The sequence below is a fragment of the Phaenicophaeus curvirostris genome, chromosome 1, assembly GCF_032191515.1.
Source record: "Phaenicophaeus curvirostris isolate KB17595 chromosome 1, BPBGC_Pcur_1.0, whole genome shotgun sequence".
Taxonomy (NCBI): domain Eukaryota; kingdom Metazoa; phylum Chordata; class Aves; order Cuculiformes; family Cuculidae; genus Phaenicophaeus; species Phaenicophaeus curvirostris.
Window position 1 is genome coordinate 106,332,367 of NC_091392.1, and position 60,948 is coordinate 106,393,314.

Sequence of the window (60,948 nt, forward strand, 5' to 3'; positions counted from 1 at the left end):
AAGAGAGGAAGTATTTGGATCATTATGTTTCAAGTTATAAGGGACAGCAGAAAGGTCTGCTCAATGACAAAGAAATTAGAGGAATTAAACCCGAAGTATTTTTTTTTAAAGTGATGATACAGTTTGTTTACTGTTTGTGGTGTTTATTGTTCTTTAGCAGAACTGGATAAATCTGATAAACTATTTAATTCAGTTTGGAGAAGCTGATGGAAGCACAGTTCTGCTAGTACTCCGAGAAGCTTACCTTCTTACTTTACTCTAGACTGTGTAATTAAATAGACATGGGAAATGCTGCATCAGCTCCTGTTGTTAGAGATATAACATACTAGGATGTGTTCACATGTAGGGTGAACACTTATAGTCAATTACATTCAATTTATTAGATTAAATATGCAGAGGAATGAGATAATAGCAGAGTCATATGGCAGTGGAGGTTTACCATCTGTTATCTGCCTTTAGCGATGGGCCAGTTCTCGCTGTGGACAAGAAAAAGAGGTAGTGGAAAAAATAAATAAGACATATGCTTTTAAATTCCCAGCTGGGACTTTAATTCAGAATTCTCAGTTTACAATTGTGCCATTTTGTAAGAAAACTGAATTGTTTTCCAGTATTTAACAGCTGAAAAGATTTGCTAGCAGGCTCTTATTAATTCCATTTAATAGTCTTCTGTGCAGAATGTGCCAAAAGCTATTCAGCCTACAGTTTAAGGGTATAGATCCAGATAATGCAATTGACAGCAGCAGAATTGTGCAGAGTTCATTTTGACTTTGCATCAATGCTTCTGTAAACACTGAGATTTTTTTATTACTGAACCATAGCTGAGGAAAAGATTAAGTGGCATAAGACTCTCAAGCAGAAGTTAGGCATCTAAATCTGAAACTGGGCTACTCTACTCAGAAAGATCATTCAACTATTAGCCTGCTGTCACCCTGGGTTAAGTGTGGTTCCTCAAAAAATGAAATGCTACTTCTCTGTTACAACAGCACCTCATTCTTCAAAAATGGTACAAGTTAGCCTGATTTCAAACCCACCACAAAGCCTCATCTGCTTTTAGGAACCAGTGGAGAAATATCTCCTCTTACTTACCCAACGACCGTCAGCAATAATGCTGTAATTCCACATCATGCAACCAGTAGCCTAGGACTTTCCACAAAATTCAGTAAGAGCAATAACTTTTGTGTAAAACTTGTTTTACCCTTTTTTAAGACAAATCTTAGCCTGAGAGTTATCAGCTATTTTGGGTATGGCTTCTTTTTTCTGAGTGATTGCAAAGGTACTGGAGCTACCTAAAACAGATGAGGAAAGGAAAGACCACTCTGAGATGGTATCAGGGTACACTTTTGGAAGGCTGGAAACATGCTGTGATCCATATATTCATCAACAGCGGGACCAAAACCTGTGGTGCTTTCTCCTCAACCCTGCCCACAGAGTGTCATGCTATACAGTTGCAGCCGTGTGACTTCAACACCTAGAAGCACAGGCTGGGCAGGAAGAAGGGCTGACTCAACAGCAGTCATAGCCAATCACTTACAGAGGAATCCACTTACAAAGTGAAAGGTATATAGACTACCAACACCATGGACTCTGTCTTCTGTAAATTGTTTTCTAAGAGAAAAGAAAAAGTTCTGAGTCCTTAACGAACAGTAGCTATAAGAAAAGCTATTTTCCTTTTTTTCATGAATTGTGTATGTGTGTACATGTTGAAAATATAAATTCTTTAGCGGGTTTTTATTTTCAAACCTGTGTAAATAAAATTTGCCTTCTCAAATCTCAGGCCTTTCTCCTTCTGTGCTGCAACCAACAAAGCCTGATTTATTTACAGAAACAATCTGTTCTGAGTAATTTTGTGAAAGCTTGTGAGACCTGTGACGTAACAAAGTAAATATAGCATTGGTACTGCACTGACTTAATGCTGTATGTGCTTTGGGAGGTTGACTGCCTAGGGTCAGATGACATCCCTTGTTCCTCACCGTATATCAGTTTGCTGAGGATGGGCATAGAGTGGGGTGAAGGTATTCCCAAAATGGAACTTGACCTTTTCAGCAGCAAACAAATGCTGCTAAAGCAAGCAAACAAATTAATTTCTGGAAATTTTATAATAGGAATTTTGGATTGAGGCTGCATTTGCCATCTCATTTTCTACTGCCACTATTCCAAAAGCTTATAAACTAGACTCTCAATCTCAATCTACTTACTGATAGCTCATGTTTTGTAATTCCTGTTTCTGACTTCCATTAAAAACCCTACAGATTTAGAACTACACATGCTCTAAAATTTTAATAACAGCTGAAGTAACACCACATTTACCTTTTAAAACTATTCTTGTAAAAAAGAAAAATAAGAAATACTCTTTTAATCAACGAAAGAGATGGGTTCATGCAGAAAAAATGGATTTGAGTTTAAGTATTTTGTAAATATTGTTGTAAATTTTTTGTTGTTTTAATCAAGTTATTCTATTGTAATTTCAGAGTGAAGATTTATTTGCTATTGTGTCAATGCCATGGGAAGTTCTCAAATTGCCAAAACCCATCACTCCCTCTATCTGGCATCACCAGCATGTGCATTGTGTCATTACAGTGAATTTGGTATCTTTTTACCATAAGAAAATGACCTAGGTTCAGGTACTCACTGCCTGAACTTTCCCACTTTTAGCTGTTTTTCTACAGAAAGAAGCCTTTTGTGATTATACTTCCAGTTTGTGTATATCTCTACCTGTGAGTCCCTCGCTAGTTCAGGACATGCTGACCAGTTTAACTTCACAGGTGCATACAGAGGTCTCAAAAATAATTCCTGTGCTGTATGTGTCATTACAACATACAGAGACTCCAGTAATTACTTTCTAAAGCTGCTATGTGAGCTCATAACTTACAATACAATTAAGTTTACCTGGGAAAGCCAGGAGGAAGTGAAGATATGAAAGGCAGGACCCTCCAGCAGCAGGAAAAGGACCCAAGTCAGTCATGCATATGACAAATATGCAGAAAATCACGTTCCCCTGGTTCTGGTTCTCGTTGAGCGGCCTGTAGGTTTACATGCCGCTCTTTTTGCTCCTAGTAAAACTATCTAGAAACCAGAGCCTAACAAACAACATTAAATACTGAACTAGCTGGTCTGCCTTTCTTTGGCTGCTGCTTGGTGGCTCTGGCCAGTGATCACATTTCTAGGGCATAAAAAGTAATGGCACGTCCTGTGTTATTCTGTCCTCAACTTCTCCAAGTAATATTTTGTTCTTGCACAAAGCTGAGTAGAAGAGTGTTCACTAGTGGATGTAGTGCAAATTCACTAGAGTAACCAAACTGATAATACCTGGGGTTTACATCCTTGAACTTTCTCTGATTGTGGACTGAGAACAGAAGGTCTTATATTGTGTGTGTTTATAGGCTGTTAAATCAATACGCTGCTGGAAGGCAATCTTCCACACCATTTATAAATAATGGTGAGATGTGCTCTCAGCAGCAGTGGTGTGCATGCAAAGTGCCTCCATTGACTTCTGCAGTGTTAAACATTTTGCTGCATGATTAATTTAACTCACTCCCTCTCGTGAACTGTCCACACAGAAAATTACTGCCTTAACCAAAGATTTAGCTGTTGCAGAGAACTGCCACCCCAAATCAGCCTTTCTAAAGAATCAATGGACTAAAATACATCTAAATGTTAATTGGGAAACAAAAGAAATGATGAAAATCAGGACAGGATACTAACATCAGATAGCTTCTGAACCATGGGTATCTACAGCAGACTGTCTAGGAACTTACTCTCTCTGCTGATACAAAATGCTTATTTGCATTCCTGGTGTTTCACAATATGCCAGGTTTCAAATCTGTCACAGGTCTCATTCCCTAGCTGTGTACTTTGGTGTTCAACACTGAAAATGTCAAGTCCCATACCCCATTCACATTTAACTTTCTGACCCTGGACCTCATTATTATAACAAATTATGGCCTCGAGATGAACTCTCCTGAAAAGTCATCATGGAACTGATGCAAGAAATGAAACATGTTGAAAGCATGGGTGTGGGCACATATACTGCAATATCACTTCAGTAATGAACAAAAGAAGGACATATGGGTGATCACAAATAACAAAAAAATCCTACTCAAAATAATGACCAAAGTGATGAAAAAATAAAAATAAAAATCAGACTCGTGAAATGCGGAAGTCTGAAACGATAACAATATTTTCATGGATTACTCACATGATTTGATGAATGTGTTAAAAGTATATTTCAGTAGATGAATGACAAAGGTATTTAGCACAAATTTACCAAAGTAGCTAGTTGTTATGAAGCAGTTTTCCCAAATAAGTTTTCTGTATGCACTTTTTTTCTCAATCCCAGCAATACCAACTGCTGTTGCCTGAGTTTGCATATCTCCTCTACTTGAAAATACTCAACCATTACCTGAATTACTAAATTGTTTTGTCTAATTAGGTTTCCTAATTAATTACAAACTGATTGACAAAACTGTTAAAAAACATTAGGAGTTCCAACAAAATGTCCTAGTAATTCTTCCTGTGTTGATGAGTATATTGAATAAAGTAAACTGAAAGTTGGACAACTTCAAGATGTCAACTGCCAACTCCACAAGACGCATTCCTTTCCTTTGAACCTGAGTTTCACTTGTAAATTATTCCCACTTTTCTGCCATGGTAGAGAAGCTAAACTGGACGTGTCTAGGTGTCAGTCAGTAAGTTTGTATGTTTTCCTAATATAAGCCAAACTGTCAGCCTTCTGATGAGTAAGATATATCCAGATCCTGAAACTGAGCTTTTGAACAAAGATTATTTTAATTGGTGTGTAGCCACTCAGCTGTTTCAGCAATCTCTGCCCAAACACTAGCACTCATTTCCTCATAGCAAGCCCTTTTGTAATTGAAGATATTTTGACAGAATAGAAACCAAGGCTCCTTGTTGATCTAGTGACCAAATAAACCACAACAAATGATGAGCTGTGAAACACCACCAGCAGCAATCTCTCCCCTGGCATTTTCTTTCAACATTAGAAGACTGTTTTGCAGTGCACAGAAACCAAGCCTGTAAGAATATGTGTCACAAGCTAGTCCCTTTGTAGTACTGCTTCGATGTGCAGAATCCGTAGACTGTGAAGTCTACAGGTGTTAAATGGCTGTGCACGCCTGCTCAGGCAGAATCAAAAGGCCTCTCAGCCCAGGCAATGACTGGAGACTTCAGGAGTCCTGCTACCAAACCTCTATGTGCAAAGCATGTAGGAGCTCAGCCCAGGTGCCTACAGGTCAGAGATCTCACGTAGGAGGCCAGGTGGTGTAGGCAATTGCAGAGAGGCAGCTTCTGCTCCACAAGTGCTGACATTTGATGTGGTCAGTAGCACCTATAGCCCGGAGAGGACAGATGTAGGGGTACAGGGGAATGGCGAGCCCTAGCCCTTGTGTGCAGGTCTGATAAAAGAAGGGCAGTGCCAGCTCTCATGCTGTAATTTTTTACCTGTGTTCCTACTGTGCTCCTCAAGACCCTGTGCTTTAAACAGGCATTGTGCTTGCCTCCCACTAGGGGCTGGGCATAATGTTTTCTTCTCCTTCCAACATCTATTCCCATTATTACCCATTAAGTATTAGGCACCCCACATTTTCCTCTAACCTGAAGACTGATTTTTCAATATTTACAAAAATATCCCACAAAGAGGTTAAATATTCCTTGCTTAATAAAATGTATTTATGCAAAATTATTTGATTACTCAAGAACACTTTCTTTCTTAATAGACAAGCAAAAAAACATTGACACTATAAAGTCCACATTCCTCTTGATCTACTTTATGTTTTCTAATTTCTTCATTTCAATTAGTGTCTTTGCCTGGTAGGTCTGGTACTAGTAGCTCAGCAGAATTGCATTCAGCTGTGTTTCATCCCTGTTTCTGACTCATAAAGGCTGTCTGTGAAGTTTGTAAACATGAGAAATAACCATTAAAAGTAAGGATCATATTATAAGTCTTACAAATCAAGGAAGTTCTTGCTGGATTAAGATGAATAATAAAGGACATAGAGGTATATTTAGAAAGTAAATGAATCTGTATGATGGGTTACATACATTTCACAAGCAGAAGAACTGAGAAGTTTGTGAAAGAACCCGATCACATAGGACTCCACCCAGACAAAGGCAGCAAATTAGCAGGAACACATGAATCAGTTAAATGAAATGAAGTTGTACACGCCCAGTCCTGGGTTAGCTCAGCATTTATATGTTAATTTGTATCCTACATTGTTAAATGGTTTATAGCGTTTTGAAATATGTATCTAGCTAACAAGAGTATTTCATATTTATTTGAGACAGGAGTATTTGCTAATGCAGCAGTTTATGAGACATGGGGAGACATAGGTGCATTTATGCAATATATTTAAGCACTCTAAAGAAACACTCCATACTGTAGCAATGAGGTGTGATATATTTTTTTTTAATCCCTTATGGCACCTTCTCCTCTGTGTCTATCCTCTTTTGTTTTCTTCCGGTCCATTTTGATTGCTGATCTCTCTTTTCCACATTCTGCTTTTCTGCTCTTTCTTCCTGATATTCTGGGAAAGAAAGAAAGGAAAGAAAGCAGAGAGAGAGAGAGAGAGAGAAACGAGAGAGAGAAAAAGAAAATAGAGAGAGAGAGAGAGAGAGGAGAGAGAGAGAGGAGAGAGAGAGAGGAGAGAGAGAGAGGAGAGAGAGAGAGGAGAGAGAGAGAGGAGAGAGAGAGAGGAGAGAGAGAGAGGAGAGAGAGAGAGGAGAGAGAGAGAGGAGAGAGAGAAGGAAGGGGGGAAAGGAAGGAAGACAGGAAGGGAGGAAGGGAGGAAACCAACCCTGGCCCTGCTCCTGTTATCTGGTGCTAATGATGCTGTAAAGAGCAAATGCCTCGAGTTCCTGTTACTGCAAACAGCCCTGCTGCTGCCAGACAGCTGCATGGAAGAGGCTGATAGGAGCAGCCCCTCTCCTGATGCTTATTATAGCTGAATCGCAAGAAAGGGTACCTGAGTGGTAAAGTCAATAAAGCTGCTACCAATGACAGCGAGAGGCCAAAAATGCGTTAGTACAGACAAACCTTGAGTGACAGACTGTAAACATGGTTATCATAGTTAATACATGATAAATAATGCATGGCAGGTACTCCCATGTTTCCCTTCACAGCAGACGCAGGGTGCTTTTGTTAACCCTCAAGTCACACGATTGACCTCCTTTTTCTTAAGTGTCTGAAGGAAGAAGAGATAGCTGAATGTATGGTGATTAGATGCTGGGTTACCACTGATATCGTCAGTCTGGTCCCTTTTACTGTGACATGTGTTGGGGTAATTACCCAATGCGTTTTTAACAGATTATTTTTTTTTTTTTTTGTCCATAGAGATTTATAAAGGCACATACAACAGTGACAATAATTTTCTTTAACATAATCTCGCTAGTTAATTAATTACTGAGGTAGGAATATAATTGTTTTCCCCGGAAATAAAAATTCCCAGAAAGCCTCACATCTCATTATCAGCACCAAAGGAAAATAGCAGCATTGTTGTTCTACGGATTGCACCTTTTCTATGGCTGAATTGCCAGCCTGAGGCTGTGTCTGGGTGTGCAGAAGGAGGGAGGAGGGAGGGTAGAGTGATTTGCCTGAAGTTCTTTGGTTTCAGGCTGTGCCGTTTGCTTTCCTAGAAGATGATACTGTTCTGGCAGGCTGTTGCAGTTTTTGTCTGGTCACCTTTATCTCTGCATATAGAGCCCCGTACAGCCATTACACATTGAGGTCTCAGCGAGCTGGTTTTGTTTATGCATAAAAAAGTCTGAGAAAAATCTGACAAATTGCTCAATAAATTCGCATGGTCAAGATGCTGTTCCAGTGAGATCTCTTGAATATTTTATTTTTTTTTTTTGTTTTTCTTTACCACACTGTTGCACTTCAGTGTAGTGTTAGGGGGAGTTTGTTTGGGTTTGTTGTTGTTGCTGGGGTTTTTTTTTGGGGGGGGGGGTGTTTGGTTTTTGGTTTTGTTTTTTTTTGTCTGAATCATACACAATGAAATGTGATTCAGAGTTCATTTTGCTAATCACTCCTCCTTTGACCAAAAAGTGCTTTAGTGTTTTACAAAGGCTGCATCCAGCTTGGTGGTATCAGATTTCAGTGTGAAAGTGCTACATTCCCGACTGCCCTGCATTCCCTTTGTATTTGATTTTGCCTGGTAAAATAAATGGAATACTTAGAAAGACTAATCCCATTCAGAAGAAGAGGAACAAAAAAAAGACTAGGAAAAAAAATTAAAAAAATAAATTCAGCCAATGGGGGTTTTTTTTCCATGCTTAATTCCACTTTTACATCTATTCTATTAATTTTCATCCTTTGTTTGTTGCTCTACACTAAATTTTTTTTTTGCTACCTTTGATTAACTTCAAGTTTGATTCTGTGTTGACTCCTGCTCTTAGCAGAAGACCTTTGAAAATCTGAAAGACCTTTGAAAATCACAAAAAAAATTAAATACTAAAAAGTTACTTTAGAAGATGGCTGTAACTTTCACCTTTCGCTTCCTGCAGTGGTTATATCAGAACAAGCTCATGCTGGCAAGACTGCTTTAGTCACTTCAGAATCTTAAAAGCACTCGGGATTTTTATATATAATTACTTACTTTTGTTTCTTTTACAATGTATAGCTAAAGCCTGCATTTTTAGATATATCTTTTCTTTTAAATGTTTATTTTTTCCTGCCTTTAGTCTTGTCTGTACTTGTCTTGAAGGTAATTTTTGAATGTAGGCACTTGAGGAGTGGGAGGAAGATCATTTGCATCACTGTAGCTTTTTCTATGAATGCAGTTACACTGGTACAAAATAGTATAATCAGACTGCAACTATAAGTTGGCAAGAATGCTGAGTAATCTTAGAAAAAATGAACTTTAAAGCAATATTTGCTGTGAACTCTTAACATATATTTGAAAATCTGAAGGACCTTTTTTGTAGACAGTGAAAAAAACAGGCACATTTTTTAATAAAATTCTTCCTGCCCATGTTAATGACAATGATGACAACAAAAAAAGTCATTAGAGCATCCCTTTGTTTCGAAAGTTACATTTACAAACTAAGCAGCACCACAGTTTGCTTCATATATCAAAGAATTGTTTTGTTTTGTTTGCATGCAATAGAATATATGTGGGAGCTGCATTTTTTTCTTGGAAATTTTGGTTTCTTCTAATTTTTTAAAAGCTTTCTTTTAATTATCTTTTTGAACAACAGATTTTTCCCTGCTTCTGTATCTTATTTTTTCCTTAAATAGCCTCACTCACTTCAAAGACACAATGAAGAACCACAAGATCTTCAGAAAATGAGGTCTTTAAGTGAATTATTCTGAATATTATCATATTTTTTTTTAAAAAAAAAAGGTTTGCATTTCTAAGCATCCCTCCTGGTCTTTAAAAACTGAAGCTGGCATCTGTGTTGGCTTGAATTTCAATGGTCCCTGCAGGCTCTTTAACTCACAGAGTTATTTTATTCATTTTTTTGTTTCTTATTTCTTCCCATAGGGTAACTACAAACCTATCTCTTATATTTGTTTACTTGCCTCCCTTTGTTAAAAGATTATGACTTCACCAGTGCTTACGAATTTATTAGTGCTTAAAATGCGCTTAAATTTTTGAACTCAGTCCAGTTTGCCTTTATCACTCCATTTTACCTGAAGCAGTTTTTGCTGCGATTGTTCCCCATTTATTTCTAACAATAAGCTCTCTGAATGTAGGAAAGTACCGAGTTAGCTGAGCAGAGGATGTAGGGAAGTGTCAAACATTATTTGTCTAGCTTTATTTTCTCCTATTAATACATCCCTCATTTGCATTGCCTGCAGTCAACATTTTCAAATACAAGAGATTGTAACTGGGTACCTTACCTCCACATTTATTAAAAAAATATCACTGGCACACTCCTTAACAGGGACAAGCTCATCTCTCTCTGACTGTGTCTCATCCTCTTCCTAGTTTCTCCCATGCTCAGGCCGGCATACTCCTCCTTTGGAGTGTTTGAAGGATACGCTATGTTCCCCAGGTCTTTTAAGAAGCATCTCATCCACCTGCCCCCTCCCCTCTTCTCTTGTTGCTTGCTTCTGCTAGCAGTCCTGCAGCTCACTGTCCCTGCAGTGGCACTGAGGCAAATTTTTGAGGGGTAGTTTTGTAACAGAATTTACTGAAAAGAGGTGAGCTAAAGAAGAGAGAGGCATGGTGCTGGGAAAGACCTTAAGAGCCAGGACTACAAATACTTGATTTTAGTTCTGATTTGTCTGCACTGCATAAAACACTTAGCTTCAGGACAGCTAAAGCAAATTATACTCATTGGCTTAAAAAAGAGGGGATAGTTTATAGAGTATCCTGCCCTACTCCCTCCACTACGATACCCACCCCAGACTTCAGCTGTCAAAATTTATGTCAGGCAGCTACAAAAAGAAGGATTGTTCTCCATCCTTCCCTCTCCTGGTCATTTCAGTTCATCCTGGAGCTGACAGGATGAAAATTCTTTCATTTGATGGATTTCCAAATAGTAAACTGGAGAAGATGATGTGTGGATATACCTGCAGTTTTTCTGCTTCTGGTATAGGAATAGTAATCTCTGACAGGGGGTAAAGAAAATAATTTGGACTAGTAGCATCTTAAATGACTGGGAAAAAAAAAGAAAAAAAAAAGCTAGGAGACTACAGTCATAACAAGAAGGGTTTACTATGAAATAAAGTCACACTGAAAATCACTCACATTTGACCTAGTATGAGGTTGCAATTCCAGGTCAATTATCATGTAAGTACTATTGCTTTGTGCTAAAATTAAAGTGCCTTATCTACTTTGAAGTTGGATTAATTATTGTAGTTTAATTGCACACTTTCAGTAGCACTAAAAAGGACCACTAGCTTCAAAGAATAGAATAGACATATTACTTAGGACACAGAACATTTTATTATGCATACTTTGTGTATGTAATGAAAGAGAGTCACAACTGTTAACTGGAACCTTTAGACATCACTGTAGCACAGAGTATACAACTGTATACATAGTTATGACAGTTTTTTAATAGCAGATTTAGCTAAAATGAGAATCACTTCAGCTGATGTACTAACCCCAGCCACATGGTCATCCTGATCTTTATGCGAAAAACAATCATCCTGCAATGACTCTATCAGGACCACGTATGTTGATCTTCATGTGTGTATTCACAACCAGCAGTAAGGGATTCAGGAACTGATCCAGCAAGCTGCCATCAGTGAGGCTGTGTTGGCAGCTGCCTCAGCTGCTACCTGGGAGTTCATAGAAAGCTACACCTTGCAAGGGAAACTCTGACCTCTCTGAGCTTGGTGGGAGCTGGGCCGTTCATTCCAGTGGTGCTCAGACTTCTCTTGCAGCCTGTCCTTGGCTGAAATATCAATAGCTTTCATTGATTTGTGCTATTTCAAGACAAGGTTTCACAAGACAGCTGAACTGTTCTAGAAGTTTGCTGCTGCTGCTGAAAGAGGCAGGCCCTGACCCTCGTCTATCCTGGCTTGATGCTTCTTTCTCTCCCCCTCAGTTGTTGGATTTGCTTGATCCTGTCTCCCCAGTGGTTGCAAGGCAATGAACACAAGCACAAAGGAGTATCAGCATGGGGGAAGGGAAGGGCCAGGACTGCTTCGTTTGATGTCACAGCAGACCAAGCATCAGCCTTTGCCACCCTGTAATGTAAACAGATCTCTGTACTTTTGGTGTGAGGTCATAAAAAGCATTAAAATTTCCTATTAAATGGACATATGACACTTAGAGTATTTCTTGCACTTCCATATTTCCTGAATGAAGAAATAGGACAAAGTGTTTTGCCAAGTATAAGTTTTTGATTTTAGTTTTTCCTACGGTCTCTTTCTGACAAGGATATATTTACTTAAACAGTTATTCAGATCAAACAACTAGGGAACATACAGATGAAACAAATTGCCAAGAGATTTCAACAAACAGCAAAACTAAGACTCTGGCTGTCCTGCCTCCCCACTCTCCTCTCTGTGTCATGCCATTTGGCTTTGAACTCCTGAATATATTTTGCTCATCCTCCTGGAGCATTTCACTAATTGATGAAAGATTAAAATATAATTCAGGATGACATTCACCACTGAAATCTGCCTTAACAAGAGGTAATAGGCTGAAACCATGGTTGAAAAGGAAAAAATGCTTTCAGAAAGAAATAATTACAACATTTGAAAAGTAGTTTAATTTCCTTGTAGAGGACTACTTGCAGAACGTCCCTAAGTATACCACAGTTCTGCAATAAGTGCCACTTTCAATAAGCAGTGTTATTATTATATTTTGTCATGAGGTTAACAGTGCTAGACTGCCAGTTAGGGGCTACTTCTACTGGGCAAATACATTTCCCTGGCTCTCTGGGAGGCCATTAAAACCAGGTATCACCGTAAATAGTTACACCAGACATTACAGAAGTTGTTATCAGTGAAAATACGTATTCTTTACACTGTCAGCATTTTTTCTTGAGCTAGGTAATTACAGAGCACTATTGAAACCAGCCCAACCTGTTTATACAGTGGGAAGGAAAATTACATAACCTAAAAAAAAAAAAAAAAGCCCAAGCCAAAAAACAATGCACAAAAATAACTTTACCAGGTGAAATTTTTCAGATTTTACAGCAGTGTAATTTTAAATGATCCAGCAACATACAATTGCATCTGGGTTAACCTGGAACACAAGCTGGAACTTTCCGTTACAAGAGGATGCTGTTTGAGTGAAACGTACCGGGCATGGAAGATATCACTCAATAAAGGACATCTGCATGTTTGAGAGGGTTCCTCTTCAAGTCAGTGAGAAACATTTATTGCTATGTCAAGGACCATTATCATATGGTCCCTTCCACAAACTAGTAGAGTTCTGCTGTGAAAGTTTTTAGACGTTTATTTTTGGGGAAGAATCCTCCAAAACCTCCAACTCAGAGAATTAGAAACTTTAGTCTGGAAAAAAAAAAAAGTGGATTTGCTGGGCCAAAGTCCTTGCTGCACCCAGAGGGTGTGGCTGCAATGAGGGAAGTAGGGAAGGGGGAAGGGTGGTTTACCTTGCAGTTGCTACTGTGTGAGTCAACTGGACCTGTTCTGAGGGTTCGTGATCAATACACAAGGTAAAGGACATGGAGGATGACATAACGGAGGTGGAGAAAACATAGGGCAAACAGCATGACTATTTTACTCATAGTTTGCTATTTAGGCAGTCACATCCATTCTTCTGCTTGTGCACAACCCCCCTCATACAAAGCATAATACAGAGCAAGGACAACTGTAAATGACTTGAAACATCTTTTTCAACATTCTCAAGCTCCTAGGCACTGCTGGACAAAATTTCAGCATTTTAGTGATTGCCATAGTTAAATGTAGTCTGAATACTTTTCCACCTGAGAAAAAGTGGAATTTAAGCAAGGGAACATGAAGAGGCAAAGTTGAGGGTTAAGTAGGAGAGGCAGGAGTGTATGGAAATAACAGTGGAGGAGGAGGCGCCCATCTCAGAAAGGGAGAGGAAACTGTATTATGTAGTATTGCCAACCAAAAACTTAAGACTAAAACCCTTCTCGACACACTCTCAATACTGAGATTGCATTAATAAAATAATCTTGAAAAAAAAATTGAGTACATTCATTTGTTTGGGTTTCAGTGGTTTGGTTTTTGTTTTGTTTTTTTTTGGGGGGGGGGAACACGGCAGGTCTTCTTCCCAGTCTATCAGCTGCAAACAAGCTTTGATATTTGTAAATTTTTAATGACAGTTCTGGTTTTTATGGCAGTATAAGCTGATAACTTAAAAGAAAAGACTACGTAGCACAAGACTTCAAACAGATCACAGAAAATTGCCATCCTTCAATGATCTTATGTATGTCAACAATAGGTATCTGATGGAAGTACCCACAGACTCTTTAGAACTGTGGGCTGTAACATACAGAACCTCAGTGTTATTTGACTATTCTGTTGGAAACAATAGCAGTTAGCACTGAGATAACTTCAAGGAGCTTGGCTGTAAGAACTGTTGAAGTTACCATGAAACACCTAAACTCCTGTGATAAGCAGATTTTGCATCCCTGAGCTAATAAACCAGGTTTCCCTGGGGAAAGGGAATATCAGACACCTATTTAAGAAATATTTCATAAAGTGTCTCACACTGGTAAAGAGTGAATGTGTGTAGCAAGGAGTAAAGCACAGGCATCTAAGCTACTGACTTTGTATAACTAGCTGACCTACTTACCTGGTTTTGAGATCTATAAACACCTCCCTTGCAGCAGCATCTGAGATTGGTTTGCCAGTACAAGACGAAATGCTTTGTTTTCCCATCCTCTACTTCCACTCCTTATTCCTTTTTTTTTTCCCCAATGTTTTCTTTTATTCCTTCCACTGTCTTTTATGATGACACTTTGTTCTTCCATCCACCGTTGGCTTGTACCCAGGCTTTCAAGTATGTGAGCTGGCAAGCCTCAGACATTAGGAGTGATCTGGACATGCCTGTGGGATCTGGTCTCACTGAACATCTGATGAAGTGAATGTTACATGCAGTTGGCTCGGTCTTAATGTACCTTCTTGCTTCTTCCACTGACTAATGGTTGTATCACAATGCAGTTGTTAAGGCAGTCAACAGAAATACTGCATAACAGCCTTGTTCACTCCAGGTCACTCACATGCCTTAAGCTTTGTCTGAAAGGGTAATTTCCCCTAATTATGTAGTATCTTGCCTCAGGGTTCTGGGTTCTCATCTCAATAAAGGTCTCTGAGCATCTTGCCAGTGACTGGGCAATGTCAGCAGTGACACCCAGGAGAAACTGAGCTGCCTAGTACCACAGTGGCCCCTGAGTAGTAGAAAATACCACTGGTGTCTCAAGTGGTAGATACAGACACCAAAGAGGGTAGTAAGTGCTGAGGCGCCATTTGTAAGTGCCTTACACAAGCAAAACAATCTGAAAGTTCATGATGCAGTCGAAGCAGCTGTCAGCTCTGCACTATCAAAACTGACCAAATGTCATTACCTCTGCAATCTGTGATTATCATCCTGTTCAACTGTACTCCCTGCAGGGTTGGAGAAGCCCCTTCTCAATACTCTTAGCTCATGAATGCTCTTGGTTTTCAGATACTGTTCCCCTCTCGCCTTTGTGAGTGTGGATCTTGTACCTAGTCTTGCCTTTCTGATTATCAGAAGACAATCCTTTTTCTTCTGGGCACTACAAATGCACTTCTGTCCACAGATGCCACTTTCTACAGTACACCTTTCAGACTGTTTATGGGTGATTTCTGTATTTCCCTTGGCCTTTTTTACTCTGTAATGACCATCTCCAGCCTGGCCATGCAATAATCCCCTCCAGGGCTGAGCAGCTCCAATTGGAGAAGACAACCCAAACCAAGGACAGCCCATGCTAAACCCTGTGAGAAAGCATGTAAGTGCTTTCTTTTTTTGCCAGTAATTTTAAAGATCCATGTTAAGGGTACAACCATTGGATGGGTGTTAGGTTTCTATGTCAAATTCCCTCCACAAGGATCCCGTTGTAGGAGTGAGAATGCAGCACTCCTTCACAAGTGCAGTTGTGTTTCAATGCAATCTCCCCGTGATATAGCTAATTTTTCTCTAAAGGCCAATCTCATGAAGCAGCTGAGAAGATCCAGTTATTGCTATAACAAACACGCATGGACCTGGTCTTCCAGTCCTTTCTCACAACTTCTCCTCCTCCTCCTCCTCACTTGCGCTTCTGCTGTTTTTGTGGCACCAGCAATGGTCAATAATCTATTCTGCAGGTAAACCAAGCTGATAAAAAACGTGGAGAGGAGTAATTATTTGCTAGTCTGGTGAGCCACATTAGCTCACTAAGTTGTCAGATGACTGTCAAATCTGGCACAAGGGTAAGTCTGGTGACAGCAAAGCTGGAAGTGAGGAGAGGGGACTGGGATTGTTCTTTCCATGAAATTCTGTTGCTGGGTCATATAAGCATCAGCAAATGTCACAGCTGAAACTCAAGACAAAGACAGAGAGAGAAAAGAGGAAAGGGAAACATGAATGTCACTTCTTTTGGAGACAGCGTATCTTCAGATCAACTGCTAATGTGCACATGTAATGTAAGTCTGAACACAACTAAACATCCAATATATAACTAATAAAAGATGTGTAGCACTAGTATTCCTCTTCTGGACTTCAAATAAACCATCTGGTATTACACAGATTTTTCTTCCCTTTCACAGTATATTATATGTAGATTTAAGTTTGGGTCAATTCTAATTTTCATCAGTAGGGAATTAGTGTTCTTTCTTCTTTCTGCTGTTTTATTTTGTCTAAATGATGCAAACATTTGAGTAACCTCGTAAATTATTTAAGACAAATTATATTTCTAAATGTGAATATCACAGGGACACAAACATGTAAATTGCTGCCCTCTTAAAACGTCTTTGCTAAAAATTGTCTCTCCAAAAGAGCACAGCAAGGTGTGAATTTTGTCCTGATAGCAGCTGTCACTTGATTGAGGTGCTAAATGTGAAAGCTGTTATTTTAACTCTGAACAAGATAGTCTGTGGTAAACAATCTGAATTATGGATAACTAAAACCTAGCTATTGTTGTCTAATTTTTCTTTTATTTCTCCTTACTTTCCTCAGTAATGGATTGCATTTAGTTATCATTATAAAAAGGTAGTAAGCGCATGAAAGCTTAATTGGAAATAGCCCAAGGTTGTTTAAGGCAGAACCCAGTCATCCAGTCATCCCACATGTGCAGATCAACAACTCCTTCAAGGCATCTCCTGGGTGCTCTCCCTGTGGAAGCTGAGGTGAGGAAGGTGGTGGTGATACCTCACTGACCTTATCCCAGGGAAGAAGCTGGAAGACTGCACACCCTGGCCTCAGGAATATGACACTGCCCAGGACTCTACCAGTTGGGACAAAATGTGAAACCTTGCGTTCAAAGCTATGTTACAGAATATTTAGTGCTCAGTAGATTTCCCTTCTAAAATCCTTTGCTGTAATCTCCCCATGTTGATGAGACCTTAATGTAGACTGTCTCTTGATTCTGGCAGCTATTTTCAGCATATCAGCCTGATTTGCCCTGGGCTTGTTTAACTAATGCTGATAAAGACAGCTAGAGCCAAAAAGCTCAGCAGAACAAAAGTGCTTGTTCCTTGCATTGAGGCACAGGCACTAGTATAAGCAATACTGAAAATTATTTCAGAAAAAATGGTTGTGCAAACTAGACTTTTCCTTTCCCACTCCTCTGGATGCGGTGCCACAGCAGCTTAAACTGATCTCAGCTGATTCATTGATTCATGGTTCTGCCCTTTCCCTGCCTGCCACCCAACACGCCTCCTCTTTTTTTTTTTTTTGTTTTTTTTATGCCGGTTGGCACACAGGCAAATAAGCAGGGAAATGGTTCAGGGAACTCAGCTGGCTGAAAACAAAAGGTATTCATCTTTGGCCAGCCTGGCTTCCCAAAATTACTTATCAGCTAGTGTCATGTGCTCCAGCGCCAGCACAAGTGCACGCAGGTGAGAATACTGGGACTGGGGGGGGAGATCAGGATGGTGGGACCTCCAATTTAAATGACCAGTCTGCAGATGAATTCACTCCCAAGTGCAGCAGCCTGCAACTGTTGAGCAGAAATGGTCTCGTCCTCCTACCCCATCAACCCTTTGCTGTCCAAATACTCCTGTGTCCTACCTTGTGCTGGCTCTGGCCTGAATTATAGAGTAAATGAATGGAGTCTGCTGATCCAGAAGAAAATCTGACACAGAAAATAAATTCAACGATTCCTTCCTATAAGTAGAAATCCAGACCCAAAGTTCCAAGAGTATTATTTGCTCCTCTTCTTCCTCATTTCTTTCTTTCACCTTTGTTGAACACATCATTATCGATGTTGGGAATTGTACAGAGAAATTTTTCCTCAAGAATTGTGGTGGCTGACCACAGGATGGAAACTGAAATAGAAAAGAACCCAGTTTTCCTTGTATGGCACAGTCATGTCCCATGTGATCTGTGTAACACAGGCATGGATGATTTCCATCTCATTGCTTCTATAGGTCAAGGCAATGGGTAACTTCACTTGATGCTCTTCCACTCTTCATCTCAAAAAGCCAAACGAATAGTAATTTCACTTTGTGGTAGGTCAGGCAGATAAGTAAGAATTTCCAAAGCAGAGAGCACAAATTATTCATAACTTAAGGTTGAAATTGACAGATAATTTCCTGTTAAAAAATAGAAGGGAAGTTGCAGAAATATTTATTTAAGTTCTGAAAAGTTTAGTTTTTTATATACCATCCTGTACCACCACAACATTTGGTAAACTTACTTTAAAATCACTTCTAAATTTGTGCTTTTTTTGTGTAAAAACCTGTCTAATTTTTTAAAATACATTGTATTGATATTAATGTTTTATTTCAAGATATTTATAAATCTAGGCTGACATTGACATTGGGGTTCTTATAGTGAAGTTTTTCTCAACTTTAAACCCACAAAAATAATTTTTTATATTTAACATAAGTCTTAAGATCCCTGAGCATGAGACAGCATTCTCCATATAAGAAACACTCAACAGTGATCCACCTGCAAAATGTGGGTTTAGACTGTAGACCCTGCTCCAGTGGATCTCTCCTCTTTATTGTGTGAAGCCTGCCTTCACCATGGAGCCTTTTTTTGGTCTTGATATAAAATTGTGGCACTAGCAGAAATCTGTTCAAAGAGTTTTGAACCTGACCTTTTCCTTTGGAAGTGCAGTAGCTTTGGTCATTTTCACAGTTATCTTTTTCCCTCATTGTGCTCGGTGTTCCAGGAAGTACAGGTCACTCAAAATCTACAGAATGTCACATCCTTTAATAAATCTGGTAGCTTTATGCCTTATTAGTCTGACAACTTTTGCAGTGGGGAAGCGGAGATTTTTTGCTTTATAAAAATAATTATGAATTAAAACATTGTATTTTGGTGTACTTTTAATTTAGAAGAGTGTGAACAATGGTCAGGAGTGTGAACGTGACTGCTTTGGTGTTGCTTTTGATTTAAATGAGACCACAAATAGGTCTGTCTAGGCTAGAGAAAGTATGGACCTCGTGTTTCCTAAATGCAGTACAGTATTTTAATTACTAGCTAGGATTTATTTCACAGAAGGGTGAGCATCTCCATTCTAATGACGAATCATTTTCTCTTTCTGTAATGACTGTGATTGCCTCATTATACTTTCCATGGTATATAATTTCGGTGTTGACACAAGTGGATATACAGCGAAAAAACTCACTCATCCAGTCAGCCTAGGATACTCGAGTCAGATTATCCTTTAAAGCATAAGTCTGCAGCACATATAAAAACCACAGAAAAAAACAAAATCTGAATATCCCCACTTTGAGGTTTTGGTTTCTTTACCTCAATATTACAGGAATGGTATTTTCTTCCCTTCATGGAAGGGAAAACCAATTCTGCTCTGTCATTAAATAAAATGCTTGAAATCTCCCAATTTAAAATTCTGTGCTTTACTCATAGGATCTAGCATCTTATTGGGTAGATTTGTTTTTGAAAGGAGATCTAACATGACACTGTGAATTGCCATGTCCTTACAAGATGTTAGTTGATGCTTATCTTTACCTTCATGGAAAATGACAATGCGTTTACGCTACTTATCAAAAACCAAATTCTAAGCTGCAAGTAAAAGCTGCTGCGGTACTTAGAGTAACTGTCATCAGCGAAGTTGGTCTTTACAGTAACCAACCATTTTGAAAGACATCAGTGCACATTCATATCTTCATTATTCCAGCAGAAATGCAGACACTGCCAATTTCATGACTAGGAATCCCTTGTTGAATAAAAGACGTAACACCTGCTTTTTAGCTAAGTATTTGGGAGAACACCATTATGAGCAGTTACCAATTTGATCTCATGTTTTCAACAAGGGCAGAAAGAACTTTGTTTTTTCAGCTCTCATCTGACACGCAGAGAACATAATCATACAAAAATGTATTTGAACTTTATTTATTATGGACATCAAAGAAAAAATGAACAGTAATATGATCTCTTTTAAAATTTGTTTGGGCTGCAAAATCTGTACCACGTATCTTTTGCATTTCTGTAAATATTTGGTTATGGGGACACTTTATTGATGGAGCTGTGCACGTGGCAAAGGAGATGGTACCAATACAGTCCATAGACATGTAGTATCTTTTTGGAATTGACTGCGTAAAATGAATTTAAATAAAATGGAATCGACTACCCATGGCAGGGGGGTTGGAACTAGACGAACTTTAAGGTCCTTTCCAACCCAAACCATGCCAGGATTCTATGAATACAACTTATGCCTTTACTCAACAAGAATAAACCATAGCGACAGAAAAACATTTATGTCAGTCGCAGCTTTACCATTGCAGACTATAGTAATATATACATAGCAACTAATTCACAGGACGCACTCAGTTGTGGGGAATAAACCTCATCAAGTCTACTTTACTTTCTGATCAATATAACTGATGGTTTTGTGATATGTGGAGCACAAACCACGTTTCCCTGGCATCAGCTGGGGCTGCCATTTTGGGAGTCATGCAGCTGTGTCACAATTATAGTGATACCAAAAGTGCCAGCAAATTAAAGCTCTCTAAGGCTCGTTTTGGAGTTTTGGAAAGCAAACACCCTTTATCAGCCCTGGGCAACACGAGGGAGCGATCTCCATCAATCATGTGCAGCGAGACAAGAGCTGGGACAGGATGTATTTCCCCCTTAGATGCATATGGATAAACTCTCCCAGAAATCTTATAAATATTCTATCACTTTCCAAGGGCTGATTTCAATGTTGTTATGAAGAGCTTCACGACAGTCAAATCTCTCACTAATTTGGAGCTTTGGAGCCAGCTCTCTGCTTGACCTCACGTTTGAGATGGGAAAGGCTGCAAACAGGGGTGATTATACAAGCAGACACGTCTGTTCAGCACAGATCAGACAGAACGCAAGGTGTTATCGCCTCCAAAGAACGAACAGTGTCTGGAAAATCACCGTTTTAAATAAACATGCTATCAGAGGGACATTCTGTGTAACTTCCAACGAACACAATCACTCCTATAAAACTTTGCTTTAGCTTGAATAAGAACATTCCACTCTTTGTAACGGTAACTCCTTGTCTCAGGAGGAGGAACTTGGACTGCATGCTTTCGCGTCTCCTCTTCCTTTTGCCTCTTGAGCCAGCTTTCCTCGATTCTGGAGGAGGCTGAGGGGAGACCTCACTGTTCTCTACAAGTTCCTGAAAGGAGGTTGTGGAGAGAAGGGACCTGGACTCTTCTCCCAAGAGACAGGGGACAGGACAACGGGGAATGGCCTCAGGCTCCGCCAGGAGAGGTTTAGGCTGGACATAAGGAAAAAATTTTTCACAGAAAGGGTCATTGGGCACTGGAACAGGCTGCCCAGGGAGGTGGTTGAGTCACCTTCCCTGGAGGTGTTTAAGGCACAGGTGGACGAGGTGCTGAGGGGCATGGTTTAGTGTTTGATAGGAATGGCTGGACTCGTTGATCCAGTGGCTCCTTTCCAACCTATCGATTCTGTGATTCTACAATTCCCAGACCTTCACCTGAACCGCGCGCGCCGGTGAGGAGGGGTCGGGCGGGGACGGGCCCCCCGGGCGCCGGGCGGGGCGGCAGGTGCGGGCGCGGGGCGGGGGGCGCGATGCGGGGAGGGGTCGGCAGCCCGAGGGGCGGGCGGCGGCCGGAAGTGACGGGGCGGAGCTGCTTCACCTGCTGGGCGGCGCGGGGCGGTGCCCGCCGGGAGCCGGAGCCGCCGCGCGCGATGGAGCCGCCTGCGGTGCTGCTGGTGGCGGCGGCGGCGTCCCTCGTGCTGCTGTGCTGCGCAGGTGGGCGCGGGCGGAGGGGGCGGTGGCTCTGCGGGAGCGGGGACCGAATCGAGGGGGGAAACGGCGGCTGCGGGGGGGGCTGGGGGGCTTCTCCCCGGTGGCCGCGCCTCGCAGCATCCCCTGCCCGTGCCCGCCTGGGCGCGGGGCTTTGTTCGCCGGCGCTGCCCGCGCCTCCCCCCACGGCAGCGCCCGGGGGCGGCGGGAACAAAGGCTTCGAGCCGCCCGAGCCGGAGTGCGCGGTGCCTCCCGCGGAGCCCAGGGCTGCTCTGCGGGGAGAGGGTGGAAGGGCGAGCTTCCAGGGGGCTCTTAGAATCGTAGAATAGAATCATAGAACCACCAGGTTGGAAGAGACCCACCGGATCATCGAGTCCAACCATTCCTATCAAACACTAAACCATGCCCCTTAGCACCTCGTCCACCCGTGCCTTAAAAAGACCCGTGTCTCTTGAGACCTGGCTGCCCGGGACTCGGTGGAGAGAACGAATTGGAGGGTGGGGGGAAGGGATTTGAATTAGGTGGCTCTGAACTTGTTTGGTTTTCTTTTAATCTCGCTGAGAGAAAACAAAGGAGTAGGTAAACAGACGTGCCCACCCCAAACCAAACCACACTGGGCCTGGGCTGCTAAAAAGTAGGTAGATGTTTTCATCTCGAATGTTTTCATCTCCTGTAAATGAACTCGCTTGGAGTGCCAGCTTAACCTTTCCAAAACAGATCTTTTTATTATTTTTTTTTTTTTTTAGAAAAGGTTTCCACAGAAGTTGACCTGAACTTAGATGAAACTAGCAAAGATGATGAAACACCTGTGAAGGTTCATGTTCACAGTAAAATGTCCATCAGTGGTGTCAGGAAGCTACTTTTTGTTTCCTGTTGGAAGGTTAATGTTTTTATTGATGTCACCGCTGTTTTGGGAAATTACTCATGGGATCAAAATTCTGCGTTTGTAATGGAGTGATGAACTCTGATCCCCTGCGAGAAAGGATGTTGGTAGTTCTGCATTAACTGTTTGTCTGAGCAGAATTAGAAACAAGATAGGGGCTGTGTAAGAGCGATGAGTTACTAGTATTTAGTTAACATGGTTAATGATTAAGACTCATTGAATCATTTCATGTAACTGAAGCTGTGAAAAAAAGTTTGTTGTGAGTAGAATTTCTATATTTACTGCAAATTAGTTGGCTCACTGCTGCGACATCAAAGGCAAGGATACTATAAAGCTAGGAATAATTAAAATATGAGGAAGTGCAAAACCTGAACAAAATTTTACACTTTAGCTCTACTGAAATATACTGGTGCCTTCAGATTTCACTGTGAAATTGAATGACTTCATAAAGAAAGTAATATGTTTGTATTTTGGTTAGGAATGCCTTTTGTGTAGTTATTTGAATGACTGTACCCTGAAAGGCACATACATTTCAAAGTTCTCTGAAAGAAGTTATTTAATAATCTGTGTATCATTGGAGTTGGCTTGTGGCTTTTTGCCCATCAGATTGAGTTAGTATTTCTGGGTCTGTGTTCCAGGTAGCTATCACTTCCTTCTCTGAGGGGATGGATGTCAGTAAGTTGCTGTTCTCCATATGGACCCAACTTAAAGGAAGCTAACTTTTGTGCAATTGAGTGATGGCTGTTGACAGCAAAGAATTATCTACGTGTTGAAGTCTTTACTTGGGTTTGCAGTGCTGCAGTAATTTGTTGTGTTAAGGTTTGCGCTGTGTGCTGTTTTTGCAGCTATTTTTTTGTCTGTAAGGCTTGTGTTCCTTGTTTCACTGTCGCTAAAAATAGAGGATTCAAAATAATTGATTTTCTATAAATAAGGAGACTTATCTTGACTGTACAAAATACACCTTCAGCAGGCAAAGGGGCTATACTATTAGGTGTTGAAATAGGAAAATGTTTGGATTTAAGTTGTCCCTGAACCCTGCTCAGGGGTTTAATCCCTCTGTTAAAATCAATTTCACAGTCGTAAATAAACAAATTGGGAATTTTCCTTTCCTTGCAGGAAGGAAAGAGTTCATCTTTGAGCATTTCAGGGTAATAGGGGAAAACAGTTCTTTTCTGCTGTCTTTGTAATTAGTAATGAATTAATTCTAGTGACTGCCTTAGTATTACATAGCTATGCAACTGATAAATAACTTGTGGCAGTTTTTCTCCTTGCATTGGTGCTTCTGGAAGATGACTGCAGTAAGAGGTTAGTGCAATGAAATTCAGTCTTCTGCTGTCTTGCAGACTTCTGGTATGAATTTACATTTGGATGGCTGTTTCTGTACTCATAACGGCATTTCTAATTGCAGTAATTCTTTATCTAAAAATGCCCTCTTAAGTCTGTGGTGAATGAGAAACCGTTGGCCATTTGGTGTGTATTGTAGTTAAGTATGATCAGTCATTTTAAGCAGTTGGATTGCCTGAATGTGCAAATTGTGTTTAACCTAAATGAATGCTGTATAGTTATTATCAATAAATCCCTGGAATAGGGTAATAGGAATTATGTATGTCTTCTGATCTTGAAATATTTCATTGAGATAGCTGATACTAAACTGTTTTCTGAAGAACAATACAGAAGAGGAAAGCTCAGTTGTGACGTTAAGTGCTACCAGATGATTCTGTTAGAGCTTATATTGTGTAAAGTGAAGTATGTTTGTTTTATTAATTCTAAATTTTCTAGAAAGTGTGATCATCTTAAGAGCTAATATAAAGAAATTCTATTGTTTGTCATTGTCAATGGCACTGAGCATGTATTTGCCTATGCTGTGAATTCAGAGGGACTGTGTATGTATTGGTAACCTTTTCTTGACTCTATAGTGTTGAGAAAATCCTCTCATTCCACTTGGAGCAAATACAAGTTTCTGTTGTATAAGACTGAAAATAAATATAGGTGCTTAACTTGTGATTAAACAAATAAGATAATGACCTACACCTGTTAAACCTTACAAAATGTGTAATGGCAGATAACAAATCTTCAGTAACTATAAAAAGTTAACATAGCTGGATATGTCTATGCGTATAAAAAAGTGACTATATCAGTGGTCTGTTTAGCCTTCAGAAGGTATGTTATACAAAATATTAATACTGTGCATATAAATGCTCAAATTGAAGATAAAACTTTAAGTAGAGTTCTAAGGTATATCTAGGTGGGAATTTCTCAAGTCTGATGCAATATCTTACTGCTGTTCATGTGTTGGTGTGTTGTTTTGTGGGGTTTTTTTAATTTTTACAATAGTAGTAGGAGTTAATTTTGTACTATATTGAGGTTTCGCAGTGTATGATCATTTATTAATAGTGTTAAGCTTTTAAATAAAACTAGACTTCTAGTAAACTTTAAGAAAAGTCTGTTTATCGCCCCATTATTAAATTTGCAGAAATGTTTCCAATAACATGGCATGTCAGCATTTGATGGCTAGTACACTTTGTCAAATATGTATGGTAAGGAACTTAACCCTGTTCATGTTTTTATGCATGCAGCAGGATCTTAGAGAAGCTTAAATTAGGACAAATTTGACTACCATAGGAGTTAAATGACCATTCCTATCTCAGTCTCTTAATTGCTAAACATGGTATGTTTTATCCATTGTGGACTAATTGTAGCAAGTTGCAGGATTCAACTTCTTCAGCCTCTGTTGAATGAGAAGTTACCTGAAGTTCAGGACTATTTTTAGGTTCCCCACATCTTAGAATTTCAAGAAGTGTGAAAATCTTTAACAAGAGATGACTTAAACAACTAGTTACTGCTGCGACATTGACCGTGATGTTTGGATTAGTGGTTTTGCCTTAGCTAATCTGTGTTTGTCAGAAGGTATTTTATGCATTCAGAATGCTGCTGCAAGATTGTTATAGCTTGGCACTTGGTCTCATCCGACTGCCCCCCCCCTCCACACTGGCTTTTCCTGTGTTGCATCAAACTTCAGCTGCCTGCCTGTCTTCACTTCCAGTGCTGTGACAGCCCCTTCCAAAGCCAAGTCTGCTTAATATAGAGATGAAACTGCCACTCCTAAATGTCTGGTTCAGCTTCCATTGCTGCTTTACAAAAAATACATTTTCATATGAGCACTTGTATGCTTTGTTACTAATTCAATTCGTGCTTTGAGAAATTCTTTGTAAATATCTTTGAATCTGCCTCTGCATCAGAGTGTTTAAAACTCATTTGCCTCAGTGGGCTCAGACATTTGTGCAGACGATGGAACTCTGTTTTGGGGCCAATATTGTTTCATCATACTTCCTAACTATTTTAATCGTTTGTTGCTTGTGTGTGTTCATAAACTTTTAATGGCAGGGATTCTCTTTTTGCTCTTCTTGCAACTTCTGATTTGTTTCATGGAGCTTTTAGATGCTGTGTGAAATATGAAAAATAAGGAGAAATTTCAACAATTGTGGGGTTCACCAGCTTATAAGAATGCCTGCGCACGCTGCTCCCCCCTCCCTTACATCAATTTAATTGTTCTTCCTGTTTTCTTTTTTTTTGCTTTCTTTTTAGGGAATTCCTCTTTTTATTAGTGTGTGTCTTTCAGGGGATGATTATAAGAGCCACTTCAGCCTGTTGCTGTGAGAGTAAGTGGCAGCAAAGCCATAGTTCTGTGAAAATCTTTCAGGAGCAGCTTGAACATAAGCAATCCCTGCATCCTTGCTGATGACTTCCTTTACTGCACTACTGCCTTGATTGTGTGAGTGCATTGTGAATGGGTATGAGTTGAGGCTGCTTAAAACTTGCATTAACTTTTTAAATCAGTTATGTTGCATGATTTGGAATGAGAAAGAGTTTTGCTGATAACGTGTGCTGGTACAGGGAAAGAATGAGTGACAGGAAGGATGGCAGAAGAACATTGGGAGGTATTCTGCTTGATCAATACCCTCTCATAGGAGAGAAATGTATGCATAACTTTGACCTGGGGAATCTTGGCTGGGGAGTTGGACTATATCACTAAATCAGGCAATCAGTTGAATGGCTAGCTGTTACCTCAGATTATTTTTTGCATCACATTTTATGTTGTACCTGGGATTCATCTAGCTCAATGGTGAGCCTGTTCAGGAAGTTTCAAAGTCAGAAAAATACTAAGTTTTTATAAGATGAGTTTTCTACCTATTCCTTTTCCTGATCCAAATCAATGAGATCAAGTCTGCATTGTAACAAGAGAGTCAACTGAAATCTCAAACCCATGTGGATGGAGTATATTACTGCTTTTTCTTTGTCATCTTGTCATCTGCTTACTGGGTCATGTATTCAAAACTTGTGGTGGAGAGGCAGGATTTGGAGCTTTATGGGCTGTAGGCTGGAGCCATTTGCCAGTGCTGCGATATTACTGTTAAAAAGCATCTGAGGTACTTGATGGTCACAAGTTTTGCAGTTCCTCTTGGTCTGCAGTTTTTTAGTAGATGTGTTTTTCATGCCCTATAGCTAAACCTATGCTTAGCATGTTGAAAAATAATTAATTGGTAAGAAAGATTTGGTGTGTAGAACGAAGGATTCACAACTATCTTAACTTGTGCAGAGTAAGTTTGTGTAGAGAATTGAAATATATAGTCATTGATCCTGCATTTTCAGCTTATCATTTTATATGTAACAGCATAACCTACACGGAATGTTTCATCTCAGTTGTTTGAAGGCATGTAAAAGTGTGTGTGTGTATATATATGTATATAAAAGCCTCCCTAAATTTTTAAATTATTAGTTAACTTTGCTATTTAGATTGGATATTCTAATTCTTTGAGCTTGCTCCTTTCTGGCTGTTTATTACGCGATGGGAGGGAAAGGAGAAAATGAGCAGACAGCCGCTTCTTTCTGTTATTGTGATGCTTCACCTTTTTAATTTAAAAACCAGAAACAACAAAGCAACTCAAAACCACAAAAACCAACCCTGTACTACTGAATGAAATTTTTGATTTTAATGCAAGCCTTGCATATGCTAGGAAAAAGCATTGCTTGCTCAGTAGCTCAGAAGAGCCGAAACCCCTTTACTCAAGTGAAAATAATATGGCTGCTCAGTTAAGTGTTTCATTGTACTTAACTCCCTGATGCATTGACTGACAGATGTGCCTAAGGCATTCACAGTTCGAAAGAGATGCTTCATTCAGTTTCTTTATAAATGCCATCAAATTGACAGGGAGAAACATTGAATCATGTGACTTGATTGCTAAGTGACTGTATAAGCCTTCAATATCAGTTTGTAATGGGAAAATGAGTGACTTGCAGGGCTGAAAGCAAAAACAACCTATGCAGTTGATGTAGTCTTGGTAGAGCAGGCTTTTGTGTGAATAAGTTGTTTAGGTTCTGATTTTTTTTTTTTCCTTTGGCTGAAAAAAATCTTTGCAATGGTTGGCCCTCTTTTCATTTTACGCTGCTTTCATTTCATTTTACGTGGCTTTCATTTTATGCTATTTCTAGATGCTTCTTAATGTGCAATGATGGTGTAGTTTCACGTTACACCTACCTGCATTACAGATGTGATGTGTCTACATCTGATATTACTTCATATGTCTGTGGAGGTTGTTGATACTTTTGGTGATGTTGGGTTCCTTCTTCCCTCCCTTGTGCCAAAGCAGCATCATTCAGCTGGTACAAAAGGAAACTTTTTTTCTGGTGTATTGTTGTCTTCCTTTTGTGTGAGTTCAGGAATTCAAACCACTTAGTGGCTGCGTGGTGCTGATTGTGTTGAGAGCTAGCAGCAGCATGGCTGGTGTAAGTGTAATGCGCAATTGCTCTCTGTTGGTGGGATTCCTTGACAGCAAACCCTCATCAAGGCTAAGGCAGCCTCTCAGCTTTCCCTTCTCTGGCTTTGTGCTTCCACCACTTACCTTGTGCGTGAGGGACTGTCTTTCAGAGAACCCCACCTGGAGCGAAAAAAGCAAAATTTCCAGTGTAGTGTCAGTTTTCAGTGGAGTCAACTCTTTGTATTGGGTTTCTGCCTTGTTGCATGAAGTGTTCTGATGGCGTAAAGGGAAGTGGTGTGATCACACCCAAGATGAGAGGGCACAACCACAGTATTCTAGTTGTCAGTCCCTTAGTACTGTACTTGAATTAGGTCATGCTGGATCATTTAAATATGACCAAGCATTAAAACTCAGAACTCAGTGATCTTCTGTTGGGCAAAACAGTACTCCTGTGCTTAAAATTAAGATTAATCCAAATTTTTGTTAAAATATTCCTTCACCCTTTATGTTGCCCTCCCCCAAAAGCATATCCTTTCCTTCAGTAATGAGATACAAATGCTTCCTCTCTCAACTTGATAAGCATGTCCCTCTCCAGTAAGGTCATCAACTGCTGTGGTTGCTAGGAGACTCGGCTGGTGACTTTGGGTTTAGCAACAAAAAGCCTTGAAGAATGTGCTGAACAAGTAAGGAGCACAAGGACAGTTATAGGAGGATGTTGGAGAGAATCTGAAGGCAAAGGGGATGTCAGGGACAAAAGTTGTAGGGAAAGAAAAAAGTTAAAGCTCAGTAAAGCTTTAGACCATGTTTTCTAGGTTTTTCTGAGTCGCATTAACTATTTCAGCTGATCTCAGTGAATTGTTGGTGGGAATGAAATTAAACTCATGCTATGTGTTTGCAGGGTTAGGGTTAGTTGGAGTTCTGTGTGAGTCTTAAATGTTTCAGGGTTTTTTTAGATGTGCGTTTTAAAGTGGGGCAGGTGATGCAATACAGTGTGAGTTAGAGCTAGTTATTAAATGCTGTCCGAGAACATCTAAACTGAAAGAGCTTTTTTTTTTTTTTAATTGAAGATGCATGCTTAGCCTATTTCCTTTTGGTTTAGGGTTTTCTTGTGTGATTTGACAGGATTTGTGGATTCACTTTAAGTCTGTTAGATACTCTGTAACTTAACAGTTGTTCTTGAATTGATGTAATTTGTTAGATTTTTTTTTTTTTTAGGTAAGACCAATGCAAGATTGCTTCAGTTTTAGCTTCTGTTTAAAGCAGGTAACCTTGTAATGGTGTTTGCAGTATTCCAAAGAGGAATAGGTCTTTTTTGAGCTGTTCTGTAGAAAATTGTGAGTTTAGAATGGCAAAACATCAGTTTGAAAAAGTAATGTCACAGCATTAAGGATCAGTACAGTAAGTTGACACTGTAAATATGCCTCAGAAAAGTGATGCTTCCCCTCACGTTGCTTAGAGGATGTGCAGTTTGGAAATGCAAGCCCTCTGTTTTGAGTCCTGGCAGCAAAGTAGACTATCCAGGTAGCAGAACTTTACCAGGCTTATTCTGACGTGCAGGACTTTTTGCCATGTTTTGCTTTAAGACCTCCTGCTGTTTCATCGCCTTCTTTTTGTATATTACAGGAGAACTTCCACAAACATAAGTCTTTTAGCTTCACCACTCTTGGAGAAAGTGTCCTGAAAACTTAACCATACCAGAGCTCTTGGAGTTTGGTCATTCAGCTTCATTCTGCTCTCAGTGAGGCAGCTGAAATGAAATGTGGAAGAGGAATTTAAAATCTTCTCTTTACTAAACACCTTATGAAGCTCAAGCTCTTTTCTCAAGAAATTGCTTTAAAGATTTAGTTTCCTGAACCATTTTTCTATTTAGTCTGGGACTAAATGGATTAGGAGGGAGGAGGTAATGTTTAGAGCAAGGGATGGGAGCCAAATCTCTTGTAGTTCAGTGCTTTTAGTCCTGGGTTGTCCTTAGTTTCTCTGGCTCCATAAACTGCATCTTTTCTGCAAAGTAGATCTTAATGAAGATGTGTGAGGACCTTAGAGAGTGCTGTGTGGGGAGGTATGAAATGCATGATGTGAACATTACATTTTTGTCTTCAGGTGTTAACTGATGTTCTACCTAGTAGATTTAGGCTAGTATAGAGAGGCAAGTTTTTATCTTATTTCTAAACTCTTTGCATGGGGCCTTTGAGGCTTAAGTAGTAGGATATGTAGCATGTTAATGTCAGTAGCTTCAGAAAAGTTAGTTAGAAGTGCATTATGCTTTTGCTAAGATGATATGGGGTTTTTTTTTTATTACTTACAGCGAGTTGTGCTTTTCTGTGAAATTTGTGTTGTAGCATTGTGTGATAACCACAGGTAATGTCAAGCATGGCAGAACGCGTAGTCTATTGAGCATATTAAACATTAACTGTTGAATGCTTGATACTAACAGGATAGTATTTTCTTTGTTAGTAAAAGCTTTGTGATTTGCCTTTATCAGCAGTGGATTATCCTAAAAATCTGAAGTCTCTGCAGTTCTAAAATTATTACATATTAAAACCAAATGTACTCTTTGGATACATATCTATTATTATATTCAGGTGCAGTAATGCTGTGCCACTTTCTTTTCTTGTTTTATTCAGTGTAAAAGAGTTTGAGTTTCATTCTGATGTCACAGGTCCCCAAATCTGTTGAATTTGCATTCTAAAGAGAGGGCGTCATCCTCTTCTGTTGTTCTTCTCCTTACCATTGTTCCTTTAGTGTTTACTAAGTTAAAGACAACTCCTTAATGACCCTTCTTTGTGTTGTTCTGTGTCATGTGTTCTGTGGAAAAACACGGAAGATGAGAAAATAAGTATGAGTAGAGCTGGTTGAAAAACTGGAATTGACTCTCTCTTCACTCCCTGTCCACCCAAGTTCTCAACCTGAATTTATGAATGCTGATATAACTTCTGCAGTAAATGAAGTTGGGGTTAAGACTGTGTCAGACCTCATCATGTTGTTTTGGTATCACTTGAGGATACTGAAGCTTTGTGATGATAGGAAGCAGCAGGAGGTTGTGGGGTGGTTGCTTCTTCTTGTGTGGATTTTCAGCCTCAACTAGGCACTCCTCAGCTTGTACCTTCCTGGATGTGTACTCCCTACATGCGGAGGATGTAAATTTGGCTCCCTGAGTTCTTCCTTATTTCAGAAATGTGGTTTTTAAATAAGATGATGTAGAACTGTCTGAGCAGAGGTAGGAAAGGGGAGAGTTGGGGCCTTAGCACTAAAGATTTTATAAAGGAAAAAGTAGATCATTAACTGTGGAGGAGAAACAAATTCAGAAGTTAAAATTAAGATGATGGGGAGTTGATTCTTGAGACTAAGATTTGTCAAGTGAAAAGATTTGATCTCATCTACAGCTATTGTCTGTACTTTAAAGAAGAGTCTAAGCTGAAGCATCTCAAGTGAATTTTATAGCTTGTACCTCAAAACACTAACACATATTTGTCATTGTTATTCTTAATCCCTCATTCTGTGAAGAAAAGCACTTATGCATTTACAGCCATTCCTTGTTTACAAGCAAACAAGAATGTTGCTGCATGGTTGAACTACTGAACAAATGCAGATTGCAGGTGGATCACGTGTGGCTTTAAGTACAGCAGTATCTGTGAACTCAACTCTTACCCCATATAGAAGCAGTTTTTGCTTTGCAGTTGTTCTTAGTAACTTCAGCTTCAGAATCGGTTTGAACCTGGCAGCAGTCCTGCCTTCATAGTGAATCTCCCCTACTCCTGCCCCTCCATGTATGTTAGCTGCCCTGCCTTCTACTGTTGCAGTTTATTGTGTTCCTCCCCTGTCACCCATTTAGGGAGTGGCCATGCCTCTTGGTTTATGTAACACTTCTGTAATGTAGTGCTAACCAGTGACAGAAACATTCATGCCAAGTTTAAGCTCACACTTGACTTTGTATAAGCTAGCAATCCAGAACTTCATTGTATTCTGAACTTGTACCTTTTTTGTTTAAATAAGAAAGTGCTAAATGCCTAAGTAATTAATCTAATGAAATTTTGTTTTCTGTTATTTGTTAGTATATGTAATATCTGTTTCTGCCTGTATTGGAATTGCAAAAGGTTTGCTCCGTTTTATATCTTATTTTCCTGTTTTCTGTGTTGAAGGTTATTTTATACTAGGAAAGCTTTCATCAAGTTCTATCAAGCATTTTATTTTCCCTAGATTATTCATGAAAATATTCATGTGGTTTCCTAAGCTGTTTTCCAGTTGAGTGATATTTGAAGCCATGTCCAGATATTCAGAAAGAAATACAGTTTCTCTAAAGATGGTATAAAGATGATTTGCACCCCTTCAAAAGTCGTGCAAAAACTTGCTCAGTAGTGCAGATATTTTGCAGTGTTGGTTAGGGTCATTTTCCCAGAGAAGAGAGTATTTTATTCCACATAAAAAACCCTTAAATCTGAATACTCAAAATCCAAAATACATCTTGACCTCTTACTATTTTCCGATATAAACTTTTATATGGGTAATGCTATTCTTTATCAGGGAATGGTACTTGCCTATTCTCACCCAGTCAAAGGTTCATTCTTCTGATTGCTCTGACTGAATATGGCATGTGTTCTCAAATAATATTTAGGGGACAATATACAAGTGTTTGGACCAATTGCACTTCTATGTTGATGGTTTCAGTTGTCTTTGAGAATCTGTAGCATGCTTCCAAGTTTAAGCTTTGCAGTGATTTGTTTGCTGCAATTAAATAGATATGGTAATGCTAAGCATCTTTGAATAAGCAGGTTAAATGACTTAAGGGACTCATATCTCTTTGCGTGAAAACAAGTCTGAAAAAGGTCTGAAACCTTACCTGTGAAACTGCTAACCAAAACAAATACAGACCTTCACTTAGCTTTGATGAAATGTCTGCCTGTCATGTAGTAGCAGGTAGATGCCACAGTTGATCTACTCGTGTTTTGAGGAGATGTGTACTAGGGGAGTGAAAAGGAATTGAATTGAAACTGAAGAAGGTGAGGCTTGAGCAAGCTTGGAGAAAATGTCAACTTGTCACTGTGTGCATCAGCTTCGTATAAATCTTTAATGCAGTTCTAAAATTGTGTTGGATGTGACCTCAGTCATCCAACCTTCTGCTCCAAGCAGAGATGACCCTGAGTACTTCAGTCTTGTGTGTATCAGCTGTCATTAAATTACATCACATTTATCTATTCAGTTCTTCATAGCTCATGTACCAGTAGAAGCTTTTTATGTTGCACTTAAGTTACTTACTTCATCCAGCTTTGGCTGGGTTTTGATTTCCTTAGCAAGGATGGTGCGTGACTGGGAAATATTTCTTTATTCTTCCTTTAGAAGACTGTTCTCACTTCTACCTCCTTAAGCAGAGCTGCCGATTGATCTACTCTTTTTTCTCAAGTGTTGCAGTGTACTTCTCATGTGATTAGAAGCAGTTGTCCTTAAATACTTGCCAGCTTTCTTGATTTTTTTTTTTCCCCTTTCATGACTGGTCCTACAGAGTTCTGCCTACTGAATAAGTGAGCCTGCCCTTCTGAAGTGCATCGTCTGTGCTGGATGCACCTTCCTCCCTCTGAGAAGTTTTAACTCCACTATTTCATGGTCTCTACAGTCAAGGCAGCTGTTGCTGATTACGTTCTGTAGCAAGTTATTCTGTATTTTGCTGAAAGCAATTCTGAGATAGTATGAAGTGAGTTGACCCATTAAGCATCTGTTTTTCCCTGAAATCTTTCAGATTGTGTTCTGCTGTGTTGCTCTTCTGGTAGATGTTTGGGAGGTTGAAGTGTCCCACAATAGTCAGGCTCTGATTTAGAGATGTTGTGGAGTTACTGAAGACAACTTCATCTGCTTTCTTACCAAGGTCAGGTGGTTTGTAACAAACTTGGACCATGATGTTGCTCATACAGGCCTCTCTTAATCCTGACTCATAATCTCTCAACCAGCCTGTTGTCTGTCCTGTAGAACAGCTTACTGTGTTCCAGCTGCTCCTTCAGGTAGAGGGGCAATTCACCTGCTGTTCTTCCCTACTTGACTTTCTTAAAAAGCCTGTATGCATCCATGACAACTCTAGTTGTCTAGGCAATCCCATGTCTCAGTTACTTCAGTGTCATAATTCTGTGTACACGTACTTGAGATGGTTCCCCTTTAAATGTTTTGTCCTTGCCAACGTCTCCCTTCCTCCTACCAACCTGACTCTTGTGCTTAACATGTCTCAATCTCTATTCCCTCCCTTAACTACAAGCTTCTATCATCATTCCTGATGCCCTCTGTTTTAAAGTGCTTGCCACCAAATTTGATGAGGATGTTTCTAACCCACTTTGTCAAGTGGATCCCATCTTTTAACTTAGCAGCCCTCATTTCTTAGGGGTTCTTGTGGCCTTAAAAGTTAACATTGACATAAGTACCAGTTCCATGGAGAGTTGCTGACTTCCAGGATACATCTCCACGAGCCTTTTCCCCTTAACATGAAAAGCAAAAGATAATAAGTATTCCTGCAGGGGTGTGTCTCATGTCCTTCTTTGCTCCTGGAGTTTTCTAGTCACTTTTGATTTGCTCCAGGTTTCCTTTGTTTGTAGCATGGGTGCCTCTGTGTGTAGGTAATCATAATAGGGAACAAAAAGAAAAGGCAGTGGTGGAAATAATAATAAGGGGTTGTAGTTTAACATTTAATAGTCCAAGGGTTGGAGGACCCTCAGCAATCTCACTAATTTGCTGATTCTGGCCAAACCTCCTTCACCAGCATATTTGGCAGTAGATGTGTGTGTGTCTGCTGCAGAAGGAAATCTCCAGCTAGTATTACCTGCCACTCTCTTCTATTGCTTATGCTTTGTTCAAACCCAGCTAGCAATGACACCTACCTTACCTGAGATGCTTGCTGCTTCTGCCTGTCGTTCTAATGCTGACACAAAAAGAGCAGAAAATAGCTTTATATACTTGAGTTCTTAGTGTAAGAAAGGGAATGTGGAGCACTAAGTGAGGTGTTAGGAGGTGTACAGTAAGAAAGGAATTGAGATTTGTGAAAAATCTGAGGCTTAGAAGGCTCAGACCAATGTTTGGGTGTCTCTCGTATTACATGGTGCATGCTAGAAGATTCTCCTGCAGGATGATTGTTCAGAGCCATCCTGAGGTTCATGTGCTTCATCTTCCATTGGCATGTTTTCATGCAGTCAGTGTGCATGAATGTACTACTACAAGAGTTTCAGGTTTTATAACGGTCTTGTGTGTGATAAATTTATGGCAAGTCACTTCAGGCTGTTGGTTTGTGCTTTTCTTTGGCTTCTCGTCACTATGTTGTTTCATATGCTTTGGATCAGAGGAATGAGTGCTGTAGTAGAAGCTCATACGGAACTGTTTGCTTTCTGTGATATTTAAAGCACCTTAAGCAAACTGCTGTGTGATAGGCGGGGCTATTTCAACCTAGGAGTGTGTCTCTGAAATACAGTATTTCCAGCTTTTAACATAATCTTTCTTCCCTACTTGGAATATACCGATTTCTAGATACGGTGGCTGGTAGTAATACTGTCTTTGTTTATACCAAGCTGACCAAACTTAAGGGTTACACTGTTACATGTTTCACTAGTGGAATGACCTTTTAAAGAGGTTTGGAATGGCTAGTCGTACAATCGGAAATCTGAAAGGATCCTTTAGAAGGGTATAGTATCTGTGGCAAGTCAACTAGTATTCATGGAGATCAGTATTGTTTGGGGAATAGTATTAACTGAACCTAGTAGCAGAGAATTAGTTGCTCAGATATGTTTACTGTGCTAAAAAAAAGAGGTGATGCAAATCTGTTAGAACTATCTTTGGTAAAGATGTATATAGGTTGGTAAGAAACTTAGCACCTAAATCTCCTTTGTCCCTCAAATTGACATTGCCTTTTTGTTTGGTTGGTTGATTTTTGTTGTGGTTTTGTTATTTCTGGACTGAACATAATGACATGCAAAGTAATACCATGAATGGTAGGAAATGAAATAATCCTACTGAATTCGTAGCTATATGTTTGTAATTAACAATTGTGAAGGCCTTTTCTTGCAGGCTTTTGTCTAGAATTTAGTATGTCAGGTGCTTTCTCTTTCTAAATTATTTTATTTTAAATAGCTGTTAAAGATCCTTTTGTTTTGACATCTGGAAGAGAATTCACAGACTTGCCAGAGCAAAGTTTTGGTAAGGTAGAAGGATAGCTGTTGCAGTCTGATTTACTGCAGAAATGCACTACAGTTTCTTCACGATGTGGAGAAGTGCAAGTTGGAGCATAAATGCACTGTTTATAATAATTTTTAATTTTGTTTCATTTGAGGCTGTGATTCTACAAATGTGCCAAAATTATTATCTTCTTCACACTAGGCACGTTTTTGTGGCTTTCCATCTGTTGTGGCTGTGGTAACATCCGTTTGACTGTCTAGATATGATGGGTAGCAGCCCATGGTGTGAAAATCTGAGTTTGGTGCCCAGCATGGTGGACAAAACAGTGAATGTACAAATGCCAAACCTGTTTCTATAATGAGCAAAGGGAGCTTTTGACTTCCTGACTGCGATGTATGGGTCTATACACTTGGTGAGGAAATGTTGTAAAATGGGGGAATCTTGCTTCAGGCCTTTTAAGTCTGTGTCACTGTATAGTTTCTTTTTCAGGGCTGAATTGAAGAAAATTTGTTGTTTGGAAACGTGTTTTGCTTAGAGGCATGCAGAGAAGGATTAGGCAGCCTTCATTGAGGAGTAAAACAAGCAGAAAGGGTGAACAAATATAAAAACTGAGATTTTTGGAAGGGATTCATTTGTCCACTCTCTGTAGATAGAAGAGCACTTTACCTCAAGGCAGAGTAACTTGACTTGATCTAACACAGGACTTGACAGCAATTTTGTCCATCCTGGTGAACTTGATTGTTGTTCCATGCATTCATTTTATGGTGAGGGAGTAGTGGTAAGGTGATTATCTAATAACTTGGAAAACCTACTGCTGAAAGTTCTTGGTTTAGCTTCATATGGGACTTCAATTGTACAGAATTTGTATGGTTTGAAAGATGTGACTGCCTGTTGGATATGATTCCAAGTACAGGGCTTCACTTTGTGTTCAGTAACATACTACACAGGATCTCATAAATGCTGACTGGTCTGACTGATGGCATTATTTCTATAGAGGAAAAGTATGTGATGGATTTGAATATATACAAATCTATAATGGAACATGTACGCTGAAAACTGCATGTGAAGTGTTTTTAAAACAAAAATATATTTTTGTAGGTCTAACAAGAAGTCTACAAATAACTTCAACTGACCAATCTATGTTTGAAAAAGCACAAGGAGAGAAGGTTACATTGCCATGTACTTTTGTACTCTCAGAAGAAGATGAAGGCCCACTAGACATTGAATGGGTTTTGATACCAGCAGATAATCAAAAGAAGGAACAAACAGTAAGTAGGAACTTCTGGACAATGTCAATTTACTTCTTTGAGTAGGTCAACATATGAACTTTGTTACTGGTTTTTAAACCTCTACCTTTTCAGATTGGAATGCTTATGATCTTAAATTAGTTCGAAGCACCAGTTATACAAAATAAGGTGGAAGTTTCGGAATAGCAGATTGAGTATGAAATATCAAGAAATTTCTCACTATAAACTTGTCTCCTAAAGAGCTCTGAAATTAAATACACTTCAGTTCCAGAAAACAAACTATCCTTTTGTCTACAGTATTTTCCTGATAGAAAGCAGATTTGAAGACTTATCAAGAAGATGACGTCTTTTCGTAGACCAGTTTTACAGAATGGAATTAGAGCAATTTTAGACAGTTTTCTTTCAGTTAAAGTCAATGCTGACATATTGCTACTTGGGCAGTTTGGTTGTGGTATTCATTAGAGTACTGTGTGTGGTTTGAAGATTGAGGTATTGGCTACGTCGTACTTGCAGGATTATTTAAAACAATAGAAAGAAGTTGTCAAGAATCTGAAGATACCAAATTATTTTGAATGTTTACAAGTCAGGCAGACTTCTGAATCACATTTCTTTTTTTTTATAGATTATTATGTATTCTGTAGACAGGATTTATAATCATTATTATACTCCTATGACTGGGCGGGTGCAGTTTGCTAGTCTTGATCCCAGATCTGGTGATGGTTCATTGGATATCCTGAATTTGAAGTCAGCAGACACTGGCACGTACCAGTGCAAAGTGAAGAAGGCTCCCGGAGTTCAAAGCCAAAAAATACAGTTACTTGTACTAGGTAAGATGGTGCTTTTCTTGAATTTTCAATTACATGTTTTTGTGTTTGTTCCAACCTATCTTTGATGTCTGAAATGAAAATTTGTTGGGCAGAGTTATACTGAATCATGCGTCCATTATTGAGGCTTTGGAAGGGATGGATGTAATTCTGTTCTGGTAGATAAAAGGAATAATATTCAGAATAATGAACATTTAAAAAAAAATTCTGTGCCTGGATTGTATTTCATAGAAAATCTTTCCATGCATAGAAATAGTTTGTTGCACAAGCTTTGTCTTCAACAAAATGCACCAACCTACTAGAACACAAGTAGTAAGCATTTTGATTGTGACTGTTATTAATTCAATGGTACTTTATTTATTAGTAAAGCCAGCAAGAACCAAATGTTCCATTGAAGGATCACAGGAGATTGGAAAAGATGTTGTCTTGAAATGCAAGTCACAAGAAGGATCTCCACTTTTGTCTTATGACTGGAGGAGAGCAGCTGGCACACTGGAACTTCCTACCACTTCCATGCAGAGTACTGTCAAACTTTATTTTTATTACTCTGAAATATTTAAGAAAGATTAAATTTGTATTTTTGGCTTATCATGACTTGTGAGCATCTCATGCTTTAATATTGGTATAGAGTGGTCAAGATAAGTGTCATTACTGCCCTCTCACTGTGTGGCAAACCTGGGAAATGTTTCAAACTGAGATTCTTACCCTTAAGCTGCAGAATCATGCTTACCCATGCCTGAGCATTGAGAGTTCTTTTGCTGATGTTGTCTGCTTTTTTGCTCGAGTGGACAGTAGGGAAGAGTCAGAATAGAGTCTAGGCTAGCAGTTAGAGCTGCCTTCTCAGAGGCAGAGATAAATTTGATTTTTGTAAAAGGTTGTACTGAGGTCTTTTTTTACTGATCAAGTGACAGAACTTCTTGCTTAAAAAGGGGTATGTGTCTTCAGAAGAAAAGTTGCCAAGAGTAACAGAGAAAAGTCTTACCCTCCTCTTACAAGAGCCAACATACAGGAAAGAGTTATATAGTCTAAATTTTGACGACAAATTCCAAATTATTATAGTGGGGCGTATTAGATTTTTATTGAGAACTTAATTGTAGAAGTTACCGTGGAATATTTTTGGAAGGGTACTGCTCAGTACGAATGATTTTTGATCTTCTTTGTAGATCAAATCTTGAGATGGTGAGATTTCCTTGCAGATGAAGCAGTTTAAGAATCTGCTTACAAATAGACATGTTTTGAATTGGGTTGTTTTGGACATGGAGAACAAAGTGGTGTCATTTGTTTAGGAGTAGCCAAAGTGGATGTCTAGGGAAAAGAGAAGTAGTAGTTATGTGGTTCTTCTTCATAGGGATTTCCTATCTTCCTGTAACTTATGTCTCAGGAAATTCAAGTGTGGCTTCAGTTTAATTGATTTAAAACAAAACCAAACCAGACTTCTGTTAAATTGTCTAGTTTTCTTTAAACTTTTGTAGTCTATTAGGATCTGTAATATCTTGGGACACAGCTAAAAATCAGCTGTTAATCAAGATCCTCATACCACTATTCATTTTCAGCTTGCCTCCTGGTGAAGCTGTTTGATCTCTTATTTGTTGTTTTGACAGTGAACAATTGATCATGAATGTATTTTTCCCTACCACTAAGACTAAGTTTCTGTTGCATCCTTTCTTGTACCACACCCCAGATTTGTCTCATGGTAACAAAATCAATTGACAGTATCAGTGCTGGACAAGAATGAGTGAGGAATTAGACAGAAGCAGCACATAACTCAATAAAACCATGTTTGTTTGGAGCTTGTGAATGTTAAATTTTAGGGGACTGAATGTGTTCTCAAGAGTCTAGACACTAACTTATTCAGCAGGAAGAGCAAAGTATTTGTGTGACACTTTGTTCCTATGATAAAGTCTCTTGCAGTGCTGATGGCAAATCTATAGGCAGTTAAAGCATGCAAGCCAGTTTAAGTTCATATAGTAGAATCTCTCAAAGGTAGATGTCAAAGGCTTTGAAAAACCTGGGAAAATAGTTTTCACTGATTTCGTGTCTTCTACGCTGTCAGCGTAGCTAGATTTAGTTGGCCACCCACTTGAATGCAGTGTTCAGGTTAGATCCGCCTCGTGTTGAATGTGGATTCTGCAGGCATATGAGCTGGTTGTGTAGAACTGGTATAGAGAAAAAGAAGAGAAGGAGGTACTTCTCGGGTGCAGTTAATCATTTGTATTTTAGAATTCTCCATTAGGATGAGAAAAAGAATTGCCCTTTTTAAGGATCTAGTCCTATCAGTTCACAGAACAATTAGTCTGTAGTTTTAATGTTAATTTAAGTCAAATGCTGTGGAGCAAGTTTCTAACAAGGTAAAACACTTATAAATAATAGTATTTTGCTGCATGATAGACTTCTGGTTTTATTTACATATTTTTAATACACCATTTTTAAATTATGATTTCATCTATGTGCTGGATTAATAATTCTGCAGTATTGAATATGGTGTTAAATCTTGGAAAATGGTAAACCTCTGCCTCTTGTTGTTTGTAGATAGAGATACAGGGGAACTTCTCTTGAAAAATGCCTCTCAAGACTATTCTGGTACATACAATTGTGTTGTCTCCAACAGAGTTGGCACGGATGAATGTTCCATTAGGCTAAATGTCACCCCTCGTAAGTGTTTGCTGGATAATGGTCATATAGGGATTTGTGTATTAAAACTGAATAATTTTGTTTCTCTAAACTTTTAAAAGGTTTTAAAACAACCCTGTTGTGTAACTGATGTTTGTGACTTCAAGTCTTTACATCCCAAAATGCTGTTTTTTATGCAGAAAGATGTAATTCTTATTACTGTTTTAAATGCATGTGACTGAAGGCATACGCTTTGATTCAGTGGTATGCTAGTAACCTGGATTGTGTAGAAACATACTGATTTTAATGTTGAGTTAAAAGAAAAGAAGTTGGTCATAAATTTGACACTTACAGTATTGTTGTTTATCTATTCTAGCTATAAATACAGCTGGTATAATTGCTGGAGCTATTATAGGAACTCTGCTGGGTGTTTCTGTACTGGCTTTTCTTGTGTTCTGTTGCTGTAAGAAACACAGAGACAGGAAATACGAGAAAGAAGTACATCATGATATCAGGTAATGACTTAGCTCTAGGTTTTGAGCAGTATTATTTGAAGATTAACTTTTAAATGTGTATTTCTGTAATTAAGATACTTAATTGAGATTTCTGTCTTAATCTGGAAAGCTTGTTAACATACTAGCAGCTTGTCAGAGAACTTTTTGTTTTGGAAATGGTATAGGTTATCCTGTCTAATTTCAGTGAAGATTTTAAGGGCAATTAGTACTTCAGTGTTTTTGATGTGAAGTAATATAGTATTGAAGTAATAAAAAGCCTCTTCTGGCTACTGTGTCAGAATAGAAAGACGCACTGAAAATCTGTTTTTGTAAGCTCCTACATAGTAATAGTGATTGAACTCTTGTTCTGCAACTGTGTTTTTGTTTATTTCAGAGAAGATGTTCCACCTCCAAAAAGTCGCAGTTCAACAGCCCGCAGCTACATAGGCAGCAATCGTTCTTCTCTGGGTTCAATGTCTCCCTCAAATATGGAAGGATATACCAAAACTCCATATAGCCAAGTCCCAAGTGAAGACTTTGAACGTACTCCTGGTCAAAACCAAACCTTTGCACCTTCAAAGGTAGCTGCACCTAATTTAAGTAGAATGGGAGCTGTTCCTGTGATGATTCCAGCACAAAGCAAAGATGGGTCCATAGTATAAAATTAATTTAAATGCTGTTTTTCAGGTGTTTATTGTAAGTAATAGAAAAAACTACTGTGTTCCATCCCTCATTTAAACAATGGCATGTGTTTTTCTGTGAAGAAATGAACAAGTTAGTTTGAAAAGCCACCAGTACTCATTTTTAATTTTAAACTTATTAGTATATGACAGCTGAACTATTTGCTAAGCGCATGGAAGTTCCTAAATAAATATCGGACACTGAAGGTATTTGGACCTCTGGTAGGTTGCTGAAGAGACACTGTCAGCTGGCGTGCAGTTCTGAATATGTAACAGCAAGACATAAGTGAGAAGTTACAAAAGCATTTCATATGTAGAACATAATGAAGTTTCTCAGAGTTCTTGAAGCTTTCAGTTTTGGAATAACAAATATTTTAAGTTGGCCACTGTCTGATGTAGTTGCTGGGAGCTGAAATACTGAGGATGACTTTGAATTCTGTTCAGACTCTGAGTACTTAATGCAGCTCCCTAACTTAGTAACGTTTATTGGGAGCACTCCTTGAGCTCTTATTTCAGGGGCTACCAGTTGTTTGATTGGTTCATTTAATTTAATGGATCTGTTCTGAATTTAAAATTTCAGTTAGTGAAAATGTGACAGGAGACAAGCTCTTTGAAACATATATTTTTTCTGTGATAACTAGTTATGGTCATTGCAGCTAAGTTAACGCTTACGTTATCTGGTGCAAGAGGTCCTACCAGGTTGTTTGTAGTGATATTTAAGCTTTAAAATCCGTAGAGCAACTGTTACCGTCAAAGTAAGAATGAATTTGCATCTCTCTACAGGTCTTAAGCATACCTTGAATTTTCCAAAGCCTGTTTAGATTCTATGGCAGTGCTCTTACTTTTTTTCCAAACCAATTACCTAGAAGCTCTGTGGGGTTTTAATGAAAGTTGTTAAGTAACTGGTATTTGATATCTATCCTCTTGCTCTAACATAGCTGTGGAAACATCTTTTCCTGTATACACATGTAGCATTAGCTAGCCTTTACTTAAGATTATAATGTCTTTCTATATGAATTTGCACGGAGTTTGATGCTCATTTCTCCTTGCCTCTCCAACAGCCCTAAATATTATGAACAGGCATTTAAACTTTTAAGAGCAAGAGTTTCATGCAGCCAGAATCTGAGAGGGTATAGTTACCCAGAATTGTTGGTATAAATCTCGTGTGTCAACAGTAAAACCTCTCTTCCCAATTTTGCAAACTTAAGTCTACAGAAGGAACAGAATAATTCCTTATCTTACTTTCACACATACTTAAGGAGTTTTAATAGCTTCTGATTGACTGATATGTTATACCTGTGGAAGCTGGATTTAAGGCTTAGTGCAGTTTGAATTTTTGTGGATTTTTTTTCTTCTGTCTATTTTTTTATCTATCCTGGGCTGGGAGGAGGGGAGTCCCTTCAGCTTATTCTAGCTGTAGATGTTAAACTGCAAGGTATTTTGGAGAACTCTAAAGGCATATAGTACGTGGCACTAATGTTGATGAAGGAAATATCTGAATAGCCTGTTGAAAGATCTTAGGGTTATTTGTATGTAGCAATAGTGTGAGAAAAAGCATTTCCCCAGACTAGGTTTAGTGTCTGCTTTTTTGTAGCTGCTTATAGATCTGTGATAAATTCTTTGACTTACTACTAAATGTTTGTCCTACCCGTAGTTAGGTGCACATTTTTTGGCTGGCACTATTTAAGTAAAGAATATACCCTTCATACTGAATTTAGAAACTTGAATGGCTATTAAGTATTATAGACATAGTTTTACACATTTGGGACTCTTTTTAGATTGTAAACTGATACTGTTAGAGATCAGACTTTTTATCTTTCATGTGTGCCTTTTCAATAAACTTTGCCTGATTGTAACTTCAGTTTTTATGAAATTTCTGGTGCCTAAACTTACTGTTCAAACAGGTGCTTAGATGATGGTACAGTTCTTAAAACATGACACTGTGATCTGATTTCTTGATTCTTATGTACTATTTATACCTCTTCATGCCTATTTTTGGATGCGACTTCAGTGTCTCTCTATTGTTCTGTATTTCAAAATGTCAGTTACTCCTTCAATTGCTAGTTATGATCTAAGTGTTTATATTCCTGAAAACTATTCAGTTGTTGCACCAATGAGATAGTAATATTATTTACCACACAACTAAAAGTCAATTATCTGTGCCAAACATACTTATAAAGAACAATAGATGAGATGTCTTGCATCCAATTATTGTGATAGAAGAGACTTCTGAGATTTTAGTCATACACTGATTGTTTACCTTGAAACTAACGCCTTCCTTAATTAAAAGGGTATAGTTGTTATAAATACAACTTGAATACAAAACTAAACTGAATCACAGACTGAGAGATAGCTATAAAGCTGAGCAACCAGGCAACAAACCTACTAAATTTGAATATTAACTATCTGTGGACATGGGTGAGAATGGATGTGGTTTTGGCTTTTTGTTTGTTTGGGGTTTTTTTGGGTGGTTGAGGTTTTTTTGGTTTGATTTGGCCTGAGACCCTGTGCTTTCAGTCAGGTAAGCCCCAGGACACTCAAAACCAGGAAATTATCTCACTAAAGTGTACAGAGCAGAGTTTACACATGCTTAATGCTCTGTCAGCTTGCACAAAATAAATGGACAGAACAGGAGGACAGTATGATGTGCCCTCAGAGCGTAGCTGTTAGGGTTAGCAGCCTTGATAGTGTCTGTCTATTTATGTAATTGAATGGAAAATAAAAGAAATAGAATCTGACATAGTCCCTATCTGAAATAAAGAACCTCTAACTTGTGGTAAACTTTGCCTCAAGTTGCTATCCTCATGCCTTTTTGAATGGATACACTACTACTATGAAAACACAATACCACTAGTATAAATTATTTCTTTAGTCAATAGATTGTTCACTTGCACTGCATGATATTCTCAAAAGCAGCTACTGTAGTTTAGCAGTGATTTCTAACTGTGTAGGAGATGAACTGGTTAAGTATGTGAGGTGTCCGATCTTACAGATAATTCTGCTAACAGAACTCTTCTAGGAAGTAATGGCAGCTGATATACCAGTTAGAAGGTGGCATTTTTAATATCTCATTTTACTAAAAAGAGGGGAGGGGGGAGTGGTACTGTTATGTAAATACTCCAAGTGAACTCAAGAAGCCTCTAGTTAATGTCATGACTGTAAACTTGCCTGTTAAGGACTACTATATATAGAAGAAAACCCTCAATTTTAGCATGGTGTGAATAAAGTGTTAGACTTGTAATACTGTAGCGGTTACGTAACACTTGTCCATCCATTGCAAGCATTTTCATAAACTTTCTGAAATGGATATTTAAAGATATTTGTGTGAAACTTCCTTACCTAAAAATGAATACTTCTTCCAAAAGTGTGTAGTGCACAGTAATGCCTCGTTGGAAGGGTAAAACATGACTTCTGAAAAAACGTGCAATGCATACATCTTTATCAACTCTGATAGTTGCATTCGTGTTAGATGTATGTAAGCCTCTTGCTTAATAGTTCCTAACTGCAAGGTTTTCTGTAATGCTGAATATTGTATATTACTGGTTTTCAAGATAAGCTTTTGGTTTTTTTTTTCTTAACAGTGTTCCAGTCTAAAGACTATTTGTTTCACTTAAACCTTGTTTTATACACTTGGTCGGTGCTTTATTGGGACCCTTTGGTTACTGGTCCTTTAGCATTGAGGCACAGCTGAATTGAAATTGGAGCAATAATATTTTCCAGAATCCAAAAATGTTATGATGTTACATTATGCTTCTCAAGCACAAAGCATGGACTTGAATATTAATATGAATTTCAGTATGAGGTTTTATATTCACACTTTTAGGGGAATGGTATTTTAAAGTGCAAGTATTGTGAGTGAATTTGTAAAAACAAAATCCAAGATTTTAAAATGCTGTAGTTCCATGACAGACTTGTGTACTTTTTGAAATAAAACTGTTGGAGAAAATAATCGTCTGTCTTTTTTTTAAAACAATGCTTGTGTATGGCTTCAGATTTCTCTTTATGTAATTGGAAGTGAACTAATAAATATGGCTATGTGTACCATGCTGGCATTAATAATTTTTTTTTTTCCTTCCCCCCATTATTTTTTAGGGAAAACAAAACTTTTTAGCTACTTTAAAACATGCATTGTTTGTGGTTTCTAATTATGGATACACAGGTGTAGTGATCAATGGAAAAAATGTACTGGAGCAATCTCTATGGTTATTCTTAAACATAAGGCTGGAAAGGAACTTTGGATTCAATTTCATCCCTCTCTATTTTAGATAGAACTAAAAATTCCTGAAACTGATAAATTCTAGTCTTTTAAAATTCAAACAAGCAAGTTTACAGCAATTGAAGCTGTTGATACAATGCTTGAGGTTTGTATTTTCAGTTAATCTGTGTCTTTTTTGCTTCAAATGTAGTTGACTTGGGATATTCCCTACCTCCTACCTTTACAAACCAACTAATTGCTGACCTTTTAATTTTACCTAAGATAATAAAGTTTCTCCAGTGTCATCTTGGGCACATATTTAATTTTAGGAAACAGTCTGGAATGGGATCTGTTTGCATTAATGGCATGTTATGTTTATATATCATTGGAGGGCTAAATAGCTTACATTTTTTCATAATATATGCATAGCTTCATATGTTAATGTGTACCTGTGTCTTGCCAGAAGTTTCAGTCACTTCTTTGTGCATATATATGAAAAACCTGTTTGATACGTATGTGCACAAGCATATGCAGTTAAATTTAGTACAGGTAGAAAAACCTTCAGGATTATTTTCTGTTTCAAATTTATGTTTGCATTTAAATACAAAAGGAAGCCTAATAAAAGGGGAGGGTTTGGGTTTGTCTCAATTTGTAGAACTCTAAGATATTTGTGGAACTCTAAGATACGTTTCTATACCCTTTTGACATTAATGTCAATACTTAAGTTGGAGACTTCTTTCCTTTCCTAAGATTGTAGTTTTGGCATAGGTGGCACTTGTGTGCCTTGTCTGATCCAGGTCTTTTATTTGGAGATGAGATGCTTATGAATCAGAGGAGCTGAGTACTCCTAGCTTGTTTGTGGGAATTCCAACAAAGCAGCTAAGGCTTTACTGAAAGCATCCTCAAAGATCAGAGGACACTCATCATATGGTAGTTCCACTAAACCTTTGTGGTCCTTGTGTATATACTAGACAAGGCCTTGGATAAAGTTTCTTAAAAGGTCTGTCTTGCTGATGTTTTTGCTCTAAACATCTTTGTATAATTTGATCTTACTATTTCAAATTCTTGTATTGTTGTAAGTCAATGTTACTGTCATCCTTGTAAGATGGAGGTTTGAAGCCTTCAGCTTTCAGCTGTTTAATACTAGCCAGGTTGCTTTGAATATGCAAATTCAATAGGATTTAGTGACAGCAGCTGCAAGCTGGGTCCTCATTTTTAGTGGATCAGCATAGTCATTGAAGTGTTTTGGGTTGGTTTTTTTGTTGGAACCTTGTATGGCATCAGGATTGCTAGATGACAGGAGGGGAGCAGCTCTATAAAGAAGTTGAGTGTGTTCGTTACACAACTTGATTGTGTAACAATTTTAAAACATGGCAATATTAGAAGAGACGTTAGCATCTGAAAGCACATCATTTTGCCTTCAGGGGAAAAACCTCTAGAGGCAATATGTCCACTGGGAAGCTCAGAAAGCAGTGTGATGCAGTGACAGTTGTCCCACTTCTTGTGGCTGGATGCCATGGACCTGCAGGCAGGATGAAAGTTGAGTTCTGTACCTGGAAGGTACAGACTCTTACCAGACTGCTTTTCCTAATTGCAAAATAGGGAGAGGAAATCAGTGACTCTGATCAGTTTGAGGGGAATTTTGTAGGAAGTACCTGAATTCTGAAAACATGAAGTGTCAAACTTAATGAAGCCTTTTCCTACTCTGGTTTTCAGCAGCATGTAATATAAGGGTTTTCAGACAGTCTGTAAAAGCTTTTTGCCTCTAGAGTTGCCTATATAGCCAGCAGATCTTCATTAAGTTGCAGGGTCCTGTACTCGTCTTACTAGGAAGTAATTTCTGTATATGATGTTTTTGGTTATATTATTGCGAACAAAGCTGTATAAAGAAACAGTCAAGCAGTAGACTAAAGTCTCCTGAAACACCCCACATAGGGCAAATTGTGACAGCACGGCTTCTTGGTGACCTGGGCCTGAACATCATCGGGGTGCAGTGATCCCTGAGGTTAGGTAGGAACTCATTCAGAATGTAGTATCAAGGAATAGAAAATCAGATGGTAAAGAGCAATAAAACTGGTTTTGTCTACTACGATTAGTATAATGGCTTCCAGTTAGTTCAGTTTTGCAAATTGTTCTGTGTGAATAGGAAAGAAACTGGGAATTTGTTTCTTGTGGCCAGTTAACTGCTACACCAGTGAAGTGACACCTTTTCCTAACATGACTTGGCCTGATCCATGATTTGTAAATGAAACTGTTATCTCATACAGGACTCCAGATCTCCCTGTTTCATGTCACTTGGTAATGTTTGACTTGTGAAACAACAGGATTAGTCAGGTTTCATGGGAGTTGAAGCATGCAGCAGAGAATCCATTCTTGGTATAAGGTCTCTACAACCAGCAGCAGCTCACAGCATCTTACTAGTCATCTAAACTAGTGGTGTTTCAAAGAAACTAGTTGATGAGGTCAAAATGCTTGTGCCTTACTTAACTGTAGGAGCTCAAGATAAATTTATTACTTAATGTTCCCATTTACTAATAGAATAGCTCAGGTAGGAAGGATACCGGTACCCTTAGACCAGAAATAGAGACAACTGGTGATAACATATAAAGCTTGTGACTGCTAAAGAAGATGACAACTCTGGGGCACAGCTGGTGGTTTGTGGAAAATGTCAAAAAGCTTATGTTGTGGCTGCTAGCACTGAACTTCTTATCTGGATAAATAAAATGCCCTTCCATGTCACTTCCAATCCTGTAACTGTCAAGAGCAGAAACAGTTCATCTGAGTTGTAAGAACTGTAAAAAATGCAAGCTTGCAATTACTTTATATACCTGTTTCTTCTTGGTACTCAAGAAAAAATACGAGTTACTAGAAGGACAGCTTCAAATGAACTGTTTGGTCTTGCCCAGATTTCATCCTTGTATTCTGTAATTTAATATGAAATTGTTTAAAAACTGTAATGTCTTTTTCTTTCATTTCAGACTTAGGTTGTGGTTTGGGTGACCTCTTTAGGTAGCCTATTTAATTTGATGACCTTGTGTCCCTATTTAAAATGAAAGAGCTTGCTGTGTTTAAAACACATTAATTAAAAATATAAAAAAGCCGTGGTCTCCCATACTGCTTCCAGCTCAACTGGAGGAAAAAAAAAAATGGCACCAAAATTATTTTATGGCTAAATGAGTGCTTTGTAATGGAACAGAAGTAATAAATTCGGTGTTTGGGAATACCTAATGCCTTCTCACGGCTGACGCTTTTGCAGCCTGCATCTCTTTCTCACTGTGTCTAAATGAGACTGTCTCTGATGACTTGCAGTGACTTGCTAAGAAGTATTATGTTTACCAGCAGAGAGCAAAATAAGCTGCTTATGTGCTGGGAAGTTACTTTCTTATTGCTTAGGCAGCAAAATAATTTAGGTAAGAACAGGGTTATTGTAATTGCATCAATTATGATTTTTTTTTTTTTTGGTCAGCTTATACAGAAAAACTGAATGGTGCGGAGATCATTAAAGGAAATGTATAGCTGAAGTATGAATGTAGTCTTTGATTTGAATAGTTGTGGTGAGAAACACTGTATTTAAATTACCTTTACGGGAACTGTTGCTAGACTGGAAGTACATACTTCTACATCGTATTCATTTACAAAAAAAAAAAAAAAGTGTAACTGAAGCCTGACTGACTAGTATGGACCAGAGCTTGGAGTTAGCCATTAAAATGTGTATTTTCCTCAGATTGAAGTTAAGGTCACCAACAATGTTTCTAAATATGCATCTCATTCAGGGGGAAAAATATTCCTCAGATACATCATAATTGTATCACTTGGTTATTTTTTTAGTGTTGAGACAGTAAAAATTGTGATGCTTGTACAGATAACATACAGTTCTAGGCTTGCATACTTGAAAGGCACTGAAATTCTAAACATCAGTTACATGGGTTTTTTTAAATCAAGGTTACGTTACTTACTACTTGAAGTATTTTAAATGTATCTAAATAAGACACATGCATATCAATATGACTCTTTAAATAGTCTTCTTTAATGAACTGGGTGGGCAGGCAGGAATCTTAGCCTGCTGAAATCCTTCATTCCTAGATGAAAGCTGGAAGGACTGCTAGAGCCTTTGTACTCAAGAGTCCTTTTTGTTGCTTGAATTAGCATAATTTTCTTCTTCCTGGTGTTACCTGGGCAAGTTAGGATTTAAATCGGTGCTCTGAGTGGGGTATCCAAGTGACAGTGGAAATTGGGTCATGAAATTTTATGTGAATTTTATTCTGACATCCTGTGTCACTGACAACCGTATTGACTAGTTATAATAACGTGCTGCTGGCATTATGGTTTGTACATGAGGGGAAAGTTGCTGAGCATGCACAGAAGCTTAGGACGTCTGTAATGCTTGACATGACGTGGCTAACAAGCTCACTCACCTGCAATAACAATAACAAAAGAATCCCAAGGCAAGGGAATCTGATTAATGAAGTGGAGGATTAGGGTTGATGTCCTGTCTCTGTTGTGAGTTAGTCATGTGATGCTTTGTTTCTCTTTTTTTTTTGTGTGTGTGTTAAACATTAGCATCTTCTTATTCCTTTGGTTCTCCATCTGTTGGAGATAATTCTGTTGACTTTTAGGTACTTTTGAAATTAGACTTCCCCATCACACTATTATTTTGTTAAAGGTATCCTTAATGAGCCTTTTAAGTCTTTATCAGCTGCCCATCTAATGCTTATCTTCACTTTCGTTATCACAGAAAATTTTCAAGTTTATGTATTTACATGTAGTTGTCTTGCTCAGATCATCTTGGTCAGGTTGTCTCTGTCCCCTGCTGCTTGCTGTTTTTCAATTCTGTTTTTAAGAACAGTCGTTCTTTCACACTTGTAGCACTATGTGGGTATTTCAAGTTGTAGTAAAAATAATAGGGCAGATCTTATGAGGCAACTTCTTGAGGGTGAAAGGTGCCTCAAAGCCTGTTGCCAGTGTAAGGGGAAATGTGTTTCCTCTGGAGGCTTTGTCACAGATCGCAGCTTGGATGCCTCCTGGGGATCATCTCTGATGGGGGCAGCTTCTCTCCCTTTCCACTCAAGGGCATGTAGGAGAGCTTATGCACCCGGGATGGTGTTCCTCATCAGTCAGCCTCCTGACGTTCCCTCAACACCCTTTTCCCTGCTGCTCACTTACTAGTGTGTTGGAAGGTATTCTCAGGGTAAGGCATTTATGAGATAAGTAGCAGGAACTGCTGAATCAAGATGTGTTGAGTACTTCATCATTATTGATAGTGGAGATGTCTAGCCATGTGTACTTATACTACCAGGCTAAGGTGCATAGAGACATAAAGTTACTTGTCATCACTGGCCCTGTCAGCAAGAAATTTCTCTTTGTTGGGCTTTTTATACAATTTCCTCTGCCTGTGGCTTCCCACTCACAAGACTGACCTTCCTCTTTCAATTGTATTGTGTGCCATCTTTTTTATTTCTGATTGCTGGATTTATATTACCACTGAAGCTGGATGGATTTTTAGGTGGTTTTCCCTTTTCTGGGTATAGTATGTTGCTATTCATCTTGCTTCTGTGGCAGGTCATTCCTTTTGCTGATCTTTCCTGTCATAGTTTTTTGTTCTAACCAATTTCACTCATTTGTCTCTGGTTTAGACAGTTGGCACTTTAAATAGATATATATTGTATTTTAGACTGGCCCATGTTTTTTCAGCTGAAACAAAGGTTATGATTTCAAGTACCTGAACAGACAGTGGTTCTTATAAATGGATGTTTTTCCTTGCAAGATCCAAAAGACTTACCACATCTCATTTATAAGTTACAACACTGGTGGGTGCATTTGTTTGTTTTCTTGGTTTATCCCAGCTGCGTGAATAACTTGGCTCCCTGCTAGAGTTCACTTGCCAGACTGCATTTTTCTATCTTTTTTTTTGGGGGGGTGGGGAGGAGGGGGTTGCTGTTGAGATTTACTTAGATGAGAAGGAAAGAAGAAAATAAAGACTGAAAGGATAAGGACAACACAGGCAAACAAGAACAGATTATGTTGTGTTTCTTCTGGTTTGCTATTCTAGTTCATTTAAGTATCTCATTTTTGACTTTTGCGTTTCCACACAACTAGAGAATCAAAAAGCTCTCACCCCATCCCACCTGGTCTCTATGTGCCCCTTATTGCAGGTTTTTTCCTTCGTAAGCAGGGCATGTTAATTTTTTCTTGATTCATTCATGGAAAGGAGAGAACAGGACGTGCTTGATGGAGAAACCTCCATTATGTGAGTCCCTACTCACACACCTGCCTCATCCCTCAGCATAGTCAGATTTTTAAACATCTTGGCATGTAAGATTTCTGTTTCTTTGAGCTTTCCCAACTGTGTGGATAACAATCTTTATTTAGAAGCCATGTGTTTACTAATAAATTACTAGTTATAAGTTTGAGAGCTATCAATACAAGAGGGACTGTTGTGTTAACTGTGGTGCAGACACAAATACAGGCAGAAAGGACACTTCTTAGTGTTGAGTCCCAATTAATACGCCTCTTGCAGAGTATTAGTTAATTTGATAAAATACGATTTCAGACTGATCCCAGTGGTCGTGCTCCTGTGATACTAGAGCTGAGGACAGATGTACTAGATTAGGCTTGAAAATAAGGAAGAAAGTGAGATGTTACTGAGGTAGCCTGCGTCAGGTTTTTTAATTACTGCTCCGAGGGAGAAACTGTTGTGGCATTGACACATGCTTTAAAAATCTGAGGACTGCTATAATAATGCAAAAGCCTTTATTAAGCTGAAATGGTGGAATAAGAAATTGAGTTGTTTGCAGTAAATGTGATCTATCCATATACCTTTGTGGATTATTAGTTAGGAAGAGTTATTTTCTGTTAGAGTATTAGGTTTGGAAAGTTAACATTGGTGACTGTCAGTGGAGTTTGAGTACAGGCAGCGTATAGAAAAGTCAGTCTTGCAGCAAGAACTGGTAGCAAAAATGCTTAGTTATTTTTCTGAAAATACCAGTCTAGGAATATTAAGTCAAAGAATCCAGAGCTGATAAAGAACTGGAACAAGGAATTATTTTTAACTATTTGCAAAAAAGTATCCCCAGAGAAAGTCAACAAAAACAGTCAAGAAACTAGAACTGACTTCTAAAGAAGCAGTGGAACAAGCATACATGCAGATTGTGATGAATCACTGGATTCTTTGACAAATGTTGGTGTTTATAGCAGTAAACAGGAAAAACGTGTGGTTCTTTGATAACTGAAGCTACTGGTATGAAACTGAGGGAAACATCTTAGCAGACTTTGATGGATACTGTAAAAACTGATTTTAGAAGGTGTGCTCTGGGAAATCCACAATGATTTTCAAATAATCTAGGTGAAGATACTGAAAATTTTCTCTTAAGTTTACAGTCATTTAAAGACCCCTGATGAATGGAGTTTTCAGCAAGACACTGGTATAAACTCTAATCTGAATGACCATAACTTGGGTGATGATCAGAATTGTGCATTTAATTATTGTAAATTACAGTATGTAGCCTCTTGTTCATATAGATTAATCATATTCTTTCTTTTTATAGTATGACATCGCACACAAGATTGGTGACATAACAGTGGTATAGACATGAAGAAACAGGCATCATTTTTTGCATGACTTTCAAGTATGGTGAAACTGAAGTACATTATGAAATAAACTGCTGGTTTTTTAACTTGATCTCCCTTTAGATTCAAGATTAAGTAAGCTATATTTGGTTTTGTAAGTACCAAACTTTTTCTTTTACAATATTTTTGTTGACAAAGTGACTACCAACTCTTTTCTTGCTACTTACGTGTTTTGAAAAGCATGCACAATCACTCCTGTCTGCATTCTACACCCTCTCTCTGAAGATTAAAGAATTGTGATGTTAACAAAATCAACTCAGGTAGCAGAAAATATAGCCTTAAGCAGTGGGACGTTGAAAGAGATTGAAATAGAGTAGTTTTATTTTTTCCTAGCTTTCTGGTCTGCTGGCTTGATAGGGATAGTATCATCTGTTCATTGCTGCAGTGATACCAATGAAGTCTTACAACCTGTTTGTGAAATGCGCTGTATTTTCAGATTGTATATATTTTATAACACTTAATAAAATGTACATGACTATTGCAGCTAGCACATGCTTCAGCATAATCTGTTAATGCAGATGTTGTGGTAACCCATGTCTGTACACTGCCTCATTCTCTTTGCTCCCTTACTTACCCTGCAGGAGACTGGAGGAAAGGAGAGTGCGCTTTTTAAACCAGGCTAGTTACAGGGGGCTTTTTGCCTCCTGCAGCATGGAGGCTCTTGGTATTGGTTTGATAATGAAAATATTCATCGATCTAACCATGTAAGGTTAAGATGAGTATACACTGATCCTGTGGATGGCAGCTTAGTAATTCTTTTTTTTCTTTCATAAATGTTGTGGCTGAGAGAAAAGCAGTGGAAGCCTGTATGACCCCACTGGTACTCAGGCATTTTTGCTAAAATGTTCTCTGTTGTGGTCCACATAAATCAGAGCATGCTGAAGGACGCTGCACCATTTCAGAACTGATAGTAAGCATATGCAAACTTTAACATGTCTTTAATCATCTACATCTTTCTGTGCTCTTGAGAAATACTGGATGTATGTACACAGACTGGTTTTTTTTGCTATTGTGGTATGTAAACATCAATTTAAAGCTTAATCCAATGATATCGGTTATGCTGTGGTCTGAAGGCAATCATAGAATCAGTTGGTGAAGCTGGTGGTTATAATGCTGGAAACTTATGTCACTTATTAACTTACTTTTCCTTCTGTTCTTGAGAGGAGCGCAACTAATTCTAGAATAAACTCAAATGCAGATGCTTTTGACCAAAAGATCAATATAGTTGATTTTATCACTGCACATGAAAAAACAAGTAAAACCACATAAGAAAATAGCAATATCTTCATGAGAAAAATGAAATAGAGGAGGGTTTCTAAATGTCATTGGTTTAAGTAGCGATTTTTTTAAAAAAATAATTCTAAATCTAATTTAAGTTCAATATTATAATTACAAAAAAAATTACTTTTCTTTAGAAGCACTTGTTTTTATGCCAAAATGTTACATTCCTCATTCTCTCCTTTGACTCCATGCTGCCTCAACTTGTCTGTGAGTGAATCTGGCAAGTAATTAATCAGGGTAAAATTCCAATGGGATCAGTATGAGAGTTGCCTAGTCAAGAAGCAGCAACTGTCTGTTTAGTATGTGTTCCATCAGGTAGTGATTTATAGATACGTCTTTTTTGTTAGTGTGCTCCATCTGAGATAAATAAGTACTTTTTTTCCCTCCTAATGCTGATGTTATAGAAAGGGAGGAGAAAGGTTGTAACTACTGTGCAAGCTTACAGTGTTGTTTAAAAACTGAGCTTTGTATAAGAACTCTTTTTTTTTCAGAAAAATCTGCAAAACTTGATGCATCAAAGTATGGAATAAGTGAAGTAATAAGGGCCGGGGGGGGGTCCTACACATGCTGGGGGGTGGAACTAGATGATCTTTAAGGTCCCTTCCAACTGAAACCATTCTATGATTCTATAAGTAAACTATTTTTGTACTCAGCTCCCTACCTAAATTAACTTTTAATGTATGTATACTCTAAGTAAAGAAAAAGTACATAACAAATGCTGTCATTGAAGTTAAACATGTGTCTGTCTTGCAAAAAAATTTGCATTTAGTTTTTCTCCAGGAAACTAGTAACTGCACAACTACTTTGTCATCTGCCTAAGGAGTTGCTTGCCTAAATCTGCCTTCCTACCAGTGTCCAGATACCAATACTGGGCCTTTTGAAAGGTACTATGTGTTGGGTATTTAGTTTGGAAGCCTACCCCAGTGAGGTGGCTAAGAATGTGTTGTTAACTTTATGTTCCTGTGGCATAAACAGTGTACAAGTTTGAAAGGTTGTCTGATGCCACACAGGAAGTCTAAAGATGGTGTCTGACTCTCAATATGCCACCTTTCTAAGGCTTGGAAGAGAAAACAACAGAACATGGAGGTCATGCCTGCATAGGTTATCACGACCAGGTAGCTGTTTGGACTCATTGTGGATGTCAGGAGGCATTTTTACTTGGTTATAGATGAAGGATGATTTTTTTCTAATGCACAGAGTGGCTTTGTCATGGATAGTCAATGGGTGGAAAATATCCTGGCTCTTGTGCCAACACTGCAAAATGAGAAGTAGTGAATTTTACACACCTTAACTTCTTGCTAGGGCTTGTTTTTCACAGGAAAGTTCATGCCTGTGCTTATTTGTTAACTGTGCTGTTGTCTGCACATGAAAATATCTCATCTGATGTTTCATATGCAAGCTAACTGTCCTAGACCTGGAGAGTCAGACAAAGCCTAGATGTTGCAGATGCTTAGTAGCCTGCATCTTTGCTGCAAAAGAAATACACCTACTTGCGGTACTTTCTCACCGTCTCTACAATATTATGTTGTTCTGTTAAATGGGAATTGTTAGATCAACTGATACTTTAGCCTATTTAGTGCAGACCACTTCAGTTTTGATTCTCCAACAGCCATTATAATTGCAGACATCTGAAGAGCAGCACTGTGCTCATCCATTCTCATGCTTACTGTCATCTTCTCCATGGCTACCAGGCCTTGCAGTCATGTAGACCTTTAGGTTTGATGTTGGTTTTGGAAAATGAATGTTGCAATCTGTGAGGTTGGTTATGTGTCTTCAGACTGTCTCGGTCATGTCTTGCACGTTGTCTAGGGTTTAGGGCAAGTCAGGTAATTCACCAGAGAAACTTTCCCATGCTCTAGGGGCTGATTCAGATACAAACTTTGCCCTGGAGGCAATATAGCTGCAACAGGGTCAGAAATGGGAAATTCTATGCCACTGCAAGGCAATTTCACATTGCTACAGCTGTATCCATGCCTGAATTTATATCATTGTAACTATTTGCATAAAATTAAGAAACCTCAAACCGTGGCTCTAGCCTATACCTTTTGAATCATGGAGTTCAGTACTGGAAGAATTGGCCCAGGATGTCTGGCTTTTAGCCTTTCCTTCCTGATCTTGGGCTACCTCCTGTCTTGTCAGCATAAACATTGATGCAGCTGCCATAAGCCACATCAGATATGTGGTATAAGTTTAAAATTACTTACATATGGTGTAGTGTGGTTTTGACTCAGGTGTGTTCATCATTTCAGTTCACCAGGTGACTGCACCAATGTTTCTGCTGACAAAGGAGAAGGAGGCACTGTGACAGTGGAAACCAGAATCAAAGTACAAGAGAGAGATGGTCAACTGCTTTTTGCAGCAGTGCTGAAAGTGCTCAAGGCACTTGAGGTCTCTGCTCCGGCGAACTACAGATGTGCTTTCCAACTTCAGCTCCTTTGTGATCCTGTAAAAAGATGCATGTATCTAGATTCTCTCTGCATCAGAAAACTGTGATCCTTAGTTGCTGTGTAAAACTGAAGGTGCTGGAAGGCTACAGGCACCTCAGCTTTTGACACTGGTGGTTCCAGGAACCTCTAGCCTCCTATCCTGCTTAGAAACCCCTTTGTCTAAATAGGGTGCACAGCTTGTGTGATGCATGGGCATCCTGTTGGCTACCACATGTCTGAACCTGTCCATAGGTATCCAGAGCATGTTCCTAGGGTATAATGCTCCAGTGAGTGCTGGGACAAAGCACTCTGGCAGCAGTTGCAACTTTTCTTTTAATGTTTTTAATACTTAAAAGAGATGGTAGTTGATAGTGCTGATGTTATCTTCAACTATGAGCTTGCAAAAACGTATGCAATTATTTTATGTGACTCTGGAGTAGTTCTGAGCCTCTCCCTAAGGCATCTTGTAAAACAGGTTCATGTGAGCAAACCAACTTTGGCTTCAGTGGCTGTGCAGATGCATCTCTGGCACTGTAATTCTCTTTGCAGGCTCCAGCATTTCTCTGTTACTTACAAAATATAGATTGATCAAATACAAATGAATAGGAATAGCTTACTTAAATCTCAACTCCAGTAACACGTGGAAGGTAAAGAGGGAAGCCATTGCCTAAAAGGTAAATCCAAAGTTTTTCCCTACAATTAGGTGCCATGTTCAAAGATTGCTTGTTGGAATCCGCATACCTGAATCCACATGCTGGATTTCAACACGAGTAGTTACAACTTTGGTGTGGTTCATTCAAGTGCATTTGTAGTCCTCACATGCCTTTCATTGTTTACAGGAAAATATGATATGTTAAGAATCTTAAATAATTTTTTTTTAATGGACTGCTTATATAATACAATACGGGCTGTATTAATGTTTAGGAATCAGCTAGACATGAGTAGCAGTCTGAGCTGATACTGAATATGCAAAAATGTTTACAATGCACTGTAGATATTGTGTTCTTTATAAGTAATTCTCCAGTTACAAGGTAAATGGCATTGATTACAATTATTGAAACAGAAGCTATGAAAGTTCTGGTTGATGAAGAACTAATAATGGAATTACTGCCTTCTGCATTAACACTGTGTCATGCTGTGTTTTACTGACTCCGAGCATCCAGCTTGCCCATGTCTGCTCTCTCTGTGCTCATGACTGAGGCATCATTAATTCAACAAGAATTTTCTATCCTTACAGAAAAGGCATGTATGTCTTTTTCAGTTTGAGCCTTCTTCTATCAGAAAACAGACTTTTCCTATGGCTCTAATAGTCCTGCTCCTGATGTTAGCAGAAAAGGTGGTAATTCTATTAAATCTCAGATCTGCATTAGTATGGAAACAAAGTGCATAGTGTGTGAAAGCCTTGCAAAACTTCTCAAAGGAAGCTACACTTAAGGTGCTGAAAGTATAGACTGAGGCCTGTCCTGTGACAGAGAGAAAAGTGTTGTACTTTCAAATCAAAGTTGGGTTTTTTAAATTATTTTTTTATAATATAAATTGGGAACTAGACATTTCTATGATTGGAGTGCTTTGAAAAAAACTAGGCTGGTTTCAAACCTTAAAGCAAAATTTTCCTAGGCTGACTGTCCTTAACAATAAGCATTGCCAGTTGTCAACACTATGTATGCAAAGTGTTGGTCCATAACAGTTGTACCCTGGATTAGCTGCGAGCACGCAATCCCAAGCCACAGAGCTGATGCCCTGTAGTTAGCAGTTGTGGCTGCCATCCTGAGCAGTTTTAGTCCTAGAGGTCTGAGGGCTCTTGGACATGGAAATCGGAGCTGAGGAGGGGGGGCTTCTCTTCTTTGCCCTTCTGCCTCTCCCTCAAGTCAAGCTCATGGCCTTTTATAAGAAATCTGAGTTTCCAGGCAGTTCCTAGCCTTTGGTCTCTCGCCCTGGAGTACGAGCTGCAAAAAGCTGGGAAGGTACAATGGTCACATTTCTAGGACACAGCAGGTGTCTTACAGTTAGCTCAACTGTTTTTCTTTCTTCCTTGGCATTTTGCTCTTTTTTTCATAAAGCAAGAGGAGTCTTTTGTCATGCCTCAGGACTGTATTTCAATGACCTGTGTTTGGTTATCCGATGGTGGTTTATCATTTTAGGGCCTCTGCTTTGGTTTCGGTGCAATAAGCTGATGAGGATGGATTAAATTAGCTTGGGCAGACTTTCACTGGAGTACATTTGAGGTGTGTGTACAATTTCTACTATGCCAGCAGAACTATCTGGCAGCAAAAAGGAGCTGGTGGGTAGGTATAATATCTTCACCTTCTCCATCTAGATATAGATGATGAGATGTTGTCAGGAAGCACCTGTGTAGAGCAAGATGTGGTAAACAACAGGTCTGACTTGATGTCATGATACAAATTCTAATGACTGTGCAGAATCTTTGCAAAACTGCTATTGCCCTAGTTCATATGGTAGTAAGCAATGGAGTTGTTAACACATGAAAACCCATATTTGTAGTACAAAGAGCCACATGTTTTTCTACATAGCTGATCAGAGGAGAAAATTGTGATAAAGTTCTGAGACACGTAAGAAATAAACTGTAATTCTTTCAGTAAGGTTTTATCAGCTTATTTGATTGTGAATATGCCTGCAATGACAGTCCTCTGGTTTCTGAATCCTGTCAGCTCTTGGGTGTCAAGCAAGCAGTTCATAGTTCAGGGCTTGGTCACAGCTGAGTGGCTTGACTGTACCACTGACAGATATTTGGATGTTCTGTGATGTCTCATAGTGGATGCTTGGGCTCAGACACTCAGAGGTCAGTTGAGCACCGTGTTTGAGAATGGAGCAGCGATACTAATTGAATGCAGGGGACTACGGCAGCATGTATGCAACTAATACCCTCTGTATCTTTCTGGTGTGATGTGGCTCCTTATGGGTAGCCTATGTCCCTGGCAACACATAATTGTAAATGCATGCTACCAAAAGCTCTTTCTGACCAAAGCTGCCTTCTTGTCTC

At 38.8% G+C, this 60,948-nt stretch overlaps 1 protein-coding gene across 1 annotated transcript; it reads left to right on the forward strand.

Annotated features, from left to right (window-relative positions):
* The first annotated feature begins 21,608 nt into the window (after positions 1–21,608).
* On the forward strand, positions 21,609–54,359 carry CXADR (CXADR Ig-like cell adhesion molecule). Its single transcript, XM_069852724.1, has 8 exons — positions 21,609–21,792; positions 37,663–37,832; positions 38,434–38,638; positions 39,000–39,155; positions 41,165–41,287; positions 41,622–41,760; positions 42,134–42,320; positions 54,159–54,359. The coding sequence occupies exons 1-8, from the start codon at positions 21,609–21,611 to the stop codon at positions 54,198–54,200; spliced, it is 1,206 nt and encodes a 401-aa protein (XP_069708825.1). The 3' UTR covers positions 54,201–54,359.
* The last annotated feature ends 6,589 nt before the right edge of the window (positions 54,360–60,948 follow it).

Bases quoted from the DNA above. Each gene is read 5' to 3' on its own strand.
- CXADR (XM_069852724.1), top strand. From the start codon at position 21,609: ATGCGGGGAGGGGTCGGCAGCCCGAGGGGCGGGCGGCGGCCGGAAGTG. The intron at 41,288-41,621 runs GTAAGTGTTTGC...TATCTATTCTAG, and splicing joins TAGGCTAAATGTCACCCCTC to CTATAAATACAGCTGGTATA. The intron at 42,321-54,158 runs GTAGCTGCACCT...TTCTTTTTATAG, and splicing joins AAACCTTTGCACCTTCAAAG to TATGACATCGCACACAAGAT.